Source organism: Musca autumnalis, unplaced genomic scaffold, assembly GCF_047663935.1.
Source record: "Musca autumnalis isolate F117 unplaced genomic scaffold, ASM4766393v1 scaffold_3, whole genome shotgun sequence".
NCBI lineage: Eukaryota > Metazoa > Arthropoda > Insecta > Diptera > Muscidae > Musca > Musca autumnalis.
Genome location: NW_027411866.1, coordinates 140,076,794 through 140,148,882, shown reverse-complemented (window position 1 = coordinate 140,148,882; position 72,089 = coordinate 140,076,794). Strand labels below are relative to the sequence as shown.

The 72,089-nt window shown below is 37.1% G+C and overlaps 1 protein-coding gene across 2 annotated transcripts; it reads left to right on the top strand.

Annotated features, from left to right (window-relative positions):
- The first annotated feature begins 27,139 nt into the window (after positions 1 to 27,139).
- yl (Putative vitellogenin receptor yl) lies at positions 27,140 to 69,462 on the top strand. Of its 2 annotated transcripts, XM_073974553.1 has the most exons (12): positions 27,140 to 27,321; positions 27,404 to 27,693; positions 37,736 to 38,158; positions 48,392 to 49,036; positions 49,101 to 50,003; positions 60,229 to 60,373; positions 60,460 to 61,271; positions 61,338 to 61,607; positions 61,680 to 62,738; positions 67,941 to 68,754; positions 68,819 to 69,034; positions 69,094 to 69,462. In XM_073974553.1, coding segments are annotated over exons 1-12 (5,724 nt in total). In that variant the 5' UTR covers positions 27,140 to 27,319; the 3' UTR covers positions 69,239 to 69,462. The 2 variants fall into 2 exon arrangements, with proteins under 2 accessions (XP_073830654.1, XP_073830655.1); XM_073974554.1 differs by having other exon boundaries at positions 27,179 to 27,321; positions 67,941 to 69,034.
- Positions 69,463 to 72,089: the final 2,627 nt, after the last annotated feature.

The following is a 72,089-nucleotide window of genomic DNA, read 5'->3' as shown; positions in this document are numbered from 1 at the left end:
TATGTTGAAAATATTAGCCAATTTAGTCTTCGCTAGGGGTACAAAACATTATAACAAGTACAAAACATACCTTGCAGAGGACATCCCAAGCCCTTTTGGACATTTGAACTTGTCGACAAAAATGTACATTAGGATTAAAGTTCAAAAGTTTGGGGAGGAGGTACATGAAGGAATGGACCGACATAGTTCATTATGAGAGTGGGTCTTATTTTGGGGGTCATATATTTTCGATAGATATCGCGTCCACTAGTCATTTCAGTGGGTCATCGTAGAACTTGTGGACCAGTATGCCAGAGAGCATGGACTTGTCCACGGAAAAATAACATCGCTGTAAACAGGACCACAACAAACAGCATCGGTATACATTTCCAAAGGATCTTCGAACAGACCCCAAACTACATCTAGACACAAATGTTGAACTTTTGTGGGAGGGGTACCCTAAGGAGAGGACCGATATGGGCCGTTTTCGAATATGAACAAAGTATTAAGAGATCCATTTTTTTTTTAATTTTTGGAGGTAGGTTCCTGATGTTCTGGGCCGGTTTTTTTGGACCAAATCGGTTGATCAGTTCGAAAGTTATCGTGCTCTCCGGCCCCCACATATGGTGCCAAGGGGTTTTTTACACTTTTCGGGCTGTTTTCTCAAGAAGCATGGACTTGCCCCTGAAAAAACTTTTATAGTTAGTCAAAAGCAGGTCTTAAAGTGGACTTATCCCAAATTTTGTGTGGGAGGTACCCGAAGAAATGGGCATATAGTCCATATTCAAACCGGATCTATATGTGTTAGATATATTGGGATGCGTAAAGTATGGACCAAATCGGTCCTTCCCTTCAAGAGTTATCGTGAGCACAATTTTTCCGAACATTCTTGAACTTTTGTAGGGGAGGTAGCTGAAGGAGTGAACCGATATGGCTTATCTTCGAACTTAAACTAAGTTTGGACAAAATATTATGAAGTCCAAATTTTGGATCGAATCGGCAGATCCTTTCTAGAGTAATCTAGCGCTCTAACCCCTACACACGGTGTCAAAATCAAAACGATTCGAGAGCAGGTCCTAAACTGAACTTTTCCGAAATTTTGTGTGGGAGGTACCCGAAGGCGTGGACCGATTGAGTCCATATTGGAACGTCATCTAAGTTTGGTAGAAATTTCACGATGTGCAAAGTATGGACCAAGTCCGAACATTTTCGAACTTTTGTGGGGGAGGTATCGGAAGGAGTGGACCGATATAACCCATCTTCGAACTTAAACTAAGCTTGGACAAAATATTACGAAAGCCAAATTTTGGACCAAATCGGTTCATCCGTTCGAGAGTTATCGTGCGCACCAAGCCCGACAGACAGACGGACGGACATTGCTAAATCGACTCCAAATTGTCTGAAACACATTTCGTCCAAACATACTTGGGGTCTAAAACCATTATTCCGATGAGGCACATTTTGCCCGTATGAAAGTGTGTATACCCTCATTAGCATAAATGCTGAGGGTATAAAAACAATATTTTCTTTTCCTTTATGAAAGGCGTTCATGAAATGCAGAAATTTGAACCTTAGCAAGACTTTATGAACACTATTCCTGAAATGCAGTAATTATTTTTTCTGTGTAGTTCATTCATATATATGTATGTACATTTAATCTAAGTCGGGGTTGCGAATAGCATCGGGTTCAGCTACACACAGAAAAAATGACCTCTCTAACATATGTCCCAAATATATGTATATTTCTTTGAAAGCAGTCCCAAACATAACATATGTTGGGTCCTGCAAACAAATATATGTTTGGGTGCAAACAAATACAAACCCAAAAGCCACAAAAAAAACAAACACATGCACCAGTGGGCGCTTTCTGAGAGCAAGGGAGCGTAAATGTCAATGTGAAACACATTGAAATGTATGCTCACTTGCTCTCAGCAAGCGCTCACTGGCTATTTCTAACATGTAAACACATTTATAAATTGGGATGTTTTTTATTGAAGGGCATAGAAAAAAATGCAAAGCAACAAAGACACATAGGTACATATGGTAAATTTCAAATTCCCTTTACAATTACATAGAAAAACAAGTAAGAACGGCCTTAAGTTCAGCCGGGCCGAACTTGTTATACCCTCCACCACAAGTTGTATTGAAGAAGACTTAATACTAAATTTCAGCAATTTCGGTAAAACAATGTGAGGCACCATTCTATGGGGGCTATTTCAAAACGTCGATCTATACCGACAAATTTCTGACGGAAAGTTTTTAGGCTCAAAGAAGACTAAATACCAAATTTCCTATATTTCGGTAAGAGAATGTGGCTAAAACTTAAAAAATACCGAAAATCAAGAAGTATGCTTCTATGGGGATATGGGAAGACGTGGACCTATACTGATAATACTCTTCTGGAATATTTTATAACTCTTGGAAGACAAAATAACGAATTTCAGCCATTTCGGTTGGATATTGACGTCACAATCATCAGTATTACTAAAATCGGGAGGTACCGTTCTATGGGAGCTATATCGAAATGTGAACCTATACCGACGAATTTTAGTCAGAAATGGGGCAATATGAAATCGTGGACCTGTACAGACATATTTCTGGCGAACAGTTTTATATCACATTGAAGACTAAATACCAAATTTCAGCAATTTTGGTGGAATATTGAAGACACAACCTTCAAAATACGAAAAATCCGGAGGTGCCTTTCCATGGGGGCTATATGAAGGCGTGGACCTATACCGACAAATTTAAAGGGGAAGTACCCCAACGAAGTCTAAATACCAAATTCCAGCCATTTCGGTGGAATATTGAGGCCACAACGTTCAAAATACCGAAAATCGAGAGGTACTGTTCTATGGGGGCTTCGGGAGGTACCGTTCTATGGGGGCTATATGAAAGTGTGGACCGATACCGACAAAATTCTGGGGGAAAGTTTTATACCCCTAAAGAAGACTACGTACCAAATTTCAGCCATTTTGGTAGGATAATGAAGCTAAAACCCTAAAAATACCGAAAATCGGGAGGTACCGTTCTATGGGGGCTATATGAAGGTGTGGACCGATACCGACAAAATTCTGGGGGAAAGTTTTATACCCCTCAAGAAGACTACGTACCAAATTTCAGCCATTTTGGTAGGATAATGAAGCTAAAACCCTAAAAATACCGAAAATCGGGAGGTACCGTTCTATGGGGCTATATGAAGGTGTGGACCGATACCGACAAAATTCTGGGGGAATGTTTATACCCCTAAAGAAGACTACGTACCAAATTTCAGCCATTTTGGTAGGATAATGAAGCTAAAACCTTAAAAATACCGAAAATCGGGAGGTACCGTTCTATGGGGGCTATATCAAAACGTGGACCGATATATCCCATTTTCAATACCAACCATCCTGCAAGTAATAAAAACTTCTGTACCAAATTTTGACTCTCTATCTTTAAAATTGCGAGCTGTATCTTGATTTCAACAGACAGACAGACGGACGGACTGACGGACGGACGGACGGACGGACAGACGGACATGGTCAAATCGACATAGAATTTTATGCTGATCAATAATATATATACTTTATAGGGTCTCCGACGAATATTTCGATGTGTTACAAACGGAATGACAAATTTAATTATACCCTCCATATGGTGGAGGGTATAACAAAATTAAAAACCTTTTTGGCGAGCACATCCGCCATTTTTGGTACCTACATGGGTTACGAAAAAAATCGTGGTTTCAAATCTGTTCGCGTTCACAAAATTGGATGCTGCACTCAAAAGTTATATGCGGTTTTACTCTCTTGTAAAGAAAAAATATTTAAAAATTCCTATTGTGTTGTAATAAGAACATGTATATATGAATAGTTAGCAGCATTTGATATCTATCCGTAGATGCTAAAATAGTTGCTAAATTTATTTTAATTTTCGCGGAAAATCAAAAAATATTGGAGAAATCTGGGAATAAATTTTATTTATTCTAAATCAGAGTCCAAAAAATCTCTAAAAAATAATTTAAAAATATGTACGTGCAGAATCTAGACAACGCGTAGAAAAATGTGAGACCAAAATTATAAAGATCGCGTTTATAACTTGCATATTACAGCAACAACAAAGAACGGAAACTTTTTTTGGAAATTATTTCAAAAATATATTTTTGGTTAAATACGAAAAATTTGAAAAATAAATGTTGGGAGTTATTCTATTATTTCGCTAAATTTCGAAGTATTTTGCTTAAACTGAAGTATTTTGCTTAAACTTCTACGAGAAAAGTAATTAGTCATCGTGAAAGTATATTTCCTTTCTGTGATAAGCAATAGAAATAAGAAGTAGAGAGTAATATTGAAATTACAATCGAAGAAAAAACATAGAAGTTAAAAACCGTATAATTCGCGAATTGGTTTAAATCGGTTGAGGTGCATGTGCTTTTTGAATACAGGGAGTCCATGTCTATCAATATGCATGGATTTTCCCATGTTTCATTCAGCGGCCAAAGTGTGCCATCAGTTGCATCTTACTATTCAAAAAACCTTCAAGTGGGTAAAAATTACGCGATATGCATATGATGATAAGGTGCATCCGATTTCAATGGCCCCCTATTAAAAATACGCCAATATAAATTATTTTAGACAGATTCGTCAAGAACTGAAGATGTGCCACCACATTCTATTTTGGGATAAACAGGGATATTACTCCCGAATCTTTGTAATTTGTGACACACCTTTTTGGCAAATAATATAATCGAGTATAACGGATTACATGTATGTAAAAATAATCAAAGAAAATCCCGGTTCAATTCACGGAATTGCAAAAATATATTTTTGCAGATTTTCCTACTTTCAAGGTATCTATATCCGGCGTTTTAGTGGATGGATTCGACCGCGGAAGAGCTCATTAGATCCGGTACGTAAAAAAACTAAAATCACGCGGGGTTCAGGGGTACCTGTACGACATTTGTAAATTTTAAAGCCAAAAAATAGGTTTTTTCAGAAAATGTACGCACCAAATTTTCGCTTTTGGACTCCTATTACTAGGAAGCTGTACTGAGCACACTCATGAGATATACATCGAACGACGTGGAATCGCGAGTTCTACAATCCTATAAAGTAGTTTCGATTATTATCTAGTTGCACCCTCTAATTATAAGAAAAATTCGACGCAGCTTCCACGAAAATTATTTGTTATGGTCCATATTATGAGATCGTGGCTAAAACACTTCAATTAATAAAAAAATATTCATATTTTATAAAATATATTAACAGTTCGCGACTTATTAAATGGTGAACCTCAACTTCAACGATTGAAAAACTTTTTTGAATATTACCCACCCATAAATAATATGTTCTAACATAAAACATATGTTGGTACCCAAACATATAAAATTGAGATATGCTACAAAATGTTGCAAACACATATTTGTTTGAACACAAACAAATTATGTTTGGATCCAAACATATATTTGTTTGCAATCAGTCCCAAACAAATATTTGTTTGGATCCAAACATATATTTTTCTGCGTGTAGTATTAAGATATAAATCGTTCCGACTTCATGTGCATCTTCTTTCACATTTAGTTGGCTCATAAGCTGTTATATATTCCGGAATATGGATAGGTAATGGAAAGCAATGATCGATTTTTCGACTTTTCGGTTTTGGTCTAACACTAAAAATGTTGTCTTAAAACTCGACTTTCCACTTTTTCATAACCGCAGAAAATCGATTATAATAGACTATTCGTCGATGTTCGAGTTTTCTTTTGAAACTGTAAAACCGCCAAAAGTGTAAAACCGCCAAGTCCACAATGTATGGGCAAACTCGAAAATCGATTATGCGATTTTCCCTCCAGACAAAAGTCGACTACGATTTTTAGATTTTTGACTGCAAAAAGTCGATTAATCGATTAACCGAAAGTCGACTTACCTATCCCTGTTCCGGAAACATGAAAGGCGTCCAATTAATCCATTGTTTTCCTCCTCCGAATAATAAGTTATGACTGAAGAGAAACTATGTAATTATTCCAGGTTGTTTACATAAGCTTCGTTCCCGTACTTTTTAATAGTAAAACTCGTAAAAGAGAGAACTGCAAAAAATTTGTTTTCACACAGAAGTTTTTTGAAATAGTTCGGGAACGGAAAAATGGAAAATACGTCAAAAAAACTGGAACAAATGTCAAAGTCGGCGTATCAGCCAATCAGACGCCGGCAACCATGTTACTATTTTTTTACTCGCCCAAATTTGTCGTGTAAAAAGTTTTTAAAGAGAGCGTCATTCAGCGCCATTTTTGTTTAAAGAGAAGTGAACATTTTACAACTTTTTTGTGTACGGGAACGCTTTTTCGAGTAAAATGTGTAAAAGTCGTAAAAATTGTAAAAACTTTTTAGTTCTGGAACACAGCTATATTCATTGTGGTGTAGAACATCGCATAGTCAGCTCAGCCCGACTTTGATCTTTTCCTTACAGGTTTATATTTAGAGTTAGTTAGAATTTTATTTTTTGTGTTTTGTTTTTTGAAAAGTGAATTTTTTTATTTCAACATTTGCACAATGCCTACATGCAGTTACAAAATGTTGTAAAATTCTGACTACAATTTTAATAAGTACATTATTAATGTGTTTTAATTGTGTGAATCAAATGTTTTGGGGTTCGTCATAACATCAAATTAAATCGTCTTCGATTAAACATTAATATGTATGTTAATGTTAAATATTTCCGTACTAAGAAGAAGATATTTTTCTAATGTCGTCAAACTTAAAACATGTATTCTTATTCAAATTCCGGCTTAAATTATTTTAATTGTTGAAAATAGTTAATCTTTTGTTTTACTCTATGTGAAAAATAAAAACGTATAGAACATAACCAACATCCGGATTAGCACAATTTAAATGAGATTTACTTCTTAAAATGAGACCAAAAGTGTTCATTTAGAATCACAAACCATAACGGCTTTCTGTCACCTTTCATTGTGAGGACAAACTCTATAATGAAAATGGAGTAATTTTTCACCTTAGGCCATAAAATTATTCTTTGCTTTTCACAACAATGACGACATTAGGCCAAATCTTATCGTATTAATGATTTTTGGCCAACATTGACAAACAGCCCAGCTGAAGTTTTTGTGCCAGTTGCTATAATAAAATGTGACAGAAAAGCGTCATGGTTTGTGATTCGGATTGAAATATTTATTCAAAACTTAACAAGTTAAAAGAATATTGTTAAGTTCTAAAAATTAGCATTTTTCTTCTCAGTTGAACAATAAAACAACAATTTCAAAAAATAATGATGATAATTAGTGCCGCAAGCTGAAGGCAAATAAATATATGTACGTTTAACCCTAATTGACATTGTTAAAAAAAGTGGTACTCGACAATAGCGGATGTAAAAATAATGTCTTCCTCTTAGTGCAGAAATATTTAACATTAGCAAATAATTTATTTTAATGTTGAATTAAAGCCGGTTTAATTTGATTTGAAGACAAATTCCCAAACAATGACTTCACACAATTAAAATAAATGCCAAATTGTAATTATCAAAAATGTCTTCAGAATTTCATCATTTCTAACTTTAGTCACTTGATCCATATACATACTAGCAATTTTCATTTTGGTTAAGCACTCTTAAAGCCAGCTATTATCGTCTTAATTGTTCAAATAAGTAAAATTATCCATCTATTTTAACAGAAATAAATCTTTTTAGTACTCTTCACCCACAATCGTAGAAACATTCACATTTTTTCAAAACATTAACATAGTTTTTAATTAGAGGTGGGACCCTAAGCGTTTCTTATTAGTTTTAATAACAACGGTTTTATCGCTCTAAGCGTTTCATATTATTTTGTTTAAACATCGATTTTGAAAACAAAAGGTGTGAGAACTCTAAAAATGTCATAATAATTTTTAATTTATTTACGCATCAATGCCACTCAACAACTGCTGCTGCTGCTGCTGTTGGCACAGATCGGAGCGAAGACGCTAGTTATTATTTGCATAATTCATAGCCACATCTTTATCATAGTTTGCGTTAAAACAAATATCATTCATCTTTTGAGATATATTTAAAATGACAACACTAAAATCCAAATTGTAACCGAAAAGTTTTGGCAATTCACAAAAAATCTGAACTGTAATTAAGGGAATCTATTTGAAAAAATCCAATGATGATATTGGAGCACAGTTTTAATAATAAAATTATATTAGATCCTTCGTAGAGATAACAAGTAAAAAGTCCTTAAGTTTGGCCTTGCCCTTTACCATAAGATATTCTTAACTAAAGTGGAATGATTAATTTCATTTCCTGTCCACAATTTTAGGTGCAACAATTTTTCGACCACGGATACCCCAAACGCCTATTATCTAACCCCTTTATAAGAGAGCTATGTATATCAAAGTGTGGACATATCTTGAGCATTTTTGGTGAAAATGTTTTGTAACTGCAGGGTACTTCAAATGTCAAATTACTGGTAGTTCCGTCAAACATGTAGCAAAAGCCCTCAATATACCGGAAATCGGGAGGGGCTATACCAAAACATGGACCTATGTTGACGTTTTTAGTAAAGAAGTTTCGTGACCACTGAGAACCTCAAATGTCACATTAGAGCTAGTTCGATTAAAACTTGTAGCTAAGGTTCTAAAACTACTGAAAATTGGGACAATAAATGTGGTCTGTAGACTGATTTTGTGCAAATTCGGCCCATACAAATTTTAAAGAAATCGCTCTACAGACCACATTTATTGTCCAGTCGATGAAAACAGTTTACCGATTGAGCTCAAACGTTGGCAATCTTAATTTTTAACAAAACTAAACATAAAAAATCCGACATGGACTTTTTCCCTTTGAGTTAAAACCAGTCTAATATATACTATGCAGGTAGGGTGTCCAAAAAACCGGTTTTTCCAAACAAAACGGTTTTCGGTTAACCGAAATTTTCAACTTTTTCAAAAACCGGTTATCGGTTTTCAAAAATTTTCAAAACCGGTTAACCGGTTTAAACCGGTTTTGTTAAATAGGTACAAATTGGCTCATAATTAATATATATTTGATTAAAAATGTGCGGCAAGGGGTAAATTAAGTATAACGATTTCGTTATTATATAATTATCTCATAATATCCTTGTTATTTGACAATAAACCTCGAAGTGAGGACAGCAAAATTAAGACCGAAATTCTGCCCTAAGGATAGTAAAAGCTCTTACAAATATAAAATTGTGTACCAACAGAATTAAGTTGACATTTTATTAAGTTCGGATTCTTCACCTTGCTTTGCCAACCTCAAATTATCGTGAAATGCCTGAAAATTCGGCGTCATTTGAATAATGACTAAGTTGGACCAAACATTCGTTTTAAATTCTAGCTACTATAGCTTTAGTTCAGTTCAGTGTATTAGTTCCAAGATGTATAAGTAACTTCATATAAACTAGCGTGTGATATCACGTATACGCAGAATTTTCATACAAATGGTGTGTACCATTGGAACTGCGTAGTGAACTAAATTGGCACAACTCTACATTTTACACAAAATATTTTCAAATTTAAAGGTATCAGACATTTAAAACTTTGCCGTACCTTGTGTTAGTTAAGTTTTGTTTACCTTCATGTATACAATTGTAATGAAATATTAAAAATATTACTATTTTTTTAAAACCGGTTAACCGACACAAATAACCGGTTTTTACGGTTAACCGAAAATGTCGTTTTTGGCGAAAACCGGTTTCGGTTTTGTAACTCAAAACCGGGTAACCGGTTAACCGGTTTCGGTTTTGGACACCCTATATGCAGGGTCGCAAATGATTTTTCAATGCGTTACAAATGGGTAAACTGAATATACTCTCCATACTATGGTGGAGGGTATAAAAATATCATCAATATTCTTTGATGTCGCTTTAAAATTAGTTTTAAAAAAAAGTAAACAAGTATCAGTCGGCTTTGTCAACAGAGGTATACCCTCAGTTTGTGTGAATCGAAACACCTTTTTTCCAAAAAAACGTATGTATTTAGGGTGTCTTCAGAATTTTGGGCGTATGAACTTGCCGACAAAGATATGGGTTAGGATAAAATTTCAAAAAAAATTGCGGGGGAGGTACCTAAAGGTACGGACCGACATAGTCCATTTTGGAAGTTTGTCTTATTTTGGGAGTCATTCCTCTCGATGTGACCATTATATCAGGAAACATGGACTTGCCCACTAAAAACATCATATTGCTGTAAACAGAGCTACTGGCAGTACCTTCGGTAAAAATTTCCCCAAGGATTCTCGCACAGATCCTTAACCGCACATAAACAAAAATGTTAATCATCTGTGCGCGCGCTACCCTAAGGAATGGACCGATAGGGACTACATTTGAACATAAACTAAGTTTGGACAAAATATTTCGAGATCCAGAGTTTGGTCAAAATCAGTTGCTCCGTTTATGAGATATTGCGCTTACCATTCTAGCGAATACCCAGCAAAATGTTCGATGCCAAAGATGTTATTCAAGAATGGGTGCAAGTGAAATGGAATGTCATTTTTTTAGCATCTTCACTCATTCTTTTTACAAGAGCGTGACCCCCAAAATATGCAATTCATTTTCAGATCCTAAGCATGTCATCTTTACTAACTCGATGGAATGGCATCTTCAACAATTCTTTGGCATGGCATCTTAACCAATTCCCAAGAATAGCATTTTCACTTATATTTGGCATGTCATTTTCACCAACCCTTTGGCATGTAATTTTCACGACTTGTTTGGAAAATGGAAAATGCTGTATTGAAAAATGATTTTCATTTTTTTTTTTTATTTATTAATTCAAAGGAATTAATGAAATAACTATTTATTTATCATCATAAAGTTTACATCTATCATTGCAGTTTGTTCTCGTTGTTGTAACAGTAGTTAATATGTTTGTATTCTCATTTTTCTGCTTAATCTGACTCTGGGTCTATCAGTCGTAAGAATGTGGCTATTTCGCTATTTATATGGTTTGTAGCCACAAAGCTGCAAACTTAAGTTTCTTAGCAGCATTGGTAGGGCAATTGAAAAGGAGCAGTGTGTCGTGGGGGCCAATGCTGTATGCAGGTCAGATGTTTTCCACGGTGTCATCAGTACTTGCCTATAGAAAATTTTCGCTTCTCAGCTGCGATAGATGGTGGACCGCATTCACACGATAACTGTTTACTGCATCTGCGACAGCATTCGTGTGAATGCTACTTAAACCTGGTTGAAAGGCTTGTTGATCTAGAGGTTCTCTCTTGTAACGTTAGACTTCTCTTTCTAGATTATGAGCACGGCTTGCTCTGAGTGAGTCCTCTGCTAATATGGAGATGGTCTTCAGCGCAGTTGTTGTGCTGCTTACGGATCCTATGCTATTGATCGGCAACTGGAAAGTTATTTCTGATGCTGAAAGAACTATGACCACAAGGGTCCTTGCTACGGGCGACAAAAGCGAAATCGGTTTGTAAGATTCACCTTTGCTGGCGTCCTTTTCGGGCTTCAGTATCTGGCCTATTTTCCAGACTTCCAGACTTGGCAAGCGACAGGTTGTAAATTTAAGTGAGAAACTTGACTTCCGGCCGTCCCAGCTGTTGCAGTCTAAACACCGCCGCTGCACGCAACAGAGTTTACTTCATCTTACAAAAGGATTTTACTTCCCATCAGTGCAGTGCAGATTTCGACATTGACTCCAACTGCAGATTACTATTTCGTGAATTTTATTTTACAACGTTTAGGAAATGTTTGTTGTTTTGTAGGGATCTACAAATCGACTTGTTGAGCAGGCAGGCAATGAAACTTTTATAATTGGTCTGGACCTTTACTTTTAAAAATGGTAATTGTTGCAAAAATGGTAAAAGTGGTGAACTGCTCTCATATAAATTGTATGCTTTTAAAAGTAAGGAAACACTTTGCCGGTAAAAACTGGTAACCTCAGGCACGTAAAGGAACACGACTAATACCAAAGAGTGCAGTCCGACTCTACTTTTAGCTCAATGATTGGGACTTCCTAGCATAATAAATCTTACATTGCTTTAAACGTACATATTTAGATAAATAAAAGAATATATACATGTGTAAAAATAAAAACACAAAATTCATCTCTATTGGATCGATGGAATGTGTTCAAATGCTAAGGAAAAATCGGATCTATCACGACTTCCTTTGAATTGGTTCAAATGCTGATGAAACGATCGGATCTTTCACGACTTCCTTCGAATGGTTCAAATTCTGATGAAAAGATCGGATCTTTCACGACTTCATTTGAACCAATGCAAAGGATCCAGTGAAATCATGGCATGTCATGGAACCACTTCCATAAAATTTTGCTGGGATATTTTCGAACTTTTGGGGGAGAGAGGTACTGAAAGGAGTAGACCTTCGAACTTCATTTAATATTCGAAGAAATATTACGATATGCAAAGTGTGGACAAACACAGTATTCGGTTCGGGAGTTGTCGTGCGCACCAGCCAGTTTTCGGGGCATTTTTTCAAGAAGTATAGACTTGCCACTGAACCATCGTAATAGAGGCCTTGAGTGCAACCTGTTGCAAGAAAAATTAAAACGTTTCGAGAGGAGACCCTAACCAGCACTTTTCCAAAATTTGGTGTGGGAGTTGTCCAAAGGAGTTGGCACATATAGTCCATATACTAACGTGATCTATATCTCGTAGAAATATTACGATGTCCAAAGTATGTCCCAAATCGGTTACTGCTTCGAGAGTTATCGTGCGCACCATTTTACCGAAAAGTTTTGAACTATTGTGGGGGAGGTACCCAAAGGAGTGGATCGATAAGGCTCATATTATAACTTGATTAAACATTGGGCATTTTTATCAAATCGGTTTATCTGTTCGAGAGTTACCGCGCACTCCATCCACAAAACATGGTGCCATAGCGGGTTTTTACAGTTTCAGGCCATTTTCTCGGGAAGTATGCACTTGGCCCTGAAAAAAACTTGGTCCAAACTTTGCACATCTAGTATTTCTTTTAAACATACATCAACTTTGAATATGGACAAAATTTCTTTCCCTTTCTTCGGATACTTCCCTCATAATAGTTCGACAACCGTTTTCAAATTTTTACCGAAAGTACTTCTTGTGGTCCTGTTTGCAGCGATATAATATTTTTTTCGTGGGCAAGTCAATGCTTCCTGACATAATTGTCCAAAAGCTCTAAAAATACCCGGTGACCATTGTCTGATGAGCACGATAACTATCGAAAGGAGTGATTGACATTGGTACAACATTTGTGCATTGTAAAATTTCTTTCACACTGCAATCATGTCCAAATATGGACTATATTGGTCCACTTCTTCGGATACCTCCCACACAAAATTTATAAATTTTTCGCAAGTGTGCAATTTAGGGAAATGCCTAGGATAGTTTTGAAATTTTTACAACAGGTAGTCCTCGCGGCTCATATTATAACAGTATTATTTTAATAGGGTGTAAGTCCAAACTGACCGAGACCCTACTTGATATATGTATATGGATTTTTTTTTGCAAGTATGTTTTCTATTCTTCCGTGTACACAAAATTCACAACCTTCAAAATATCGAAAATCGTGAGGTACCCTTCTTTGGGGCCTATATGAAAACGTCGAGCTACAAATATTCATAATTCTCTTTTGGAATATTTTATATTCCCATCGAAGACTTAATACCAAATTTCATCAATTTCGGTTGGATATTGACGTTGAAACTTTCAAACTACCGACAATCGGAAGGGATCGTTCTATAGGGGGAAAATTAAGACGTGGACCTATACCGACAAATTTAAGGTGGAAAATTGTATACCCCCAACAAGGACTATATACTTAATAATAGCCATTTCGGTTAGATATTAAGGCCACAACCTTCAAAATATCGAAAATCGGGAGGTACCCTTCTAGGAGGTCTATATGAAAACGTGGTCCATATAGGCAATTTTGATATAGTACAGTAATGATATTTTCATCGAGTCAGATTTTAATATTAGCTATATAAAGGGCCCATGGAAACTTTGAGGCCCCAGTGGCAAGTGTTAACATATTCCGATATAGCTCAAACTTTGGCAATCTTAATTTTTTCAAAACTAAAAATTTTAGGAGGCTGCCGCATAAAAAGTCCAACATCGATTTTTCCCTTTGAGTTAAAACCAGTCTAGTATATACATATGAGCTGAAAGAGGCCACTCTCATGTTGTTCCCTAAAAATTATAGTCCACTACAGTTGGAATTTTACTAAAATTTAGTAACCGAGGAATAATAATCACACTGTGTAAACGTCACAGAAATTAATAAAACGTTTCACGGTGTGCCTGAACCAACTTTAAATGGAAGGTGCTTACACCTGGGAAGTTTTTGCTGAATCTGAAACTACAATGTACAATGTTAAATAAATCGCGATAAAAATTCAGATTTGTAGGGTTTTTTTAGGTTTTCACGATTTTGCATGGAAACCGCAATGGGATTATAAAAAATATAGTAGATATGAAAATATTCTACAAGATTGACCTTTATGATATTTTCGTAGGTTTTACCATTTTTGAGATATAGGAGTTCAAATTGGGAAAATGACTGTATTGCCAACTTATAAAACAATGTCATGCTCGGTGGCCTTAACTAACTTTTATTGAAAACCGCTTGCACCTGGGAAGTTTTTGCGGATTCTGAAAAGGCAGTGTTCATAGGTGAGAAAAATTCAAAGACAAGAATAAATCACTGGAAGGATTTTTAAATAAATCGCAGTCAAAGTTCACATTTTTAAGATTTCACGAGTTTGATTTAAACCGCAAGTCCTATCGAAATGGGACTAATAACAAGTAAGAACGGCTTTAAGTTCGGCCGGGGCGAACTTGTTATACCCTCCACCAGAAGTGGTATTGAAATAAAATGGAACAATTAGTTTCCTTTCGTTTATGAAAAAGACTTAATACCATATTTCAGCAATTTCAGTAAAACAATATCGCTAACCTTCCAAATACGGAAAAGAAGATTAAATGCCAAATTTACGATATTTCAGTTGGATAATGTGGTTAAAACCTAAAAAATACCGTAAATCACGAGTAGAGGATTCTATGGAGGATATAGGAAGACGTGGACCTATACTGATAATTCTTTAATGGAACATTTTATAACCCCATGAAAGACTAAATAACAAATTCCAGTCATTTAGGTGGGATATTTACGTCACATCCTTCACAATTACGAAAATCGGGAGGTACCGTTCTATAGGGGCTATATCGACGAAATTCATTCGGAAAGGGTTTTATTTCCAACGTAGAGTAAATACCAAATCTCAGCCATTTATGTTTGTTGCTGTGGACACAATCCTCAAAAAAAGGAAAATCGGGAAATACCGTTCTATGGGGGCTATATGAAGGCATGGACCACTACCGACAAATTTCATATGGGAAGTTGTATAACTCAAATGAAGACTAAATACCAAATATCAGGAATATCGGAGAAGTATTTAGGCCACAACCTTCAAACTACCGGAAATTGGAAGGTACCGTTCCTTGGGCTATATGAAGACGTGGACCCATACCAACAAAATTCTGGGGAGAAATTTTATATTCCCAACGAAGGCTAAGTACCAAATTTCAGCCGTTTCGGTGTGATAACGAAGCTCAAACATTCAAAATACCGAAAATCGGGTGGTACAGTTCTATGGGGGCTATATCAAAACGTGGACCGATGTAGTCCATTTGCACTACCAAACAAACTAGGAGTAATAGAAAGTCCATACCAAATTTCAAAGCTCTATTGTAAAAATTGCGAGCTGTATCTTGATTTCAACAGACGGAAGGGCAGACGGACATGGTTATATCGACTTATAATTTTACCCCGATCAAGAATATATATACTTTATAGGGTCTCCGATGAATATTTCGATGTGTTACAAACGGAATGATGGAGGGTATAAAATGTTGTACATAGTAGTGAAAATTCTCTACAATGTGTGCTTTAGTCCCATTTCGCTCTTGCCGTTTCCAAGCAAGTACTGAAAACCTAAAAAAAAACTTGAAAAGGTGAACTTTAATCCCTCCAGCGATTTTTTCTTTGTTTTTGGATTAATGCTGTCCCTGATAAGTTGGGAAATTACAGCCATCACATTGGTTTATAAGTAGGCGATACAGTCAGTGCTTTGTACCAATTTGAACTTCTATATCACAAAAATGGTTAAACCTACGAAAATATCATAAATGTCAATCTTGTAGAGAATTTTCACAGCTACAATATTTTCGCCAATCCCATTTCGATACGAACTGCGGTTTTGCAAGCAAAATCCTGAAAATCTGAAAAACTCCTAAAAATCTAAACTTTGATGGCGGTTTGTTTAAAAAGCGCTTCGTTGATTTTTTGTTTTCTTTTATTTTTCTCATCTATGAACATTGTAGTTTCAGAATACGCAAAAACTTCCCAGGTGTAAGCACCTTCCATTTTAAGTTGGTTCAGGAGCTCTGTGGTTTTTAAGGCACTAATCCTACCTACCCAACAAAAAAAAGAAGAAGCAATGAACACAATATCTGTTATAGTATAGAAATAGCTATTTTTTTTCTCAAGAATTTGCAAAAATTGCTTAATAAATGTTGTTGTTGGTTTCTTTACTAAAGATTCAGAGATGCTGAAAAGTTTGTGGCTTTGTGTGATTGCTACGGGAATCGTTTTGTTTGTTTACGTTTATTGTTCTTTAGTTTTAACATGATTACTATCAAATCCTAAAAACGATCAGAAATTGCAAGATATTTCAACCGCTATCCAAGTGTAAGAACATTTTACTTTCCTGAAGGCAATTGGCTAAATATGCATGAAACTTGAGGGAAAATATTTTTGTGACACCTGCTGTCAAAAGAAAATAAAAATGCATAGGGTTGTTTGTGTCTTTGCTACTGTAATTAGTAGTGCAGTGTTGTAAACTAACAAACTTCTACACAGCATACTTCTAGGCTCAGACTATTAATAACATAGCACTCATTTCATTTCTTTGCTTATGCTAACAGATGTCGCACATGAGGTTTTTGGAGCGTTCAGTAAGGTCATACACCATTGCCGAACATATGAGCTTTGTTCCTTTACGTTAAAGTTTCTTCAAGTTTTACCAGTTTTACCATTTTTTAACTCGGAAAGCGTTCCTTAGCCCCAGAAAGTAGAAAAACTGGAAGCAGTTTTAAAGGGAGTGAGAGAGGAGAGACAGCGAAAATGGCTTTCTCTTTTACTACTTTCTGCTTGACAAATGTCCTTGTGTAAAAAGTGGAAAATCTGTCAAACTGCTGATTTGGCATTTATTTGACAATTAAGACAAAAGAAAACTACGCGCTTTGTCAAAGCAAAATAGAAATAAATAATAAAAATAAAATAATAAAAATTTAAACCAGTGAAATATATTCCGAAAGCAAAGCGTGCAAAAAAGAGTAATGGCCTGTTTTACTAAGACGATTCGAATTCAAATTCGTTCGAACTACTACCAAACTTCTGTTTGTTGAAATATATTTTACTAATTTGTGTTTTCAATCAAGTTTAATTTTTTACAATAACTGTAGTGTGGTCGTATTTCGAACGAATTTGAATTCGAATCGTCTTAGTGAAACAGGCCATAAATGTTTGGTTTTGAAGAGAGTTATGAATTGTCTATGTTTTGAATACATTTCACATTTCTGTCGGCCCTCTTCCCTGCCCAGCGTTGTCAGTATTGGGGATTTTTCCCCAAATTGGGGAATTTTTATTTGAAATGGGGGAAAAAATTTCGACTTGGGGAATTGGGAAAATGTTGAGGAAATCTGAAAAATATTTGGGGATTTTTGGGGAATTTCTTTTTTGACTAATTACTTCAGATAATCTGTTTTTTTTTTTTAATTTCAGTACGTCATAGTAGTAGAGCACGCTTGACGCACAAATAACATGCATCATATCCGTACTGTTCGCAGCAGTAATAATTTATGACAGATTTGAAGTGTTATCATGCGGTTCGACGACTGACAGCATATATACAGTGGGTTGAAGTGAAACAACATTTTCCATCAATTCTATTGCTGGAGTGGACTTAACTGAAGAAATGATTTCTGGATTGATGGGCAATGTTGAAATTAAACTTTATTTAACATTAATGGCTCCAATTATAAAAGAGATAAATATGCTTAGGCCCGTTATTATATCCTTTTTGTATTTAAATGTTGGCCGATATCGAACAGATAATCCGTTTTTTATTCCTACAAGTTTGCTTTAATAATAAGTGTCAGATAAATTAAAAGGTACTTTGTGTTCCTTTTAACATTTAAAGTGCGCTCAAAAACAAGAAAAAAATTACAGCAAATTCAATTCAACCAATCCAATTTGAGTAAATTTGATGTATACAGTCTATTTTGCTTGAAATGGAATGGAAGATTTAAAGGGATTTTAAAGAAAATATGTTAGAACGGGCCTTAATCTAAATTTTTAAACCGATGCACATTGCTAATATGCATTTTCCCTGTGCACTCGAATATTGAAACCATTTATAAAAAAAATTAAGAAGATATTGAAAAAATAGTGGAATCGATAGAAAACGACTCGGCATATTTACCATGAGGAGCCATGGATATAGGCTTTAATTTTGACTTGTACTTTTTTTGAGTAAATGCTGTTTATAGAAATGCTGAAACCGATGCCTACAAATGTGCAATTTCTTAAATTTACCCCAATATTTGCAGCAATTTACTGGGTCAACACAATTTTAGCTCTATACGAACGTTTTTAGAACCAGTTGTCAACACAAAAATCTCCACGGATGTTTACGAATCACAATGGAGAAAGTTATCATTCGTAAATTGGAGATGGTATTAAATATGCTTTCCGTTCCAACAAGTAATTCTTAAGTAGAAAGAGTCTTCTATTTTGAACCATATTCGGAAAGAAAATGCAGTACGAGTTACTAGAATAAATAATCAGTTTTCTAACAACCCACCTAAGAAATGTTACAACTCTTTCATTATAAAAATTCACATAAATCCAATGAAATGATTCTGAATCACTTGAAAGTGAAGTTTTCAATATCGTTAGTTTAATGCATATATAAGTGTACAGAATACTTTACAAGTTTAATGATATGAATTTCAATAGTAAAATAAAACTACTTTTTATTTTTTGTAATTATTTGGTAAACAATTTTTGGGGATTTTTTTCAGGAAATTCAATAAAGTCTGGGGAATTTTGGGGAAAAGTTTTGAACAAGTTGGGGAAAAGAGGCTAAAAAATACTGGCAACGCTGTCCCTGCCAGCATTCTGAAGTTTGTTTATCTTCTCTCAGCAATGCGTGACTTTTTAGTGACTCTTTTTCTGTAAAAAAGCGATAATTGTTTAATATAAAATAACAATTTCATTGTTATCCCATTTGCATCGTACCCAGTCACCATTTGGGGACTTGCATTTAGATAAAAATACGACTCCTATTGTTTTACAAAAACAAATTACACTAGAAATAATGTGCAAAATGTAATGCAGAGAAATGCAAGCAAATAGCAATTCAATGGCCATATTACGACTAACTAATTTTCATCTTGTGTGCAGGAACTTTTTGGTTACTTGATTTAGACACAAAAGGGATTGCTTACATCTATTTTTAAAATTGTAGTAAATTGAACAAATAAGATATCTGTCTATAAAGGATTATACGCGACGGTGGTGCAATAGTAGGCATGCTCGATTTGTAAACTGAATACCCGTGGTTCCATTGCCAGTTCAGGCGACACAAGTATCTAATGAGTGGAACAGTTCTTCCCGAGAGCTTGATCTTTTTGGATAAGAATGCGAATCGTTGTTGCAATCGTATTCAAGTGACTTATTGGACAAGAAACAGATAGCAAATGTTTGCTGGGATTCTTTCCATAGACCAGCGTCGCCCAAGAGAATTTCATCAAACTAAAGCAAGTGTTTATGTATAGGTGAAAACAAAAACAACAACCAAATGATGTTTATCATTCGTTTTTGCTCACGTCATGGCACAATCATACAGGTACCCGCATCAGCCCAGCTGATGTACTGCGAGCTGTCAAAAAAGTTGTTGTAATTGAAAACACAAAATTAAAAAACAACAATTTAAACGAAAGATTGTAAATTTTTTTGGATTTTTGTCATAGACTAATGAATTTATAGACATTTATTTGCTCTCAGCATTTATCTTCGAAATTTTCGAAAATTGGTAGATGGCGTTAGTAGGTTTCTTTAAAGTTACTATAGATTTTAAATTATTTATTCTGATAAAAGACAAAATATGGATAATCTTTGGCCAGATCAACATCCTCATATAAACAAATCCAAAAAAATATTGTAATAATATTGTAACATTGTGCAATTGGGTGAAAAGATTAGGCACTTTGCATACCGGCGACACCTACAAAAAAGAAGCACACTACAATCTCTTCATCTATAAATTCATTAGTCTATGTTTTTGTAATAATGCGTTTATTAATATCTGCCTAACAAAATTTTGTTGAAAAAATTGTGTGAATCGCTTTATTTTTGGAAAACATTTTTGACATTTCACAGTACTGAACTGGTTTTTGTTGTAGTCGTTGGCTGATGCATCTACCTGTTAATTGTACCATGGCTCACGTACACTGAGAATGAGAAAGAATAGCAAATGCACAACAACTCAGTGAGCGCCCGCAGTATATATTGCTATTAGGGTTATGACTTTTTGACATTTTTTTTTCTCAAAAATGTTTTCCTGTAGTGAGAATGAATGATATTTTGCCTATTAATGCCTAAAATAACATTTATTCCCTTTTATTATAAAAAGGTTTCCGCACAATCCAATTTGAACATTTTTTTTTAAACAATGAAATCATGGTAGAACAAGAAAAGGTAGCAGCAATACCCAGCTGACTGAACTGGGCTGTAGTGTTAGTGTCAAATTCCATACGACATTTTATATATTTATTTCTATGTTCGATGTATATTAGGGACATATATTTTTTGAAGAAAAAAAATATTCATCTGAAATAAAAACAATTTCCCATAAAGACTCCTTCATATCATTGACATGTAACCTCCTCCAGGTCCGAACTACATGTCGCACACTAAAACACCACTTATAGAGGCGGTACAATATTTGTTAATATGTGTGGTATTTTGTTAAACTTGAAAATAATAAAGCCCTAATAAACATGTGCTTCTTGTTTTCAAAAACAAAAGATTTAAACAGCTTCTCTTTTTTCAATGAATTACGAGCGACCCCAAAAATGTTTGCAAGAATTCTACTTCCTGCGTGATATTGTGCATTTAGTGGAATGATATGGAAACATTCAAACTGAAAATCTAACGAGTTTTCATTTATGTTTTTCAAAATATTCAATCAAATGTGAAAAATTATTAGTTTCTTAAATTCCAATAATTTATAGACATTTCCTTATTTTGTTTACATTTATATTTGACACTAACGTTCCAAACAAAAACAAATTCCTTTGTGGTTGTTGTTCGAGTTGTATTTGTTGTAATATTAACTTTACCTTGTATTTGTTCTACCATGCAATGAAATATAAAAAATTTGTTCTCAAAAAATTATTTCCTGTTGCACGAATGAATGATCATTTGCCTATCAATGACTAAAATAACATTTATTCCACTTAAATATTGAAAAAGGTCCCACACAAATCACTTTTAATTTTTATGATATATGAAATAGTTATGTATAATATAAAATTATATATATGTAATAATACGACGATAATTAGTCAGAAACAAACTATTATGTCATTTTGGTTATGTCGGATGCCCCTATACCTTTTATCTGTTAAATATATGTATGCTTACAATGACTTCAAACCGGTCACTGCCTTCGAGAGTTATCATGCTCACCATTTTAGCGAAAAGTTTTGAACTTTTGTAGAGGAGGTATGTACCTGAAGGAGTGGGTGGATATGACCCATCTTCGAAATTTAACTAAGTACCCAGCAAAAAAATCCTGCCAAAATAATGGCTTTTATAAGGGATTTTTGGCCGCCGTAACTACTTACAAATCCCCCTACTAACCCATTACTTTAACAAGGGCATGTCGCCCTGAATTACTAGTTATTCTATGACCACTAGAATAACTAGTTATTCTATGGCCACTGGAAGTTGAAAAATAAGCTATAAGGTAAAAACATATTTTCTATTTTTAGAACAGTTGAGGTGGAATTTGTTTTCAATTTCAACACATTTCATTTTTTTTATTTTTTATACCCTCCACCATAGTATGGAGGGTATATTAAGTTTGTTTTTCCGTTTGTAACGCATTGAAATACTCATTTGCGACCCTATAAAGTATATATATTCTTGATCAGCGTAAAGTTCTAAGTCGATCTGTGCACGTCCGTCCGTCCGTCTGTGATAATCACTCTAGCATCCACAAAAATTGAGATAGGACGCTGAAATTTTGGGAAAATGCGTCTTTTGTTTGCAGGCAGGTCAAGTTCGATGATGGGCTATATCGGTCCACGTTTTGCTATAGCCCCCATTTAACGGTACCCCCCGATTTACGGTATTTTGACGTTTTTAGCTACATTTTCAGACCGATTTAGCTATAATTTGACATTTAGGATTCTTAAGTGTCAGTAAACTTATATAACAAAAGTTGTGGACATAGGTCCACGTTTTGGTATAGCCCCCATATAACGGTACCCCCCGATTTACTGTATTTTGCCGTTTTTAGCTACATTTTCAGACCGATTTAGCTATAATTTGACATTTAGGGTTCTTAAGTGTCAATAAACTTACATAACAAAAGCTGTGTACATAGGTCCACGTTTTGGTATATAACGGTACCCCCGATTTACGGTATTTTGCCGTTTGTAGCTACATTTTCAGACCGATTTAGTTATAATTTGACATTTAGGTTTCTTAAGTGTCAATAAACTTACATACCAAAACTTGTGGTCATAGGTCCACGTTTTGGTATAGCCCCCATATAACAGTACCCTCGATTTACGGCATTTTGACGTTTTTAGCTACATTTTCAGACCGATTTAGCTATAATTTGACATTTAGAGTTCTTATAAACTTATACATATAACAAAACTTGTGGACATAGGTCTACGTTTTGGTATAGCCCCCATATAACGGTACCCCCCGATATACGGTATTTTGACGTTTGTAGCTACATTTTCAGACCGATTTAGCTATAATTTGACATTTAGGTTTCTTAAGTGTCAGTAAACTTATATAACAAAAGTTGTGGACATAGGTCCACGTTTTGGTATAGCCCCCATATAACGGTACCCCCCGATTTACGGTATTTTGATGTTTTTAGCTACATTTTCAGACCGATTTAGCTATAATTTGACATTTAGGTTTCTTAAGTGTCAGTAAACTTATATAACAAAAGTTGTGGACATAGGTCTACGTTTTGGTATAGCCCCCATATAACGGTGCCCCCCGATTTGCGGTATTTTGACGTTTTTAGCTACATTTTCAGACCGATTTAGCTCTAATTTGACATTTAGGGCTCTTAAGCGTCACTAAACTTATATAACAAAATATTTAGGGTTCTTAGTGACCAAAAAACTTATATTCGAAGTAATTATGAACGTAGGTCCATGTTTTGGTATAACCCCATATAACGGTACCTCCGTATAAGTGATTTCGGTATCCCCATATAGCGGAATTTCGGTATTTTGAGAATTAACCTACAAGTTTAATCCGAATTATCTGTAATTTGAACATTTGACATTTGAAATTCTTAGTGGTCACCACACCTCTCCACCAAAAATTTTCAAGAAAGGTCGATGTATTGATAAAGCTCCCATATAAAAGTACCTCCCGATTTTCAGTAATTTGATGATTTTAACTACAATATTAAACCGAACTAGCAGTAATTTGACATTTGAAGTTCTTAGTACTCACAACACCTCTCCATAAAAAATTGTCAACATAGATCCATGTTCGGATATAGCTCCCATATAACGGTACCTCCCAATTTTCAGTAATTGACAATTTTAGCTAAAATTTTTAACCGAACTAACTGTAATTTGACATTTGAAGGTTGTAGTGGTCACCACACATCTGCATCAACAATTTTCAACATAGCCCCAATATAACGATACTTCCCGATTTTCGGTACTTTGAGGATTTTACTTAAAATGTTTAACCGATCGTAGGTCCATGTTTTGGTATAGCCCCAAAACAAACCTCCCGATTTTCCGTACCTTTCAACAAAAATTGTTTATTTAAATTCATATTTTCGTATAGCCCACATACCTCCGAACTAGCTGTTAATGACATTTGAAATTCCCACGTTATGTACCGATTTTCGGTATTCAAATTTTTTTTCGGTTCAAATTTTAAGGGTTTTTTGGTTTTCGGATTTATTTTTTGAAAACGGTTGATCTAATCAAATAGTGATTAAAGTAAATATTGTAGACAGAAAAAATATCTACAAGTTTGACCTTTATAATTTTTTTCCTACAAGGAACCATTCTTGAGATATAGCTGTTCTAAAAAACACATGATTTTTATGCACTTATAAGGGAAGTATGCACATATTCAGACGAACCGGCTAAAATAAGCGAAGTAATCGGGTCTGTCCCCCAAAAATATATATATTTTCTTGAAGAGCAAGATTATAGCTATCTTCTAAAAAAAATTCCAACAAAATCGGAGCTTGTTTAGTAGAGTTATTCAATGTTAGAGGCATTTTATGCAAAAATAGCCCATTTAACCCACATGTGTAATTGAAAGCCCAAGGGGAACGACCCCAACGAAAACTCTCCGATTTTTTTCAAGTTTTGTCCGAAGGTAAGGTTTGTTGCGCTGATTACGGAAATGTATAATTTTCAACGGTTGCGGATCCGGCTCGCCGGTTATTCGACCCGAAAGGCCAAATTTAAAAACCGGGTAAGACCCGGATCTACTGATCCGATTCCTGCAAAGTGGATATCGTCTGAAAGCTTACGGAAGTATCTACCACATAGTGTCGTTACTTTAACCGGTTCGCCTCATAATGTACTTACGCGGCTAATTTTTTATTTGACCTTTAGATCGCGATATCTCGAAAATGGTAAGTATTTTTTATGTATCATAAAGACCACTCTTGTAGACAATTATTGCATCTACAACTTTTACTTTAGCCGGCTTTTGCTAAGTCTTACCGTTTTTGAGAAAAATTAAATGAACTGAATAATGCCTCCAAAAATGACCTTTGACCCCGAATAACTTGTTTTGCACACATGGGATCGATGGGGACTTTTAGGACGTTGCTTCTAATGGCTAACCCTAGCTCTCCACCAAAATTCAGCTTTGTGTGAATTTTTGCTATTTCCCCCTTATACGCATGTCTATTTTGACCGGACTATACTTAGATATAGGCACCATAGAAAAGGGCCTATCGAATGAAACATTTTATGTACATTATCTGACATTTTCACGTACCCACTTAAAGTTTAGGACAAGAATGAAAACTAATGATTCCATTTTAGTTCAGAATATTTTATGGTGGAGGGTATGAAAAGTTCGGCCCGGCCGAACTTAACGCTTTTTTACTTGTTCTTTTTATTTCGCTCCCTGCTGGATTTGATCTTGCGAACATTAAGGGTTGCTTAAGCGCTTGCATGTGCACCAGCAACTGTTCTTTTTTTTAAAAAAGTACCCGGCAGGCAGTGAGCGTTGAGCACACAAACCTCTGAATTGTAGTAAGGAGTAATATAATAGTAAGGAGTAATATAAGTAGTTATTTATGTTTACATTACTTTGTAATGGGTTATATAATGAGTAACGGATCCGAATTTTTTCTGGGCATGGTCGAAATATTACGAAGGCCAAATTTTGGCCCTAATCGGTTGATCCGTTGGAAAGTGTCGTGTAAACTTGTACCGTCGTAATAAGAGCAGCGATTACAAGTAGTTGCAAAAAGAATCAAAGCGATTCGAGAGCAGGCCTTAAACTGCATATTTCCGAAATTTTGGATAGCAAGTATCCGAAGGGTGCCACCGTGGTGCAATGGTATGCACACCCGCCTTGCACACATAAGGTCGTGGGTTCGATTCCCCGGCCAGGCAACATCAAAACACTTTTCAACGGTGGCAAAATACCCCTCAGTAATGTTGGCGGCATTTCCGGAGTATTTCAGCCATGTAAAACATCTCTACAAAAGTGGTGTCTTAGACACGCCGTCCGGACTCGACGATAAACTGTAGGTCCCATATCATTGAGCTAATATGAATCGGGGTGCACTCATTGATATGAGAGAAGTCTCCCTTGTCCCATTTGGGATGTTTGTGGAACAATTATATATATATATATATATATATATATATATATATATATATATATATATATATATATATATATATATATATAAGTATCCGAAGCAGTGGACCGATTCGTACCTCAACTATGTATGATATACGTTTCCCGGTGTGCAAAGTATGGACCAAATCGTTTACTCACTGTAAGAGTCATAGTTCGCACAATTTTTCCGAATATTTTGGATCTTTTGTGGGGGAGGTACTCGAAAGAGTTCGGACAAAATTAATATAGAAATAAAGATTTCCTCAGGGGGCACGGGTTAACGTTAACCGATCAAAATAATGTGGGGGTGAGTCGTAAAAATTCCAACTTTTTCTTTTTTGGGTCACCCTAATGTAAATATTCTAGACTTTATGGGGTCTCCGACGAATATTTGTATGTGCTACAAACGGAATAACAATCTTAATGTTCCCTCTATCTTATGGTGGAGGGTATTACCTATTTTTCCAAAATTTTTTTTTAAAGATTTCAATCTCTAAATATTGTATCACCATCACGAAAATGAATGGCATTCTTCATCTTCCACCTGTGATAAGTTTTTGATGGACAGACGGACGCAAGCTTTGCATTAACGACATCTCTTGTTTATTTATTTATTTTTATACCGTGAGAGGCTCATCTTGTCTATGGCTTAGCTTGTCTATGATAATGGAACAACAACAAAAATATTGAAGATCACAAGAAACTAAAAACCAGAAAGAGAATTGTAAAACAAAAATCTGAAACAGAAATTCGAAACCAACAAAAACATAATGCAACAAAAGTTCGTTGTAATTGTAATAGAAAAAGCCGAAAAAAGAAATCCAAAACCAACAAAATTAAAATACAAGAACAATTCCTTGGCTAACGGTATACACCTGTTCGAAAAAGAATTCCATGAATCGGCATTTATGATTATTGACAACACAGAAGAAGTGTTAAAGAATTGGAGTAATTTCCAACATTACTTTTGATTGATTGTTCAGTCGATGTCAGGCTATTAGTGCATGCAAAAAAAATTGCGCGCACTACTCAGTTTGGCTAAAATTGTTATTTATTGTTGTAATTATTTCTACGTGTAATCAAAACTTTAAGAAATTATTTGTTGTGAAACGTATTGTTATAAAATTTATTAAAAATTTAAATTTCAATAAAATAAATATTAAACGAATGTAAGTGCTTCAACACGATACCTAACCTAAAAAAATGTTGATTACAAAAAATATATGTATACAAAATATTCCCTTTTTACAGGGCTTGGAATTTACAACGTCCGTTATACAATGTTCGCAAGAAATTTGTCAATGTCGTCAATCAATGCAGCGGGGATCGAATTGAGGATCATCGTTCATCACATCTCCCATCGTGTTCTGCCGTAATGTGGATATTTGTAATTTGTGTTTCGCAGTTGATGCATATTGCAGGTGCCAGAAGTCCATGTAATGCCGATCAATTCGCTTGTAAAGATGGCCGGTGTATTCTGCAATCGAAAATGTGTGATGATCGTTATGATTGTTCGGATAATTCAGATGAAATTGATTGCGGTAAGTATGAAGAGGAGGGGGTTTATACTAATAAACTACCATAAGAGAATGGGGAAACTAAGATAGAGTCCATGATAAAAAGACATGTGGACTTATGATGGAGGGTATACTAAATTTGTCATTACGTTTGTAACACATAGAAATATTCATCGGAGATGCAACAAATTTTATAACGATGTTCGTCTGTCTGTTGAAATTAAAATAGAGCTTCTAATTGTTCCCACAAACATCCCAGCAGGGACAAGGGAGACGTCTCTCATGAGTGCACCCAATGCAATGATATGGGACCTACTTTTTATCACCGAGTCGAGTGTAGAGAAATTTCTCATGACGGAAATACTTAGGAAATGTCACCAACATTACAGTGAGGGATATTTATAAGGAAGAATGGGCCTGCCCAGGACAAACGTAATATCGCTGTAAACAAGAACACAAGAAATACCTTCGGCAAAATTTGATTTAAGATCCCCGAACAGTCCTTAAACTGCACTTAAGCGAATATTTTGAAATTATGTGAGGGAGATACCCGAAAGTGCTGTCCAATATAGACCTTCTTGGAACTTGATGTATGTTTGGAAGAAATTGTACAATGCGCAAATTTTCTTTCATGTCGTATTCGCTTAAGTGCAGTTTGAGGACTGTTCGGGGATCCTATGGAAAATGTTTACTTTGTCTGTTTAATATGGCTCTCGGTCTATCTCCAGCTTTAGGAATGTGTCTGGGATATAACGACAAATCTATTGGAGTTAGTTGAGTAAGTTTGCCAGGGCAGTTGAAAAAGATGCAATTTCTCGTGCCTTCGCTGCATGCTGGGCAGATGTTTTGCACAGTATCGCCGTTGCCCTGTAGGAAAGCATGTCATTGTGTTGCTATACGGGAAAAAATCTTTGTCTCCTCGTGTGGATGGTCCACTGAAGACAGTTCTCAGGGCGGCATTCATTTTTCCATAGCGTTGCACTTATATTCGCAGACCATACCATACGTTCGAGGACCATACACAGAGCGACCTATCGCATTATATGTGGTCAACAAGCTTTCTTTAGGGACTTGAGGAACTTTTTTCTACATCTCAGCTTATCGAAGAAATCAGTGGCACGCGGGGACGACAAGGGCATGCTGTCGAATAAGACCTCTAGAATTTTGGAGTGCTCACCTCTACAGACCATGTGGTGAACAGAGTGGCCGTCGATTTAGTGGCGGATATCTGCATATTCCTCGCGTGGAAAAAGGTAGTAAGATCGGTTAAATAGGAGTTCAGTCTCTCACAGATGTCATCAGGGTAGGTACCTGACGCCAGGATCGTACAATAATCCGCATACGTTACGATCTCAATGCCGTCTAAAGGGGGCGGAATACAGGAAAGGTAGAGGCTAAACAGTTCCGGAGATATCACCCTTCCTTAGGGAACTCCCTGTTTCACTCTACGGAGCTTGGATCTCTTGTTCCTGAATTCCACATACGACTGGCGACCACACATATAGTTGATTATCCAACGTTTCAGACTTGGCCGGAGGGTTGTCTGCTCGATGTCCTCGAACAGCGAGGAGTGCTTGAAAGTATCAAAGGCTTTTAATAAGTCAAGCGAACAATAAGGGTGGCTAGCGACAGGTTGAGAACTTTAGTGAGATACTCCACTCCGTGCACCATGGAAATTCCGTCAGGGCCCAACGCTTTGGATGATTTAGCGTTCCTGATGGCATTCGCAACATCATCCATTGTAAACTGTGGTGGTTCATCCTCGGCGGGAAGAGATCTAATGCAAAGTAACACTATTCTCTTCGCCCTGTCACTCTAGGGATGCTCGACAAACAGTCGATTGAAGTAACTTGCACACCTCTTCGGGTCAGTCAACGTAACGTCGCCAAACGTGGCTGAGGTCCTGAGGTTCCGGGGTTCGAGAGTGACTTAACCGTTGCCCACAATTTACTTATACCGGCTCCAATGTTGCAACTCTTCAGATGATTTAACCACTTGTTCCGCCTATGTTCGCCGACCAGCCTGTTAACATCCAGTGTCAGCTCCCTGATTCTAGGGTCGTCGAGGTTGGTTCGACGAAGCTCATCACGCTTATTTGCTTACTTACTTCGGGTATTCGACCAGCAGGTATATGGCGAGCGGCTGTAGCATTGATGATGTCTCGGAACGTCCTTTCCGCTACCCAAACATCAGAAGGATTGGGCAATTCTCTGTAGCGGTGATTGGTGAACTCTCTAAAACTCGACCAATCAGTTTTCCCATGATTGACGACAATTGCAGACATTGATGATGTCTCGGAACGTCCTTTCCGCTACCCAAACATCAGAAGGATTGGTCAATTCTCTGTAGCGGTGATTGGTGAACTCTCTAAAACTCGACCAATCAGTTTTCCCATGATTGACGAATGCGCGGCGTTCTGAGGTGATGAAATCGGGTGGTCTGCTGATGGAGACAATTATGATCCAAGGGAAATGACGGGTTGCCAGGTGACGTCATTTGTCAGACCAGGTGACACGATGGTTATGTCTGGCGAACTGTGACACGCTCCTCTAATTCTGGTAGGGGCGTCCTCATTGACCGAGCTAAACGTAGAGCTATGGTCTGGTCGTTTCCGAGGGCCGAATGCCACATCTCATGATGCGCATTAAAGTCCCCCAGGACCAAACGATTAAGACCTTCCAAAAGCGGGCTAATGTCAGGCTTATCAGTGTACATGTGTTTGTATTTCCACCATGGTCATCAGTTGTTGTTGTTGTAGCAACGCAAATATGTTCCATCGTATATTTTATTAAGTTGTCTGATTGATGCGGCTCATCGTCCGGATTTTAACTGGGATAAAATCACTCGTGTTTGCCTTGACAGTTAGCGTTCTTCAGCTGTGATTAATTTGGGGGTGGTCTCCGAGTACGGCATTCACACTGTAATTTGTACGGCCTGTGCAATTGCATCAGTATGAATGCTATTCAAGCCTGGCTGATAAGCTCGTTGATCTAGAGGTTCTCGCCTCTACCTTTCGACCTCACTCTCATGACGTGCCTGGGTTGGGGAAGCCTGTTTATTAAATCGCGACAGGGATGCTCACGTCAGCTACCGCATCGACAAAATCTCCTTGCATTAATGTGCCTATAAAATCTTTGTCTCGTCATGAAAGTCGTCCACTGGTGTCAAGAGGAGGCACCATTTTGCAGTTCTCAGGGTGACATTCTGGCAGGTTCGAATATTCTTTCACTGCGTAGCGCTAACATTTGCCTATTGCTTCTTAAGAGGCAATGTTTCTTTGTCAGCATGCCAAGTGCTGCCGGCAAGTTGTTGTTTTACCAGCATATGATGCTGGATTGGCAGCCGCTGGCCGAAACACTTTTGCTTTCGGGTCAATGCGGAACGAAAGAACCTGCTGTCATAGGATTGCCTTATCGAGCGGACGATTAAAACGTTACACCCAATATGTTCTGGGTAACCTCATTTCAGCCGTCCAGATGGTGAACAGTGTGCCAGTGGATTTTCATATTCTTTAGATGGGAAATCTGCACTAAGTCACCTATGTACAGATTTAACAAATCACAAATGTCATTGACGATATTTGGGTCATATTGAGTCAAGATTGTACAATCCTCCACATACAGTACGATCTCTATGCCGTCTGTAGGCTGTGGAATTTCAGAAAGGTAGACGTTAAACAGTTCCGGATATATCACTCTACGGGTCTTTGACTTCTTATTTTATTCTTCTCCTTTACTACTGGCGACAAAAATTATGTGTTTGTGTTCGCGCCCATCAGTTATTTTAGTTGGTTCCGATAGGGATTCTTAGCTTTTGGTCCATTACTCAAGAAGTATCGACTTACCCCCGAAAAAAATGTATTGTCTAATAGAGGACACGGAAAATTTCAAAACGATTCACAACTGCAATTTTGCAAGAAAAAAACATTTAAGCTCGTAATAAAAAAATTATTAAAAATTAAGTTGCAGTGTTTTCTTTTTGCCTTAATAAGTATATTATTCTTCATGATGAATCCCTCATTTATTGCCATTTAATTTAGTCACCATTTTTAACTTAAATGCAAGCGTTTTATTTGAGAGATCTCATCTTGAAGATGAATATACTTATTGAGATTAAGAAAAAATTACTTTCTAATTTTCAGTGCATTTGTAAATAAAACACTGTAACTTAATTTTCTTTAATTATTTTTTTATTTTTTAGTAAATACATTTTTTACCACTAAGAAGCCCGTAACCAAATTACAGCCAATTTAGGCCAAAAATGTAGATAAAAAACTCAATATGTCTCAAATAGGGTGGTATCGTTATGCTATACCAAAACATGGACCTATGTCCACAATTGTTGGTGGGTAAGATTCTGTACCAATACAGCCAATTCGGGCTTAAAATGAATATAAATACTCAAAATACCTGAAATCGGGTGGTACCGCTATGTGGGAGCTATATGAAACAAGTAAAGAAGTGTCAGTCGGCTTTGCCGACAGATATATACCCTCAGCCAATATGAAGCGAAACTTTCACCTCCGGACAGATCGAATCTATTAAAGGTGACTTCAGAATTTTGTGGCCCTTTTTGGACATTTGAACTTGCCGACAAAAATGTGGAATAGGAATTAACTGCACTAAGACACAAATGTTGAACTATTGTAGGGCAGGTACCCGATATGGAGGACCGATATGGACCATTTTAGAAGTTAAACTAAATTTTGATAAAATATTGTAATATCCAAAGTTTGGACCAAATTCGTTGCCCCATTCAAGTGATATCGTCCTAGCATTTTAGTGACCGGTATTGACCATGAAACTAAGATTGGATATAATTTGACGAAGACCAAATTCTGGACCAAATCGGTTGAACAGTTCGAGAGTTATCGTGCTCTCCGAACTCCACATATGGTGACATAAGGGTTTTTTTACAACTTTCGGGCTGTTTTCCCAAGAAATATGGACTTGCCCTTGAAAAACAAACTTTTACCGTCGTAATGGAGGTAACGAATGCAAATCGCTTCAACAAAAATCAAAGTGATTCGAAAGCAGGTCTTAAAGTGAATTTATCCGAAATTTTGTGTGAGAGGTACCAGAAGGAGTAGAAAAATATAGTCCATATTCGAACCTGATCTACACAGAAAAAACAAAAGTATGATTTTTTTTTACTAATTCCGTTCATAATTTTTGTTGTCATTAATTTGGACGTACCTCTTTTAAAATGAATGGACATTTTTTTTTACTCATGCACACAATACTATTTTTGCAAAAGTATGAATGCTTTTCTAAAATACAAAAATAAATTTCATTATTTCTCCTACGTTAACCACTATTTTCTGGCAAAACCGGTTTTTGTGCTTTGCGTACAAAGATATGGTGGATTTGCTTCTATTGTTTTTGTCCTTCCTCCCCTCCATCGTATCCACACGCACATTGACTGCGTGCCAACAAAGCACAACAGCCTAAACAACCACCACTACTCACCGCTACCACACTAACTAACCACCATAGATTTCGTTTGTTTTCGGAAGACACTTACCATATCAATAGCATTAATTCGCAAATACAATTTTTGAATTACTTTAATATAAATGCAACATCTATAAATTCAAGCTAGTGCTGATGGACTCAGTATGTATGTACGTATGGTTCACATTGTTCTGATTTACAAGATACATAATTAATTAGGAAAATCAATTAGAAGAGAACCCTTTAAAAGAACAGGAATTACAAAATTAAATAAAAGACAACTAATTTGAAAATAAAAAAATAGTTTCAAAATAAAAAAAAAAACAAAAATTTGTATAGAAAAAATAAATGAAAAATATAAAGAGTTTTGGAATATAAGCTATTTTTTTTTCTTTAAAGAAGATAATTTTGTAATAAATGAATTTGTTCATATTTTGCAAAATAGAATACACATATTACATGTTTATGATTCATTCAAAAAAGAAACCGGTATTTATTGCTTTATGAACTAGGTTTATAAAATACAAAAATCTGAACATTGGAAAAATTTTTTGAACACTATTCATATATTGAATGAATTTTTTTTTCTGTGTATATCTGGTAGATATATTAGGATGTGCAATGTATAGATTACATCGGTCACTCCCTTCAAGAGTTATCGAGCGCAAAATTTTTCCGAACATTTTTGAAGTTTTGTGGGGGAGGTACCTGAAGGAGTGGATTGATATAGCCCATCTTCGAATTTAAACTATGCTTTGATAAAACATTACGAAGGCCAAATTTTGGACCGAATCAACAGATCCGTTAGAGAGTTATTATGCGTTCCAACCACTACACAAGGTGTCATAGGGGCTTTTTGCACCTTTCCGGCCATTTTCTCAGGAAGTATGGACTTGCCCCTGATGGAACTTGTACCGTCGTATGGGGGGAAGTGAATACAAGTTGTTGCAACAAAAATCAAAGCGATTCGGGAGCTGGTCCCAAACGGAACTTATCCGAAATTTTGTGTGGGAGGCACCCGAAGGAGTGAACTGATTGAGTCCATATTGGAACCTCATCTAAGTCTGGTAGAAATTTCACGATTTGCAAAGTATGGACCAAATCGGTTACTGCCTTCAAGAGTTATCATGCCCACAAATTTTCCGACCATTTTGGAACTTTTGTGGGGGAGGTACCGGAAGGAGTGGACCGATATAGCTCATCTTCGAACTTAAACTAAGTTTGGACAAAATATTACAAAAGCCAAAATTTGAACCCAATTGGTTCATCCGTTCGGGAGTTATCGTGCGCACCAGCCAGCCAGACAGACAGACGGGCGGACATTGCTAAATCAACTCCAAATTGTCTGAAACACATTTCGTCCAAACATACTTGGGGTCTAAAACCATTATTTCGATGAGGCACATTTTGCCCGTATGAAAGTGTATATGAAGAAAAGACAAAATTTTTTAGTTTTCCGTAAAAAAAAAATTAAAAAATTTTTTTAAGCTACATGAAAGATTTTTGGTACATAGATTGGGGAAAAAATCCCATTCTTAAATCTGTTCGAGATACTAATTTTGGTTGTTGCGCGCAAAAGTTATAGCGGTTTCAATTCTGATAAAAAGAAAAAATCTTTAAAAGACTCTAATCATTATATTGAGAAACTCTCTTAATTAGGGGCTCCCTACATACTATATGTTTACTGAGGTCCCATAACTTTAGTGAAAAAGTTGTAAATTTTAGCGGAAATTAGGAAAGCATTCAAAACAATTGGTAGTTTACAACTTGTTCTAATAAAATTCAAGCTGTTTATGCATATGAAAAATATATAAAAAATATGTACGTAATCTAAACATCGCAAAGATTCAAATGAAACCAAAACTATTCAAATCCGTTTAGCGGTTTGCATATTATAGCAAAAAACAAAAAATATATTGAGGAAATTTATAAAATTTTTGTAAGAGAAAATATTTATTAAAATTTATTTTGTGAGTTAGTTGAACAAAATGTAAGAAAAATAGGTCGGAGTTTTTCTTCTATTTTAGTTTAATTTCACACAATAAATCACATTTTTTATTCTAATCATTTCTCGAGTACACGCTTACATCTAGCGGAAGATAACGTAATGTTCAAATAAATTTTGGGTTCCTTTAAATGGGGTATAATCTTGAAATAAAATTGTATCGGGTAATGTTCATTTTTAAATGCGTGTAAATCGCGAAATCCTCAAAATCACTTGATGCGCATGCGGTTTACCAATACAGCGAATTCTTCTCTTTTAATTTGTACACATTTGCTAGGGTTTACTTTGGCCGCTAAGATGTAGCATCGTCTGCAGTTTAGTGTGCAACGAATTGTATAACGCTTATATTTTGCACAAAGTGCATACACTTTTTATGCGCATCCGATTTCACTATCAATCGTGAAAAAATACATCGATCTAAACATATTTCAATAAAATCCATCAAGAACCGTGGATGTAGCATCACACAGTATTTTTTGGATAAATCGGATACAGCTCCCATGCCACTAAATTTTTCAAACCGCAGTTTTCGCATAAACGCGAGTGATGATTCACTTTCTTCATTGAAATGGAAACGATCCACATAAAACGAGAATTAGTCAGCGATATTTTGAAAAACATTTTTCGCAAATTTTTCAATTTTTGCAGTAGCCATTTCCGCCGTTCTAGTAGATGGATTTTTACGATCTGTGATTCATATGATCCGGATCGTCGAAAAACTAAAATATCGCGGGGTACCAGCACACTCAAAACGATATTGTAAATACTGTACCCAAAAAATAGGTTTTTTAGAAAAAATATCGCACTAAATTTTGGCCTTTGGCAGTAGATTACTCTGCTGCTGTGTGGGCTACATACTCAATATACATATCAGATTATGCGAAATCGCGAGTTCTTTAATCCTATAATTGGTTTTTCGAAATATCCGAATGCGCGTCCCAGTTACATAAAAAATACAAAAAACACCTGAAATCCGGCTTCAAAATGTCAGCATCCATACAAGGTGGATGCAGTGGAAATTTTGGAAAGTGATACATTAGAAGTGTAATCTTCATTTTGTATTCTCCTACTTTTACTTTGGACAGATGTCCGTCATTTGAATGGTTTAATCAGAAATCGAATAGCAATGTAAAAAACCTGTTTAGCGTCAACGTGTTTTTACCTATGTTTTTTCCTTTACGCGGTCGTAACTGGCACGTACATTAAATTTTTTGCTACATTTTTGAGCTTTGTACAAGAACATCTAAATTAATCCAGCAATAGTCATAGTACTGGTAAACTACAATAGTTCGCGTATTATAATAGTGCAAACCTTGGCTTCATGGAAACTAAAAAATTTTGACTTTTCCTCATATACCCTTTCTAGCCTAAAGGCTGAGGGTATAAAAATGGACCCATATTGGTTTTGGTTTCATATTCATGTATTGTCACCCAAATCTGAAAAGTATGCAATATTTTAGTTTGATTGGTCAACTGTAACTGTGTTAAAAATTAGTTACTAGATTTGATCTAAACAGACAGACAACAAGGCAAGTTAAATAAAACACTGTAAAAATAGAAAAAAATGCACACTGGGCTTAGGTGCAATTATCGCGAGTTATTATTTAATTGTTTTTTCAATGATAGATAGTACTCTTCGACTGAAATGTATGTATTTAAATACGATTAATTAGGTCGTAGTTGGTAGTGGGATTCGAATAATTACTATTTTTTCTTAATTTTTAAAAATTTGTCAGTGCAATTTTTCCTTTATAACAGCATGAAACATTTATTATTTTACCAAAGAAAAAACCATTTTTAACATTTGTTTTGTTGTTTTATTTGGGAATTTATCTTAAAAATTACTTCATACTTCGATTTGAAAACGGATTAGCAATTCTTATTGTACCAGTAGGACAATAAACTAACTAAATTGAAGATCAGATAATTACAGCCCGAGAATTATATGACTGGGCATCCGAGCTAAATAATCTACCAAATATTAAGGTGATATTTTCTATGGAAGATGATTATTTAAATACGAAAGAGGATTTGAATTTGAAATATCTTTTTGGTAAAATAACAAATGCTTCACACTGGCATAAAGCAAAAATTGTGTAGACAATTTAAAAAATAAGACATTAATCGTAGTTTAATGCACAAAAATTTCAAGAAAATCGAAGAGTACTATCACTGATAAAAATTGATTTCAAATATTAAATTGCGAAGATTGCGAAAATTGCAAGACTTTTTTCTATTTTTTTAGAGAGCTTATAAAAAACAAAAAAAAAACTCTATTGGGACCAATATTAAAGAAGTTATGAGTATTTCCTTGTATATAGTTTTTACAGAATACGACTTTTTCAAGGCGCGATATCTCTGGAAACGTTAGTAAAAAAATAATAAATAACACAGCAAAAAATAATAAAAAGCAAAAACCGCTATTTTCAAAATGGCCGAGGAACATGAGTTCTCATAATTTTCTATCGACACGAACTGTTGGAAATAGTTATTGCTAGTTATTGCTATTTGTAATTTCCCATGTCAAAGCGTTGTTAATAGACCTACTTTGTTAAAAATCCTAAAATATTTATTATCTCATTCTATCGTTCTATTCTTCTTCCTGTAGATTTTAAAATGTGCCGCAAACCCAATTGGTTCCAGTGCACTTTGCCCAATGGTCCCTGCCTGTCATTAGATTTGCTCTGTAATGATGTTGAAAATTGCCCTGGTGGTGAAGATGAGCAACATTGTGCCCACCATGAACGTAGTGGAGATGCAGATTTTGGCATTGGCGGTTGGTTAACAGTACATCGAAATTGTAGCCAATACGAATATACCTGTAAATCCGATAAATTATGTATACCGTTGAATTTTATGTGTGATGGTAAACAAGATTGCATCGATAATTCGGACGAAATTGCCGGTTGCCTTCGAGCAGAGGCGAGTTGTACGGGCTTTTTTTGTGCCAATAAACGTTGTTTGGAGAGTAAAAAATGGATTTGCGACGGTATTGATGATTGCGGCGATGGTAGTGATGAGAAGATATGTGGTAAGTAGGATTGGAAATTTATGTAAAAAATTATTTACAACCAGAGTCCGCGAAGCGATGCAATTTTAAGAATAAAGTTATATTAATTTGCCAAAAGCATATTTGTGTACTGTAATGGCTGCAAGATATTTTATACACCAAAAGAAACAAGTTTTTATGGTTGAAAATTTCTCTTGTTTTACAACAATTTTCATAGTATTTTTAAACCACTTAATGTAGAGATTTTTTTTTTGCGAGAAAATTTAAAATTTTATATGAAAGTGATATTTTTGAGGCATTTTTAATAAATAACTTTTTTCTCTAAAACGTTTGGTTTTCCTGTAATCCGACATTCTTTTAAAAATGCCGAAAACTAGGAAGGGTAATATACATAGATGTATTCTTACATGACCATCCCTTGGTTTTTGATGGAGAAAATACTCTTACTATATGCCTAACAAATCCTTGAAATTTGTATGTAATATTTATATTTAAATTTATATGGCATATTTAAATTTTTCATCAAAATTTTAAAATTACAAAAAAATCTATATTTTTAAATACTTGCGTTTTATGCAAAGTGCGCGGAAATGCATAGGCCAAATTAAACTTTATAAGCGTGGAATGATAGATAACAGACAATACTATAACAAAATTAAAAAAACACACACACAAAAATATGCGAAAATATCAGAGTTTTACGTCATTTTTATACCCTACACCACTATGTGGGGAGGGTATTATAAGTTGGTTTTGGCCAAAAAGTTTGTAACGCATCGAAATAATGGTCGTAGACCCATTCTTATATATACCAAAATGAATGTCTCGACGAGATGAGTCGATCTGGCTATGTGTGTCCGTCCGTCAGTCCGTCCGTCCGTCCGTCTGTCCGTCTGTCCGTCTGTCCATCTAAACCTTGTAATCACGCTACAGGTCGCAATTTTGATCGGATCGTCACCAAATTTTGGATGTTGATGAGGGTCCCGGAGGGGAAGAAGCCTATTGATTTTGGTGATGGTGGGATAATATTTAGGGGTCGGAATGGGCAAAAAACTTATTTGCGGAAAAATTCAACGTTTTATTTCAAAGCGAATATCTCCGTACCTATAAGGGATATATTAAAGTCAAAGCCTGCTAATGAAAGCAGAAAATATCACCTTTACAGCGATGTATGGTAGGTTGTCGAAGGTGGTCAAACAACGAAGATATCGCAATAGTCGCTTATAGAACCCAACTTTTCATTTATTCGATTTTAGTTCTAATGACGAATAGCGCAGCTTTTGTTGGATACTTTCCAAAAACAAAACCTGGCTATGAAAGTAGAAAATCCTGTCTTTACAATGATGCAAAGTAGGTTAGCTTAGGTTGCCAAATAACGGAGATATCACAATAGTCGGTAATACATCCCATTTTTCCACTTTTAAAGAAATCACGCTACAGGTCGTAATTTTGATCAGATCGTCACCAAATTTTGGGTGTTGATGGGGGTCCAGCACGGGAAAAAGCTTATTTATTCTGGTGATGGTGGGATAATATTTAGGGGTCGAAATGGGCAAAAAACTATTTTGGAGAAAAAGACAATGTTTTTTTTTCAAACCGAATATCTCAGCTTCTATAGGGGGTATGCCAAAAGCAAAACCCTCTAATGAAAGTAGAAAATATCGCCTTTGCAACGATGTAAACTAGGTTGTTGTAGGCAGTCAAACAACGAAGATATCGCCATAGCTGCTAATAAAACACAACTTTTCATTTTTGCGATTTTAATAATAATGACGTATATGACAGCTTTGGTTAGTGACCTTCCTAAAACAAAGTCTGACGATGAAAGTAGAAAATCCCATCTTTACAATGATGCAAAGTAGGTTGGCGTAGGTGGCCAAATAACGGAGATATCGCAATAGTCGTTAATACATCCCATTTTTCCATTTCTTTGTAATCACGCTACAGGTCGCAATTTTGATCGAATCGTCACGAAATTTTGGGGGTTAATGGGAGTCCTATATATGAAGAAGCCTATTGATTTTGGTGATGGTCGGATAATATTCAGGGGTCGGAATGGGCAAAGAACTTATTTGGAGAAAAAGTCAACGTTTTATTTCAAAGCGAATATCTCCGCTTCTATAACGGGCATATCAAAAGCAAAACCTGCTGATGAAAGTAGAAAATATCGCCTTTGCACCGATGTAACGTAGGTTGTCATAGGTGGTAAAACAATGAAGATATCGTAATAGCCGCTATTAAAACACAACTTCTCATTTTTGCGACTTTAATAATAATGACGAATAGCACAGCATTGGTTGGGGACCTTCCAAAAGCAAAGTCCGACTATGAAAGTGGAAAATCCCATCTTTACAATGATGTAAAGCATGTTGGCATATGTGGCCAAATAACGGAGATATAGCAATAGTCGGTAATACGTCCTATTTTTTAATTTTTTGTAATCACGCTACACGTCGTAATTTTGATTGGGTCGTCACGAAATTTTGGGTGTTAATAGGGGTCCCACAGAGGAATAAACCTTTTGATTCGGATATTTTTCAGGAGTCGGAATGTGATGGTTGATGGTTGGCATACATCCCACTTTTCTATTTTTTTATTTGAGTTATTCTGACGATGCACTTATACGCGTTTCAATAAAATTGACCTGTATTAATGAAGACATTCAGAGCAAAGGCGCTAAGCTATCCCAATTTTAATATTTTGAATTTTACCAGTCAAAAGCTTATGCACAGGGGAAGTGGTGTAGGGTATCACATAGTCGGCCCCGACCCGACTATAGCCTTGGCTCACTTGTTTACAACCATATTTTGTGGCCTTTAAACGACCAGTGGTTTTAAGTGGGTTAATTAAAATATGTCAGCGTTTTTCACTATCGATCTTAACAATTACTTTTGCATGTAAACAATATCATTTATTGTACGGTTATGTACTTATTAATTTATTTGAACTCGTGAAAATATTAAAACAAAGATCGGATCTTTCACGACTTATATTGCATGAAAATTGGTTTGAAGTCATACAACAGAGCCAGTCCCATTTAATTTTGCTGGGATTCTAATATATTATTGGACTCATTAATAAAACTTTATAGAAACTATTATATATGGTAAATCAGATCAAAGTCTGTCCAAACAAGTAAAAAAATAGGTAAAAAGCCTTTTTAAGTTAAACGGTTTTATGTTAAACATACATTGCAATGTTTAAGATAAATGTACTAAAAAGCAAAAAATAATAAAATAGATACAGTCGTGAGAATTATAAACATATGCATAGACTAGACTAAAATAAAACCGTGGGGCACGTCAATTGTCTACAATCGTTGATTAAAATGTTTGTTTCGTAATGTTACACTATAATTAGGCAGTTGTTCAACCGACAACGATGGACGTGTGATAAGTAGGGCTAGAATGTGGAAACAAGCTAGCAAGCTCGATTATAAGCGAGTTTTAGGGTTTCATAGTGGTGAGCGAGTAGTACTTTGTTGATTAAAGACAAACTACGAGCAGTGAAACGATTCCTCGCCAGCGAGCAGTGTGGATGTCCAACGATAAACTAGTTGAAACATCTCTTTTATTTACATGGAGTATATAAATATTGGAATTTCCATGAGCAAGAAAATAGTAAGTAATTTTCTCACCGTCTGCGGGCCAACTGCCTAACGACGAATTAAACGATTCTTCTATCGCACATTAAGTCGATAATTTGAAGACAATTGACGTGCCCCACGGTTTTATTTTAGTCTAGTCTATGCATATGTTTATAATTCCCACGACTGTATCTATTTTATTATTTTTTGCTTTTTAGTACATTTATCTTAAACATTGCAATGTATGTTTAACATAAAACCGTTTAACTTAAAAAGGTTTTTTACCTATTTTTATTTTCTAGTTTTTAGTTTTTATTTCGCATTCTGTTTAATTCATTTAGTGCTTCATTATTGCAAGGTTTCTTGTCCGTTAGTTTATTGCAGTCCCACTCCTCCATACGTAGTCCCTGCAAAGATCTTACTCTACTAAGAGCCACGTAGGCTTGACCTTCTTCAAACAGTTTCGCACCTAAGTATACGACTGCGTGATCCACAGTGCTGCCCTGCATTTTATGTATTGTAGAAGCTTATGATAGTATTAAAGGCAACACACATCTGTGTGTATCGCTCCCGTTGTTTTGTTAACCTGGCTTCATATTCTTCAGGTGTTTCTGACGCTATCATCTGTGTGTATCGCTCACGTTGCTTTGTTAACCTGACTTCATATTCTTCAGGCGTTTCTGACGCCGTCATTTGTGTATATCGCTGACGTTGCTTTTTTAACCTGGCCTCATATTGCTCAGGTGTTTTTGACGCTAATTGTAACCGACTATTTCTATCACCTTCACTTTCTTTAGCTCGTTTTGCTTTATACTTTTCTTTCGTTTTTTAAGCCTTCGTTTACGTTGTGTTGCAGTTTCTGTTTTATTTGTGTTTGTGTTTTTTATATTTTTTTACCATTTTGTTCCCAAGAGTAATGGACATTTAAACGGTCGACCCCCCAGAGGTCCAATAAAGGGGCAAGGCTATGTACAACAAGATGCGCCTGAGTCTTGAGGGGAAAACGCTAACGACATATCATTTTTATCCACCCTAATGCCATACAGTTCTCGGCGCGTTTTAACCTTTCACCTTAACTTGGGTGGTGTACCGCTAACGACGTATCATTTTTAGCCACCCTAACGCCACACAGTCCTCAACACGATAAAAAATCTTGACTTGGGTGGTGGATTCAGGCTGGATTAATCAGATACCTAAATTACAGATTTAATTTCTAAATTTAAATCTTAATTATACACCATTTAGTGGCTGCGCCCATCTTAAATATTGTGGTTGTATAGTGCACTGTATTCTTCTTGTCAAACCCTTTTATTTGATACCCATATTGATGGGATTGATAAAAAATTGTTATCAGCCATTTGGTAGCGGCGGCCATCTTAGATTTCAATTTTGCACAGTAAATTGTATTCTATTTGTTGAGACCTTTCATTTGATACCCATGTTGATGGGATTAATAAAACCTAAGTTATCCGCCATTTTGTAGAGGCCGCCCTCTTGGATTTTAATTTTATATAGTACATTGTATTCTACTGGTTGAGCACTTTCATTTGATACGCATATTGATGGGATTGATAAAACCTACGTTATCCGCCATTTTGTAGCGGCCGCCATCTTGGATTTCAATTTTTTATACTATATTGTATTCTGCTTGTTGAGCCCTTTCATTTGATACCCATATTGATGGGGTTGATAAAACCTACGTTATCCGCAATTTTGTAGCGGCCGCCATCTTGGATTTCAATTTTTTATACTATATTGTATTCTGCTTGTTGAGCCCTTTCATTTGATACCCATATTGATGGGATTGATAAAACCTACGTTATCCGCAATTTTGTAGCGGCCGCCATCTTGGATTTCAATTTTTTATATTATATTGTATTCTGCTTGCTGAGCACTTTCATTTGATACCGATATTGATGGGATTGATAAAACCTACGTTATCCGCCATTTTGTAGCGGCCGCCATCTTGGATTTTAATTTTTTATAGTATATTGTTGTTGAGCTTGTTGAACCCTTTCATTTGATACCCATATTGATGGGATTGATAAAACCTACGTTATCCACCATTTTGTAGCGGCGGCCATCTTGAATTTATAATTATAATGATTAAACATAATTGTATTGTCACCAAAATCCAAAGTGTATACAATCGGTTGACAGGAAGAGGGTCAAATTTGAATTACTAAATTTGACCCAAGAATAAATAATAAAACAAACGGGGTGAGCTAAATAAAACCATTTAAAAAAGTGTCAGTCGGCTTTTCCGACAGAGGTATACCCTCAGCCAATGTGAATTGAAACTTTCATCTACGCACAGATAGAATGTATTTAGCGTCTCTTCAGAATTTTGTGGCCCTTTTTCAATATTTGAACTTGCCGACAAAAATGTGGATTTAGAATAAACACAAATGTTGAACTTTTGTGGGGGAGGTACTCTTAGGGAGGACCGATATGGGCCATTTTAGAAGTTAAACTAAATTTTGACAACATTTTAGGAGATCCAAACTTTGGACCAAATTGGTTGCACCATTCAAGTGATATCGTCTTAATATTTTAGTGACATTTTTTAAATATTGGGGAGAAGTACCTGACGTTGGGGACCGGTATTGCCCCATGAAACTAAGTTTAGATAAAATATGACGAAGATCAAATGTTGTACCAAATCGGTAGAACAGTTCGAGAGCACATATGGTGACATAGGGCTTTTTACACCTTTCGGGATGTTTTCCCAAGATATATGGACCTACTCCTGAAAAATCTTTTACCGCCGTAATGGAGGTAGCGAATGCAAATCGCTTCAACAAAAATCAAAGTGATTCGAGAGCAGGTCTTAAAGTGAACTTAACCGAAATTTTGTGTGTGAGGTACCCAAAGGAGTGCACAAATATAGTCCATATTCGAACCTGATCTATATCTGGTAGATATATTAGGATGTGCAGAGTATGGATTACATCAGTCACTCCCTTCAAAAGTTATCGTGCGCATATTTTTTCCGAAGATTGTTGAATTTGTGAGGGAGGTACCTGAAGCAGTGGACCGACATGCTTTATCTTCGAACTTAAACTATGTTTGGACAAAATATTAAGAAGGTCAAATTTTGGACCGAATTGGCAGATCCGTTCGAGATTTATCTTGCGCTCCAACCACTACACACGGTGTCATGGGGGCTTTTTGCAACTTTCAGGCTATTTTCTCAGAAAGTATGAACTTGGCCTTTATGAAACTTGTACCGTCGTATGGGGGACAGCGAAAACAAGTTGCTACAACAAAAATCAAAGCGATTCGAGAGCAGGTCCTAAACTGAACTTTTCCGAAATTTTGTGTGGGAGGTACCCGAAGGAGTGGACCGATTGAGTCCATATTTAAACTTCATCTAAGTCTGGTAGAACTTTCACGATGTACAAAGTGTGGGCCAAATCGGTTACTCCCTTCAAGTGTTATCGTGCGCACAAATTTTCCGAACATATTCGAACTTTAGTGGGGGGGGGGGGGGGGTACCGGAAGGAGTTTACCGATATAACCCGTCTTCGAACTTAAACTAAGTTTGGGCAAAATAAAAAGAACGCCATTGCTTTTGGTGAAAATCGGTTCAGATTTGGATATAGCTCCCATATATATTTTCGGCCGATTTGAGGTATTTCATGCACCAAACACGCTGTATCTGGTCAATTTTGATGAAATTTGGAATGTGTGATGGAAATAGGTATATAGATAAATGCGCCAAATTATATCGAAATCAGTTCAGATTTGGATATAGCTCCCATATAACTTTTCGGCCAATTTTTGGTATTTGGTACACGAAAGACGTTATATATGTCCGATCTCAATGAAATTTGGAATGTGTAACGGAATTTGGTCTAGAAATATGAGTGCCAAATTTGATCGAAATCGGTTCGGATTTGGATATAGCTCCCATATATATTTTTGGACAATTTTTAGTATTTGGTGCGCGAAACACGTTATATACACATGTCCGATCTCAATGAATTATGGAATGTGTGACGGAATTTGGTCGAGAAATATGAGTGCCAAATTTTATCCAAATCGGAATCCCATATATATTTTCGCCCTATTTAAGGTATTTGATGCACCAAAGACGCTATGTATGTCTAATTTTGATGAAATTAGGAATGTGTGACGGTGTTTGGTCTAGAAATATATGTGCCAAATTATATCGTAATCAGTTCACATTTGAATTTAGCTCCCATATATATTTTACCTATTCACAGTGGTATCATATAGTCAGCCCCGCCCTTGCCTTACTGGTTTTAATTAGAGAAGTCATATTTCAATCGGCAACTTTAAGCGTATTTTTCTCGAAGCGGTATTTTTTGAGATGTGACACTCTATGAGTAAGTGCGATATGGGGATTTGTGAGTGGAATCGGACACTTTCTCAAAAAGTGGATTTTGATTTCAGCAAAACATTTTATTTTAATTTTTGTTGACCTTTGGACTATCTATCTTTGTTGGTTTTGTTCGGCTTTTAGGTCAGAAATAAAAACAAGATTTTCGTTTTTTATTTTATTTTTATTTCTCCAATATTTCGAACGTCATCGACGATCATCATCAGGGTTTTTTTTTCATTTTCTCTTTACCGACTATCGGTATCCATCTCCACTTGCACACAACAAATTTCCAACAGTTAAAATAAAAAACGAAAATCTTGTTTTTTATTTCTGACCTAAAAGCCGAACAAAACCAACAAAGATGAAACATTTTAGTATATTTTTAGATTTTTTTTTTGACTAATGACCAGTGTTATCGTGCCTTCAAGGATTTGAATTCTGAAAAAAACTATGTATATACAAAGGAATTCTCATTACTTGTTTGATATTGGTCCAATTTGGAAAATATCTTTTTTTTTATTTTTTTATTGTTTTATCCAGGGTTTCGGAGTCGAGGTATTTTTGGATCGACTCCGACTCCGACTCCGACTCCTGGCGAGTTTTTTCACAACTCCGACTCCGAGAGTGAATTCCTACACCACTAAAAATGAATAAAATGTGCACAACATTGTATTTTTATACCCTCAGCATTCATGCTAACGAGGGTATGTATATACACTTTCATACGGACAAAATGTGCCTCATCGAAATAATGGTTTTAGACCCCAAGTATGTTTGGACGAAATGTGTTTCAGACAATTTGGAGTCGATTGAGCAATGAACGTCCGTCTGTCTGTCTGTCTGGCTGGCTGGAGCGCACGATAACTCTCCAAACTTAGTTTAAGTTCGAAGATGTCACCATATGTAGGTGCTGGCGAGCACGATATATATCGAACTGATCAACCGATGCTGTCCAAAAATTTGGCCTTCGTCATATTTTGTCATAGTTTTAGTTTGAAGATAGGCAATACTGCTCCACAGCTTCCGGTACTTCCCCCGAATATTTAAAAAATGTCACTTAAATTGTATGCAGAATATCTCTTGAACAAATTAGGTCTAAATTTTGGATCTCCTAACATTTTGTCCAAATTTAGTTTAACTTCTACAATGGAGGTACCTTAGCGTACCTCCCCCACAAAAGTTCAACATTTGTGTCTAAGTGCAGTGTAAAGTCTGTTCGCCTCTGCAACACTTTTGAACTTTTATACTAGTCCAGTGAAAAGACCCTAAATACATTTCATCTGTCCGTAGATCAAAGTTTCAAATCACATAGGCTGAGGGTATATCTCTGTCGGCAAAGCCGACTGATACTTTTTTTACTTCTTTTTGATTCCGTTTAGCTTAAATACAATATTATTAGGTTCTTATTGATCCCACATAAACATATCGCTCATTTACTCAAAGAGTGACACATCTTAAAAACTCCACTTTCGAGAAAAATTCGTATTAAGTTGACGATTGAAATTTTACTTTCTCACTTTAAAAGGTTATTACACAAAAACTAAAATAACTACTTGGACCATATTTTGCAAGCGCCTAGCCAGATATCAGCGCTAAATTTCTGTGCCAGATCAAACATGTTTTGAAGTGTTTTTGTGCTTCAAAAACTCAAAAACCTTTTGTGTTGAATTATGCGAAACTCGTAGTAAATGTGTTGTAACTAGTCGAGTTTTAGAGATATCAATATGAAAATTTGACACAAGATAAAGTAGAAGTCGTAGAAAAAATAGAAATTTCTAACTCAGAAAACGCATTTTTTGAGTTATGCCACTCTTTGAGTAAATGAGCGATATGCTGATCGGTTTATTAGTTTTCGAGCTACAATGGGCACCGCTTTAGTAAATGGGCACTACTTTAGTAAAAACAGTGTTTCGTAGGCGGCCATTTGTCTGCAGAAAACTGTGCAAATTTTTCAACCAAAAAAATTCCGAAAGTAGCTCAAGGTGTGATCTAAAAGATGAAAACAAAATCTTTAAAAAAATGTATACTTTTTTTGTAAAAAAAAATCATGAAAAATGTAATTTTTCGTTCTCAAATAGCTCCAACACCCCTTAAATACAGTTATTGGTGGAGGGTATAAAAAGTTCGGCTCGGAACTTAACGCCGCACAATGGGATTCGATAGTAATCATATTGAAGCTAAGGAAACCGAAAAAAGATACAGAATTTTGACCAGGGAAACAACTGTTTTGTAAACAATTTATATGTCAAATGCATTTCTTCCAGTCTTTATAGCTTTATGTCTTTCACTATTGCTCTCAATATTTTGTTTTCTTTTTCAGCCGATGATTGTACTCCGGAAATGGACAAGTTTTTGTGTAGCAACAACATGACTTGTATACCGCTAGAAAAAGCTTGCGATGGTAATATAGATTGTCCCGATCGTACAGATGAATCATTTCGCTGCAATCAAACTGCCAATAGTTGCTCAACTAAAAAATGTCCTCCAGCAGCGAAATGTAAAATGATGCCACAAACTGGTGCGGAATGTATTTGCCCACGAGGTTTTAAGCATTCGCTCAGCCAAGATGTGTGTGTAGACATTGATGAGTGCGTCGAACAATTTGGGGTTTGTAGTCAGATGTGTATCAACAGCCTGGGCAGTTATCGGTGCCAATGTGATGAGGGTTATACACTAAAAGAAGATAATCGAACATGTGAAGCTATCGGTGAGGAGGCTTTACTACTGTATACAACACAAGTAACGGTAATGGGCGTTAATTTGCGATCACGACGTGTCTATACAGTGGCTAAGAATCTGACCAAAGTGATAGGCGTGTCATATAATGGGGAGCACATCTACTGGACAAATATTCAAAATGAAGGTGAAAGTATTGTCAAAGCAAATCCGGATGGTACACAGCAAGAGATTTTATTGACATCCGGTTTAGATGCTCCCGAAGATTTGGCAGTAGACTGGTTAACTGGTAAGTTGCGAGAGTGAGGTGTTCAAATGAGTGCCAGTGATTTGAAAATTATCTGAAATTCCAGGCAACATTTATTTCTCGGATAATGTTATGCATCATATTGCGGTCTGCTCAAATGATGGCCGCTATTGCACAGTCCTGGTCACCGATGATGTTCATCAGCCGCGTGGTGTTGCCCTGTGGCCTCAACGTTCTCAAATATTCTGGTCCGATTGGGGTGTTATACCAATGATTGCTCGTGCCTCCATGGACGGTGGGAATTCCGTACGCCTGGTAACGGATAAAATCCATTGGCCCAACGGTGTTGCTCTGGATATGTACAATGATCGTGTCTATTGGGTTGATGCCAAACTGGCCACCATAGAAAGCGTACGTTCCGATGGAAAAGATCGTCGCACCGTCTTGGAGGATATTCTGAAACATCCTTATGGTTTGGCTATTTTTGAAGATAAACTTTATTGGTCGGATTGGGGTACTAAGTCCATACATTCGTGTAATAAATTCAACGGCAAAGATCATAAAATTATCACCAAAGATCGTACCATTTATGCCGTTCATATTTATCACTCATCGAAACAAAAGAAAATCGCCCACGCTTGCGAGCGTGCACGTTGTTCACATTTGTGTTTGTTGGCGGAAAATAATGGTTATAGTTGTGCCTGTCCAGATGGCATGCAATTGGGACCAGATCGGGCTCGTTGCATTAAGACGCATAAAAAACAACGCCTGTTTTTGGGTGTACGTAATAATCTTATCGAAATGGAACATACCACATTTGGCCGCCACACAGTCACCGCAACGCACCATCTGGATCTATTTATCCACGAAATGGCATATAATAATATTAACAACACCGTATTCATTGCGGATAATTATCAACATATGATTGGAGAATTCAATTTACAGGGTCAGTATTTGACGAAATTGGTGCGTGCGAATTTGGGTAATGTTACCGGTTTGGCATTCGGTAAGTTCTTAAAATACTTTGCTTTTTTATTTGTTTTTTAAAGTATCAGTCAGACAGAGATGTACCCTCAATCTGTGACTGTAAAAAACAATAATCTAATGCTAAATATAGTATCCTAGTTTTAAAAATAAATAGAATTTTCGTACTTGACAAAAGAAGTTCTGGAAGTTTTGGCGTAAATTTTTAGGCCTTTATGGGCTAATTTTGCCACTTGAGAATACAATATAACATTTTAGCATTGTAACAAAGACTTTTAAAACCTTTAGTGAGAGAGATGTATGAAGGGTCCATATCTCAGGAAGTATTGTCTAGTCATTGACTATAAGCTATTAAATTTTTCACATGTCATGGACTTGTACCTGGTATATTTTTGAGAGTCGTTTCATATCGTGTCAAGAACCTTTTTTGTTGGTCACCGTGGAATTTTTGTTAGCTTTTGAATTGTTATGTCGTGAAGTATGGACTACCTTCGATGAATTGCATTTAAGCAAGTTTTGACCTTTTTTAGGGAGGTACCCGAAGGTGTTGTGCGAGAGAAATATTATGATGTTCAAAGTTTGCACCAATGTCAGCCACTCATTTTGACCTTAAACTGGTCACCGTAGGATTTTTAGAACTTTCAGACCATCCTCGAGCAGCCCCTAAACTACACTTAAGCAACATTTTGATCGTTTGTGAAGTGTATTCAGGAAGAATAGACTTGCCCCGAAATAAATTTACTGTTGCAACGGTGTGTAATATATATGGGGATTTCTAATATTGTTTTTTTTTTTTTTTTTTTAATGCTGCTCATCAGCAAAACATTTCAGTATATTTTCAAATTTGTTAGACTAATTTTTCCAGAGATATCGCGCCTTGAAAAAGTCAGTTTCTATGTGCAAAGAAATACTAATAACTACTTGAATATTGGTCCAAATAGGAAAAATCTTGTTTTATGTATTTTTTTTTGATATATTAGCTATCTAATTAAAAATAAAAAAAAAAACTTTGCACAGGGGGCTTGGATGCAATGGTGCTTTTTAGTACTTACTCTTAAAAATGGGTACATGTTGGTACCTCTCTTTAAAGAAGGGGTACTTTTTGGTAATTCTTCTTAAAGAAGTGGTACTTTTTATTACTTTTTCTTAAAGTACCTCTTATTACCTCTATTTATATAAAGGGTAATTCTTAGTAATTATTCTGAAGAAGTGGTGCTCTTTAGTACTTCTTCTTAAAGAAGGTGTAATTTTTAGAAATTCTTCTTAAGAAGCGGTACTCTTCAGTACTTCTTCTTAAAGAACGGGTACTTTTTGTACCTCTTCTTAAAGAAGGAGTGCTTTTTAGTACGTTTCCTTAAAGAAAGGGTACTCGCCAAGATCTATTTAACAGGTCACGTAAGTAGCACAACAACAACTCTATTTTGGCCGAAAATTCTTCAATATGTCAAAATGTTTGTTTACGTTTTCATACAATTTATTCACAATAACAAAATATTTGACAGATTGAAACCAATTGAAACCAGCTGGCCGTTTTACGCCACATTATAATTTCACCATGGTACTCGCTAGTACCTCTACTTAACGAAGTGGTACTTTTTAGTAATCGTCTTAAAGAAGGGGTAATTTTTAGTAATTCTTTTAAGAAGTTTTATTCTTCAGTACTTCTTCTTAAAGAAGGGATACTTTTTAGTATTTCTTCTTAAGAAGTGGTACTCTTTAGTACTTCTTTTTAAAGAACGGATACTATTTAGTACTTCTTATGAAAGAAGGGGTACTTTTTACTAACTTACTTACTTGTTTAGCTGGCCCATTACAGAACATTTGTTCCATAGACCGAACAAAGAAAAGATCTCCAATTCTCTTTGTTTAGTGCTTTACTTTCTGGAATACCACGCCTTCTCATCTCTTCATCCACTTGTTTGCGCCATCTATTCTTTGGCCTGCCAATTCTGCTTGCACCGCCATGTGGCCCGAATTTATACGCCTTTTTAGCGGGTTCCTCATCGCTCATTCTTATTATATGGCCTAGCCAACGCAATCGCTGCATCTCGATACGTTTAACTATATTGATGTCGTTGTATACCACATACAGTTCATACGACGTCGATATTCACCGTCAACGCAGATTGGTCCGTAGATTTTTCGAAGAATTTTTCTCTCAAACACGCCTATCACTGCCTTATATGCTTGCGCAAGTACCCAGGCTTCGGAACCATACATTAGCACGGGTAGTATCAGTGTTTTGTAAAGCGTTATTTTTGTTTGACGAGTTGTGGCTTTGTTTTTGAAGTGCTTACTTAAGCCAAAGTAGCATCTGTTGGCCCATACAATTCATCTTTTTATTTCACAACTGATGTCGTTTGTTGTGTTTACGGCGGTGCCGAGGTATACGAAGTCTTTTACCACCTCAAAATTATAGGAACCAACTTCAACAGTTGGTCCGATCTCACCACCGCGTCGACACCATCAATTTGGTCTTCTCGCCGTTTACCGCCAGACCCACTTTAGCAGATTCTCCTTCGACCTTCATAAAGCTATTGGTTACTTCTTTTACTGATCGTCCCATAATGTCATATCTTCATCATAATCAAGTAACATGTGGCTAGTGGTGTAGATTGTGCCACTTCTTTTGACGTTTGCCTCTCGTATAACCTTTTCCAGCCGGATGTTTAATAGATCACATGAAAGGCTGTAACCTTGCCTGAAACCTCTTTTGGTACAAAACTCTACGGAGAGGTTCTTTTCTATTTTAAGTAAAGATCTTGTGTCAGTCAGATGGAGCTAACTAGCTGATGCATACACCTTATCAGCGTGTCGCCTCAGGTTTTAAACAGCTCGGCTGGTAGGTCATCAGCTCCTGCTGCCTTATTATTCTTCAGACTTTTTATTGCTGTCTTTACCTCATCTTGGCCGGGTGGTATACATTCAATACCATCTTCTGGGATTGGATCTGTGGTATCTTCATCGACTTCATTACTATTGGATACCAACAGTTGAAAAAATGCTCTTTCCATATCCTTAGCACACTATCTGTATCAGTTACCAGATTACCTGGCTGGTCTCTACAGGAGGGTGTGCCAGTTCCAAGGCCATCAATTTGATGTTTCACTCTTTGGTAGAATTTTCGGGCTTCATTTTGTTCTGCGGAAAAGACTTTTCTCCTCTCTCCTTTTCTCCTGATACTTCTCTCGTGCGCTACGCGTTACTACTGATTGTAAAGTAGCCCTATATGCCTCATTTTCTCTTCGGTAGCAGTACGACACTGATTTTGCGACTGTTCGCATGGAGTGGACACTGTTTTGCCATTGTCCTGATATGTTATCGGGACGAGGAGTGCTTTGATTAAGCAGTTGGGCCAGTTGAATGGAATATGCTGTGGCTATCTGTCTATGCGTAAACTGCACCTTCTCTGCCAATGCGTAAACTGTACCTTCTCTATAAATAGTGCGAACATTACAGGTGCAGATTCGCAGATCATGGTCCTTAAAAGGTTTGCGGGGTTCGTCAACTTTAGAGGGTTTTGTTTTTCTCTTCTTTCGTTTTTTCATAGTAGGCTGTTTTTTCTAGGGGAGGGTTACTAACCCGACGCCCAAACCCAAGTTTTTAACGTTCTTATAGGTGAACGCGTGGCACATGTTATCTCACTACCTTTACCAGGTGTTAAAGGCAGTTCCCCAGGTGACACCACGGGGAGGTCAGTGTCCACTTGAGATGAAACAGGGACCAAAATAAATCCTGGGCTTTGCCATATTAAAGCCGGTCAGGACCGTTCCTTGGTATCTTCCATCCCCTACGTACTTTTTAGTACTTCTTAAAGAAGGGGTACTTTTTAATGTTTCTTATAATAACTGATACTTTCAGTACTTTTTCTTAAAGAAGATATTCTTTTCACTACTTTTTCTTAAAGAGGGCGTATATGTTGGTACTTCTTCTTAAACAACGGATACTTTTCAGTACTTCTTCTTAAAGAAAGGTAAATTTTTAGTACCTCTACTTAAATAAAGGGTAATTTTTAGTACCTCTACTTAAAGAAGGGGTAATTTTTAGTGCCTCTACTTAAAGAAGGGGTACTTTTTAGTACTTTTTCTAAAATATGTGGTACTTTTTAGTACTTCTCCTTAAAGAAGGGGTACGTTTTGGTAATTTTTCTTAAAGAAGGGGTACTCTTTATCGCCTTTAACGAAAAAGGGATGTTTTTAGTATTTTTTTAAAGAAGGGGTACTTTATAGTACTTCTCCTTAAAAATTGCTGTTTTTAAGTCATCATTCTTAAGAAGGCGGACTTTTGGTACTTCTTCTTAAAGGAGGGTACTTTTTGTGATATTTGAAACATCTCGGAATATCAATAGGAGTCGTGCAATTATGTCATATTTCTTCACAATAATACAATACAATCGAGTGCTTCGGATGCTGATAAGATGGAACATTTTCAAAATAATTATGAACAAGTAAAAAAGTATCAGTCGGCTTTGCCGACAGATATATACCCTCAGCCTGTGTATATTGAAACAATTTTTTTCCCAAAATACGTATGTATTTAGGGGGTTCTAAAAATTTTTGGTGGTTTGAACAGACAAAAATGTTGATTAGGATGAAAGATCAAAAGTTTTGCGGAGGAGATACTAAAAGGAATGGATCGACATTGTGGATCTCCAGCCACAACATATGGTGCCATAGGGGGTTTTTACACTCATCGGGCTGTTTGCTCAAGAAGTATGGACTTGCAAGTTGCTTCAAAAAAATCAAAGTGATTCGATATCAGGTCTTAAAGTGAACTTATCCGAAACTTTTGTTTGGGAGGTACCGGATGGAGTGGACAAATATAGTCCATATTTGAACCTGATCTATATCTGGTAGATATATTAGGATGTGTAAAGTATAGACCAATTCGGCCACTCCCTTCAAGAGTTACCGTACGAACAATTTTTCCGAACATTTTTGAACTTTTGTGGGGAAGGTACCTAAAGGAGTGGACCGATATGGCTTATCTTCAAACTTAAACTATGTTTGGACAAAATATTACTAAGGCCATATTTTGGACCGAATCGGCAGATCCTTTCGAGAGTTATCTTGCGCTCCAACCACCTCACACGGTGTCATAGGGGTTTTTTGCAACTTTCATACTATTTTCTCAGGAAGTATGGACTTGCCCCTGATGAAACTTGTACCGTCGTATGAAGGGCAGTGAATACAAGTTGCTAAAATAAAAATCAGAGCGATTCGAGAGATGGCCCTAAACTAAACATTTCCGAAATTTTGTGTGGGAGGTACCCGAAGGAGTGGACCTATTGAGACCATATTGGAACCTCATATTACTCTGGTAGAAAGTTTACGCTATACAAAGTATGGACCAAATCGGTCACTCCCTTCAAGAGTTATCGTGCGCACAAACTTTCCGAACATTTTCGAACTTTTGTGGGGGAGGTATCGGAAGGAGTGGACCGATGTAGTTCATCTTCGAACTTAAACTAAGCTTGGGCAAAATATTACGAAAGACAAAATTATAACCGAATCGGTTCATCCGTTCGAGAGTTATCGTGCGCTCCAGCCAGCAGGACAGACAGACGGACAGACAGACGGACGGACATGGCTAGATCGACTCCAAATTGTCTGAAACACATTTCGTCCAAACATACTTGGGGTCTAAAACCATTATTTCGATGAGGCACATTTTCATCGTATCAAAGTGTATATACCCTCCTTAGCCTAAAGGCTGAGGGTATAAAAAGGTCAAAATTTATTATAAAAACCATGATGTTTTGTTTAATAAAATGGTTTTTCCGCGAAAAAGTCTGCCGTTTAAAGGTTTGGAAATATGCTCCAGATTTAGAGGAAAACAACCGCTATTTTAATACACTGAGGGAAATTTTAGCACATTTTTCAAATTGAACACACCCTTTGGATTTCGAGTTTTATATGTGTCTTTTTTTCGGTGTCCGCGACTGTTCTCAACAGTGTTATGCTCCAATATAAATGGACCAGGTTATGCTCTCTATACCGGCTTTTACGAATTAGTAGTTTTTTTACCTCAAGTCGCAAATGTAAAAGCCTCGTTTTCGCGGGAAAACAAAGTCATGGAAATTTACGTTTTAGGTTTCGTATGTTGTTTTAAAAAGTACTAAAATTTTCCTCAGTGTATTAAAATAACAGTTGTTTTCGTATCAGATTATCTTCCTCCAAATCTGGAGCTTATTTCCAAACCTTTAAACGGCAGACTGTTTCGCGGAAAAACCATTTTATTGAACAAAACATTATGGTTTTTATAAGAAATGTTACGTTTTTTATAATTATTTTGAAAATGTTTCATCTTATCAGCATTCGAAGCACTCGATTGTATCCGTCGAGGTTGTCTGTTTCATATTCTATATTATTTTGAAGAAATATGACATAACTTCGCGACTCCTATTGATATTCCTAGTTTGTTTCAAATATCTGTCAATTTGAACCCTTTAAAGCTGTTATTTCGGTGTCCGCGGAATAATTTATAGGTTTTCTTTGGTGGAAAATGATTAAAAAGCCTTGCTTTATCGACTGAAAGAAAATTCGGCGTTAATATCTCAAAAATTTGAGAAAATATAATTACTGTTCTATCCTGATCAGGGCTTCGGAGTCGGAGTTGGAGTCGGAGTCTATCAAATTTTGCTGGAGTCGGAGCCGGAGTCGTGAAAAAAAACTCGACTCCGACTCCGGGCAACAGTCTGTTCTACATTTATCAAAATTTGTCAAATCAATTTAAATTATTTAAATGATCATAATTTAAAAAAAAAAACTCTTAATCTCTATTTTGATTACAAAATGCATATCGGAAACATTTTTGGGTCAATTGATTTGAATGCATGTTCCATGTTTGTTTGCATGTTCCAAATATACTTAGGGAAGACCTTTTAGAAAATTTACAGGCCATTTTATAGAAGACTCACGGTCTTCTCTTCTTGTTTTTAATTAGAAGTCATTTATGTCTGCTGTAAAAGAACCTGTTGGACTTCTATGAAAGACCTTGTAGTACTTTAATGGAAATCATACGAAAGACCTACTAGACTTCTTTCTGAATTTGTATGAGAAAAGTTAGAATCTTCTTAAAGACGATGTTCCTGCTATTTTTTAAACGACATATTCGGGCTTTTGAAGAACCATTCGTCTTTTATAAAGAAGTCTGCTTTTTATAATAGAATAGTGTGTGGTTATCTATAAGTAAACCTACATAACCATTTCTCTCTCCATTTAAGGGGATATCCCTATGCTAACCTGTTGTTCTTCGATGAGAAGAGATCAAATGATTTTTCGATTAAGTCATGCATCTGGGATAAATTTGTCAATATATTTATGCTGAGGAATGAAAATTATTTAACAGATTGACGTTAAATTATGAGCATTACCTCTATAGGATGGTGGATATATAAATTTCTAGAACTATTTAATCATTTCCGATTGTCAGTTCGGCTTAGCCGTACTAAACGTTGGTTTTAGTTGTATTCTTTTTGAGGTGGTAGACAAAAGACACTTTCCACCATAAGATACTAACTTGTCATTCCGTTTGAAATACATCGAAATTTTCGTCGGCAACTTTATAAAGTATAAAGATGTAAAATTGTCGGTATATGTTTACGATTTAGTATAACGGCACGGTCCGATTTTATGTATTTCGAAGGTTTTCTTTTGTCACATTACGTGGTGCAATACGTAAAAAATAACTATGGACGGACAAGAATCCGAGATATTGTCCTTGAAGATGAAGAGTTATGTAGGCAAAGGCCTAAAAGTGTAAATAAAAATTCTTAACGGTTTGAAGAAAATGATCCCTTTTGACATAAAGGTTTCAAGTAACCTTAACCACGAAAGTGTATGTTAAGGGGCATACGCTATTTTGGTCTTCTATCACGCTTCGGTGTTAAAATATCGTTAATTTTCCATATCTCAAAAAATTACAAAGAGTGTTACCGGTCAGTAAGTATGGTAATTTGGTATTTCGAGTCTCATTGGGTGCATAAGTCAAATTCGGAAAGTTGAAAATATACTCGTATGTCGGTGTTTAGGTAGAGAAACCTTGTAACGATACCGTCCGATTGTAATTGCTTTGAAGGGTTTTGCTACATGTTCTGAAGTGTGAAGTATGCTGAAGTGCTTGTTACTTTGCATTCCGTATTGTCAACGAGAAAAAAAAACGAACAATATAGGTCTATGTTTTGGTATCCTCCCAATGTTATGTATCTTGAAAGTTTAAACTGAGATGACTGTAATTTAAGTTGTGAATTTTATTTTATCTATTTTCGGAGTCGACTCCGGAGTTGGAGTCGGAGTCGAGAAAAAATTGGACTGGAGTCGGAGTCGGAGTCTGACAAAAAATGGCTCGACTCCGAAGCCCTGATCCTGATGACCAACGTACCATGACCATAGTACTATCGGAAAATTGATCAGGAAATCATTTCGCGAAGAGCTAGAAACATAATTCTGTGTTTGATACGGAACATCATAGACTTTAAATCCCCACAAGATTAAAACCGCAGATTAATTCGTTTTGGGATAAATAAGCTAACATTAACAAAAATGTAGGTGTTCTATTCTACTGACGTGGAGTGTATCATTAAATTGTTTGTACGTACTCTAGACATAACCCTTAATGATTTTTCATAGTTATTTTTGGAAAATAACTTCAAAAACTATAATTTTCTAGTCAAATTGCCTACAAAGGGTCATTAATTACAATCATATCAAAATTACGTCAGGAACATCATTGTTTCTATCGGAATCGGTTAAAAAAAAAACTACTGAAAATGATAAGCAACCAATTATTCCAGCATTCTGATTACATAAAAGCCAAAAACTTGGAAATCAATGATCGATTATTGTGGTTCATAATTTTCAATGCTCAATATAAAAATGCCAATTTTTTCGTTTTCCAGTATTTTGTATGCCATATTAAAGACAACTTTTAAGCCTACAAATCAGTTTTTTGAACTGTTAAAAAATCTCAACTTGTTTCCAAGTTATGAACGTTTATATTTTTTATTTCAGGTTGCATCATTTTCAGTGACAGTCACTGTATATTCTTGGTCAGGGGAAATTTTCAGTCGATCGAGGCATGTCCGTCAGTCCGTCTGTGGTAATCACTCAGCATCCACAAAAAAATAGATAGGACGCTGCAATTTTGGATAGATGCGTATTTTGTTTGCAGGCACTCGAGCTCGATCGAACAGGCTTTCGATCCAAGAAATTCGAAAATATTTGTATAATTAACTTTTTCATCAAAATATTATTTTTGAGTATCAAAAAGTATTTTAAAGCGGTTAAATAATGTATTACACGAAAACTCGCTCATAGAATTCGAAAAGTTGCCTACCATTTTTATTCGGTAACGAAAAAATAGTTACAAAATTCTACTATAGAAGACTTTCTTTATGGAGTGGATTTTTATACCCTCCACCATAGTATGGAGGGTATATTAAGTCTGTTTTTTCTGGTTGTAACACATGTTGATCAGGAAAAAATTCTAAGAGAATAAAATTTTGCACCATTGCGTCTTTTTCCATAGGCAGGTCAAGTTCGTTATATACGTCCACGTGTTGGTATAACCCGCATACTCGTACAACGGTACCTCCCGATTTATGTTGTTTTGGCGATTATAGCTAAATTTCTGGACTGAACAAACCATAATTTGACATTTAAGGTTCTCAGACTTCCCTAAACTCCTCCACCAAAAATCGTTCACACAAGTCCATGTTTTGATGTATACCCATATAAAGGTGCCAACAGATTCTCACCTAGCCAGTTTCCGCTCGATTCCCATAAAGGCGCGTGTCCTGGTACCCAGCATTGTCGGAAACTGTTAGTTTTCCCAAGGCTGTTCTGCACTTAAGGCCTCAGGCTTGATGTTAATGGATTTGATGGCTTTAAGGGCCTCCAGATTATCCACAAAGATCTCAGCATACAGACTTCTTGTCAATTATGCAGCCTTCTTGATCGCGAAGTTTTCAGCTTGTAATACACTACAGACATTGTCCCACCTGTAAAAGTATTCAAGACAGCCTTTCACAGTAGACACTGATACCATCTTTCATCTTGGAACCGTCTGTATAGAAGACCGGACCGTCCGGAGGAGTGTTATTTCGGTTCCATTCATCTCTACTAGGGATAACGATATCTTCAAATCTCAAGACCGGTGATTGTATTACTATCTCTTCTTATGGAACACCAATAGATCCTCTCTCAGTTATGTAAGCCTATTTGAATATAACTTTCATTTTCTTACAGACCACCTCTCGTATAATTTATATTGGAGCGATTCGGAAAGACATGTTGTTGAAGTTTTTTCGCTACAAAGCAAACAACGGGCAATTGTATCATTTTTCTCGGGCATTGAAGTTCCCATTGGTTTAGCAGTAATTCCGGATGATGGGTAAGTAAGATGAAGAACCATAATCTTCTTGTCACAATCTGCCACAACAATCGATAAAAGAAAACATCCACACTTGCTATTTTCAGCATTATGTTCATTGCCCTACAATCCAGACGTCATGTGCACATTGATCAGAAGTCTCTGAGTGGCCAAGGAGAACATACCCACGCTTTTGAGGATGAATTGGGCGATGATGATATTCGTTTTGCAACAGACTTCGAAACCAAGACTCTCTATTGGTCAGACAGTGATTTTGGTCGTATTTCGTTTTCCGATTATCGTAATTTGAGGGCCTACACATTCCGTGGTCGCCTTAAGCGCCCCTATTCCATTGCCATTGTTGATGAAGATCTTTTCTGGACCGAATTGAATTCGAATATTATACACTGGACCCATAAAAGCAATATGGGACCTTTGAAACGTTTCGACATTGAAGTCAATCGGGAATTGTATAGTACCGTCTCTTTGCCTATGAGAATACCCTTATTGGCAAGTTCGTCTCCAATTGTTGTTGATCATCCATGTCAGCACTGGAATGGTGGCTGTTCACATATTTGTGTAACAATAGGGAAATTTGCCCCTGGATGCCTTTGTCCAGCGGGCTTGGTATTTCGAGATGCAACCAATCGCACCTGTATTGAGGCATTAGATTGTGAATTCCGTTGTAATTCGGGTGAATGTTTGACGTTGTCTAGAAAATGTAATGGCCGTAAAGATTGCCCTGATGGTTCGGATGAGGCGAACTGTGAAGATGGCAAACGTGCCAAACCTCAAGTTATTTGCTCCATTGGTGAATTTAGATGCCACAATGGAGAACAGTGTGTGGATGGTGATCTGCGTTGTGATGGTAAAAAACACTGTCAAGATGGTTCCGATGAGGAACATTGTGAGAAGTTTGGTAAGCTTGGGGATTGGGTTTTTCTTTTTAGTTCGGTTCTGAATTTGGTTCCGAAATTGTTTTTAGATAAATCCAAATTTTGTCACCGTCATCAACATGTCTGTGACAATGGCAATTGTGTGGACTTCAGTGTTATGTGTGATGGCTTCAATGATTGTGGTGATAACTCCGATGAGGCCGATTGTCGCCTGGCCCGTGGAAAGGATGTAACCGAACCCAGGCGTATATGCGGCCCCGATATGTTTCAATGTAATTCTGGCACATGTTTGTCTAAAAGTTGGGAATGTGATGGAAAAATTGATTGTAAGGATGGCTCGGATGAACATGACAAGTGTGGTAAGTAGAGAAGGGTGGAGGGGAAAAATTTGCAACAATTGAGAACGGTAAATTTCTTTATCTTTACCCTAGGCATACGCGAATGTCCTCCCAACATGCATAAATGCCTTTTGGGCCAATGTATTGATCAACGTCTGGTATGTGATGGCAACAATGATTGTGGTGACACCTCGGATGAAGTCAATTGTGACATGTCTTCGGGTAAAAAACGTAAAATGGCCTGTGGTGATGATCGTGTTCCCATGTTTGAATGTCCCAGTGATCCCAATATTTGCCTGGATATGTCGGCCAAATGTAATGGCACTGCCGAATGTCCACGCGGTGAAGACGAAGTTGATTGTGGCAATATCTGCAGCATTTACGAATTCCACTGTAAAACCACCAAGGAATGTATACGCAATGAATTCCGTTGTGACCACGAAAAGGATTGTGCAGATGGTTCAGATGAAGAGAATTGCGATCACCATGGAGCATGGAATCGCACAGCAAATATTAAACCCAACCATGAAATGGCTTGCGGACCGAATATGTTCGATTGTAAAGATGGCCAGTGTGTTGATGAGTCGAGGGTGTGTAATGGTTTTGATGATTGCGACACGGGAGCCGATGAAGGACCATTGTGTAAGACCGCCTGTGATCCCCAAGCTGGACATCCGGTGTGTGAAAATAAATGCCGCCCCACACCATCCGGTGCTGTTTGTTCTTGCTTCAGTGGTTATAAACTTGATGCCGATCATCGAAGCTGCGTAGACATTAATGAATGTGAAGCATTGGATCCATGTGCTCAGCTGTGTGAAAACACCATGGGTTCTTATCGATGTTCATGTTATCCCGATTTTATGATGCGTCCTGATAAAACTTCATGCAAATCGATTGAAAGTGAACGATCATTGCTTTTCACCACCTTCGATGAGGTACGCAGCATGACCGAACAACCAATTGTCTTGAAAGTAGCCTGGAAGGCCAATGATTCCAAGGTTATGGGATTTGACATCAATATAAGGGCACGGCGTGGTTATTTCACCACTGAGGGTGAGAATGTTTTGTACATGGTAGATATTGATACGGGCGTTGTGAAGGCTGCGTTAGAGGTGCCACAACCAAGTAAGGTTGCCGTAGATTGGATAACGGGTGAGTAATGAACCATACGTTTTTCTATTCATGTTTTCTATAGAGCGTTACCAATTACACTTTTTTCAACCCTTGCCGATATTGAGGCCAATGTACTTGCCGAACTTTTTTCTAATTCTTTTATTTGGGCTTTAAATTTGTTCACCCCTTTTTACCATACCATAATATAGAGGGTATACTCGTAATTAAATTTGTCATTCCGTTTGTAACACATCAAATATTCATCGGAGACCCTATAAAGTATATTTACTCTTGATCAGTGTGAAATTCTAGGTCGATATAACCATGAAATTAAGTTACAGCACGCAATTTTTAAGATAGAGCTTTGTAATTTGGTATAGAAGTTTATATTATAGAAGTTATATTATATTATATTGGTATTGCAAATGGGCTATATCGGTCCACGTTTTGATATAGCCTCCATAAAACCTACCACACGATTTCCGGTATTTTGAAGGTTTTAGCCTCATTATCACACCAAAATGGCAGAAATTTGGTTGTTGTTGTAACAGGGTTTTTATTATGTTTGTATGTTCGTTCCTCTGTTCAATCGGGCTCTGGTTCTATCTCCAGTTCCAGAAAAATTGCTGCTTCGATGGGATGTAGCCACAGATCCACTAGAGTTAGATGGGTAGGTTTGGCGCGACAGTCGAAAAGGTGTTCTGTGTCGTGCGGGCCCATGCCGCATACTGGTCAAATGTCTTGCACGGCGCGATCGTTTTCCGCCCAATAAGAATTTAGGCGACTGCAATATCTCGAGCGTAGTTTAGCCAAAACTACTCTAGTTTGTCGTGGCAGCTGACGCTCCTCAGCAGCTATAGATGGGGGATGTACTCCGAGTACTTTATTCATACTATAATTGCTTAAGGCCTTGGCAACTGCGTCCTTGTGAATGTTATTCGAACCTGCTTGATATGCTTGTTGATCTAGGGGTTCTCTCCTGTATCGTTGGACCTCTCCCTCTAGAGCATGGATATCCTTCCTGGTTTGCCTGAATGTGTCGGGCCTACCCACAAGATGGTGATTGGGATGGCTAACACGGTAGCATCCAAGCAGGTACTGGAACGAAAGCATCTCATTGTGTTGCTTTACTGGAAGAATCCTTGCCTCCTCATGTAGATGGTCCACTGAAGATTTGAGGAGGCACCCTGTTGCTGTTCTCAGGGCGGCATTCTGGCAAGTTTGAATCTTGTTCGAATTCATATCACATAATCTCGGGGACCAGAGTGGAGCCGCATAGCTTACCACAGACCGACCTATCGCGCTATATATGGTCAACAAGGTTTCTTTATCTGCACGCCAAGTGCTGCCGGCTAGGGACATAAGGACCTTGTTCCTGCTTTTCGGTTTGTCGCACATAGCTGTGGCGTGTGCGCATGACTTGAATATAGTGTCGAATGTGTCCCCTAAAATTTTGGGACAGTTTGTGGTCGGCATTCTGCTACCGTCGACCATGACATTCAACTCTCGTCCAAACTGCGCTCTCCATGTGGTGAACAGAGTGGCTGTAGATTTTGTGGCGGAAATCTGCATATTCCTCGAGTGGAAAAAGGTGGTAAGATCGGTTAAATAGGTATTCAGTCTCTCACAGATGTCATCAGGGAAGGTACCAGACGCCAGGATCGTGAATTCATCCCCATACGTTATGATCTCGATTCCGTCTGGAGGGGACGGAATACAGGAGAGGTAGAGATTAAACAGTTCTGGAGATATCACCCCACCTTGGGGAACTCCCTGCTTCACTCTACGGGGTTTGGACTTCTTGTTCCTGAATTCCACGTACGACTGGCGTCCACACATATAGGTGACTATCCAACGTTTCAAGCTTGGCCGGAGGGTTGTCTGCTCAATGTCCTCAAACAGAGTGGAGTGTCTGACTGTATCAAAGGCTTTTGATTCACTTTTGCCTGGCTTCCGAAGTGGGACCACCCTGCCCATTTTCCAGAATTCGGGAACAACGAGGGTGGCTAGCGACAAGTTGAGAACTTGAGTGATATACTCCAATCCCGGCTCATCCAGCTGCTTCAGCATTGCCATGGAGATTCCATCAGGGCCCAACGCTTTGAATGATTTAGCATTTCTTCCAGGGTTCGAGAGTTACTTAACCGTTGCCCACAATTCCGTCCCTAAGTTGCAGCTTTCCAGATGATTTAACCATTTGCTCCGATTGAAGTAATTTGCACACCTCTTCGCATCAGTCAACGTAACGTCGCCAAAAGTGACTGAGGTTCTGTCATCCCTACTTCCGTGGTTCGAGATTGACTTAACCTTTGTCCACAATTTACTTATACCGGCTCCAATGTTGCAATTCTTCAGATGATTTAACCACTTGTTCCGCTTATGCTCGCCGACCAGCCTGTTAACTTCCAGTGTCAGCTCCCTGACTCTGGGTTCATTTGGGTTGGCACGACGAAGCTCATCACGCTCATTTGCTTATCCCGTCGCCTCTGCTGGAAAGTTTGGTCTTACCAGCAGGGATATGGCGAGCGGCTGCAGCAGTCATGATGTCTCGGAACGTCCTTTCCGCTACCCGAACTTCAGAAGGATTGGGAAATTCTCTGAAGCGGTGATTGGTGAACTCTCTGAAACTCGGCCAATCAGCTTTCTTATGATTGACGAATGTGCGTGCGTTCAGAGGTGATGAAGTCGGGTGGTCTGCTAATGGACACACTTATGGGGAGATGGTCTGATCCAAGGGAAATGACGGGTTGCCAGGTAACGTCATTTGTCAGACCAGGTGACGCGATGGTCATGTCTGGCGAACTGTGACACTCTTCTCTAATTCTGGTAGAAGCGTACTCATTGACCGTGCAAAACGTAGTGCTATCAATATGCTCAGCCAGCGCTGTACCTCTCTGGTCGTTTCCGAGGGCCGAATGCCACATCTCATGATGCGCATTAAAGTCCCCCAGGACCAGACGATTATGACCTTCCAAGAGCGGGCTAATGTCAGGCCTATAATCTGAGATACAGCTATTTCTCGGCGGGATGTATACGTTCAGCAACTCTATCTCGGCAGTTCCACGCCTGACTGCTACCCCCATACATTCCATGTACGGGTAATTAGAGACAGGCTCAAGCGAGATAGGTATGTATTGGACAGACTGGTGCAATAGGAAAGCTAATGCCCCACCTCCACTTCTGGTGCGATCTTTCCTTAGCACATTGTAACCATCACAATGGTCTAAGGTTGTCGTTCAGCTTGGTTTATTGCACCACCGCGACCTTGATATTATTCCGAATCATGAAATCTACTATTTTCTAGATCTTACCTGGGATTGGGACAACAACGGCTGGTGTTAAAGGCTGTGTGTGCGGTTGTTGTCGAGGGGACTGCAGGGGAGTTACGTAGTCAGACGAGGGAGTTTCGTAATCCGACGACGACTCACTGGGGACTGTGTTCACGCAGCATGCAGCAACATAGTCCCTGTCGTAGTCCCTCACGTGGGCAAGTCCAGAGCAACCCCTTAGATGCACCCACTCCTGACATCTATTGCATCTCACCGAAGGTTGGATGTGGGTGAATATGCGGATGTGACAAACTAAGTACAGATATATTGGTCCTGGGTTTTTCTCCGTCCCGGCACGGACCAAAAGAATTCGGAGCAGGCATTCCGGGATATGCTGCTCCCAACACAGAAAAACGAAACAAATAAAAACATATGTACACTGAGGTGGCAGCCGCTGGCCGGAACGATGATTTTGTGTTGTTCCGGGTCAATCCGGTAGGAAAGAACCCACTGCCGTGGGATTGGGCAGAAATTTGGTACTTAGTCTTCGTTGGGGGCATAAAACTTTCCCCCAGAAATTTGTCGCTATAGGTCCAAACCTTCATATAGCCCCCATATAACGGTACCCCCGGTATTTTGAATGTTGCGGCCACAATAATCCACCGAAATGGCTGAACTTTGGTATTTAGTCTTCATTTGGGTTGCTAAACGTTCCATTTGAAAGTTCTGGGTATAGATCCACGCTTTCATATAGCCTTATAGAACGTACCTCCCTATTTTCGGTGTTTTGAAGGTTGTGGTCTCAATATTCCTCAGATATGGCTGAAATTTGGCATTTAGTCTTCGTTGGGGTTATAAAACTTTTCCCCATAAAATGGTACCTTCCGATTTTAGGTATTTTGAAGGTTTTAGCCTCATTATCACACCAAAATGGCTGAAATTTGGTACTTAGTCTTCGTTGGGAGTATTAAACTTTCTCCCAGAAATTTGTCGGTATAGGTTCACGCCTTCATATAGTCCCCATATAACGATACGTAGTTTTGAAGGTTGTGACGTCAATATCCCACCGAAAGACTGAAATTTAGTCTTCCATAGGGCTATAAAATATTCCAGCAGAGAATTATCAGTTAGGTCCGCGGGTTCCTATATCCCCCATAAAAGCGTACCTCTTGACTTTCGGTATTTTGAAGGTTTAACCAAAATATCGGAAATTTGGTATTTAGTCTTCTTTGAGTCGAAAAACTATAGGCCAGAAATTTGTAGTTATAGATCGACGTTTTGATACGGTACCCCCCTAGTTTCGGTATGTTGAAGGTTAGCCACATTGTTTTACCGAACTTGCTGAAATTTAATATTTACTTCAATACAACTCATGATGGAGGGTATAACGCCGTTCTTACTTGTTTATATTCAAATATGACTTATCTATGCACTGATTATTTAATCCTGTCTTGGAAAGGTCATGTCTTATGTCTTATGCGTAGCTTGACAAATTTATCCACACCTAGCCACACCTATATAAATATTGCATAAACATATATGTTTTATCCAAGGCTTATTACAATATCATATGTTTTATCCACGCCTTGGTACAGTCATATATGTTTGAAAAGATCAGAAGACTTATCCAAGCCTTGATCAGATGATATGCGACTCATATCTCCATGATTTGATATATCCAAACCTTGATAAAATCAAATTTAATTTATCCACGCCTTCATAAGACCATATTTGTCTTATGCATGATTTGGTAAGATCATATATGACTTATCCACTCTTTGTTATCGATTCCTGTGGGCCGATTTATGATTTTGAAAATTGTTTCACATAAATCAAATACGCCTTTCCTTTATGTTTTATTCCTAAGGCTTCAGCAATGCATTTCCGTCTCTCTCTCTCTTGTCATTTGCTATCTGTTATACCATTATAAAGGCTCTTCTATATATCCCCATTTCTCTTGATTTCGTTTTAGACAATGTTTATGTCGTCAGTCGCTCGGCCCAATATCAAATAGAAGTCTGTTCATTTGCGGCGAGAATGTGTGGAGCCGTCATAAAAGTTCAACCGAGGGAAACAATAAAAACTCTCGCCGTCGATGCTTACAATCGCAGGATGTTTTTCGTCATTATGCAAGCGCATACATTTGGCAGTCATCGATCACGAATTGCCACGACTAGCCTGGATGGCGGAGGTAAACGAGATTATCTACTCAATAAAGATATGACATTTGTCACCACACTGGCCTGTGATCCCTACAAGAAAATGCTTTACTACACAGAATCGCTAAGTAAAACACTGCAAGCTATTAGCTATGGTTCGGGTTCAAGTCGTACACCCATTACTCTCATACAAAAGGGCAACGTGGTTATGCATCCATCCGGATTGACATGGTATGAAAATCAAGTTTTTATTGTAAATATGGGAGCTCGTGAGGCGGTACGTTGCTATCTCTATGGATCGAAGTCGTGTAAGGCATTTAATTTGAATATTCTCAATGCTGAGGATATTTTGGTGGATGGTATATCAAGGCAACCGATGAACAGAAATCCCTGCACCATGGCCAAATGTCGTGGTATGTGTGTCCAAACCGAGTTTAGTTATGAATGTATGTGTGGCGATTCCATTGTCAGTGAGAGTAAATATTGTGATACGCACAATGAAATATCCTCAAGTGCTCTGCTCAAAAATCACGACTCATCAGCTGAGGAAGATGGTGGTTCCTCACATGCTGTTTTCTTTGTTTTGCTTATGCTGCTGGCAGTTGCATTGACAATTTGTGGATTGGGGTATTTGTATTATCGTCGCAAACAGCAGGGTCAACGTGATTTCATTCGTAACCTGCAATTCCAGAATCCTTTATCATCGATGCTACCGCATCAGAGGAGTGCAAAGACCTCGACCATGGACAGTGGGCTCATCAGCAGCGGAACAGGAAGTTCAACCGGAACCACAACAGCATCATTCGATGTGGACCACGACCGGATGTTCTTTGGGTCGAAAATTCAAAGATTTCTACGTGGTGCAACGACAAACAATAACACGGAAATTCTCCTCGAAACGGCTAAGGTACCAACAATATTCCCTCCCATCATTATACAACTAATAATGAATCTTTTCTTTTACAGCCTCAGGAAATTTGCTCCATGGAGAAGGGCAGACACTCCGTTGCACCCGTACCAAATATCATGGTGGAGGAGCCCGACAACGATATCACCCGAACAGTGGGAGATTATGACGATGATGCGAGAGCCAGGCTGGTACCCTAGATAAATTATTATAAATTATGATATTTTGTGTTAAATTATGCACTGTGTGAAAATTTAAAATTTTTATTGTTTATTTTTTGTATGTAAGAAAATGTAAAATTATCATGTAAATATTTTGTATAGTTTTTATTCCTCTTTTGTATTTTTAGTATAAATCCTGCTTGTTGTATTAAGAATTTAAGAAAATTATTGTTATTTATCCCATCTTTGTTTCAATAAATTAAATAAGTTGTTTAAAAGTTTCCACAAACCTCCTTTCCCACCCATTATTTTAACAAGGGCATGTCGCGCGAAGTAACTGCTTATTTTGTAACCCCTGAAATAGGTAGATGGTAACCACTGAAATAAGTAGATACTGAGTAGATTCTGACTACTTATTTCAGTGGCTACAAAATAACCAGATATTTCGCGCGACATGCCCTTGTTAAAATAATGGGTGGGAAAGGAGGTTTGTAATGAGGATTTTTGCTGGGGTGCAACCAAATTCAATTTTGTAAAAAAAAAATGGGAAAACATTGGGGATAATGAAAGTAGAGCTAAAACAAGTAAAAAATATCAGTCGGCTTTGCCGACAGAGATAAACCCTCAGCCTATGTGAATTGAAACTTTCATTTACGGACAGATCGAATGTATTTAGGGTCTTTTCAGCATTTTGTGACCCTTTTCGGACATTTGAACTTGCCGACAAAAATGTGGATTAGAAATAAAGTTCAAAAGTGTTGCGGAGGAGGTACTTGAAGGATTGGACCAACTTGTTCCATTATGGAAGTGGATCTTATTTTGGGAGTTATATATTTTCGATAGATATCGCGCCCGCTAGTCATTTCAGTGGGTCATCGTATAACTTTTGGAGCAGTATGGCAGGAACGAACGAACAGCATCGCTATACATTTCCAAAGGATCTTCGAACATACCCAAAACTGCACTAAGACACAAATGTTTAACTTTTGTGGGGGAGATACCCTAAGGCAGGGATGAAGGAAAGAGGCTAAGGAACATTTCTACCAATAAATATTGATATAGGTCCACGTTTTGATATAGACATAGGACGGTATTTCCTGATTTTCGGTATTTTGAAGGTGTTAGCTATATTATCATACCAAAATGGTTGACATTTGGTAATAAGTCCTCCTTTGGGCTACAAAACTTTCTCCCAGAAATTTGTTAGCACAGGTCCACTTCCGATTTTCGGTATTTTGAAAGCATTAACCTCATTATTTCACCGAAGTGGCTGAAATTTGTTATTTAGCCTTTTTCGGGGCTACAAAACTTTCCCTCAGAAATTTGTCGGTCCACGTTTTGATATACTCCCCATAGAACGGTACCTCCCGATTTTCGGTATTGTAGAAAGTTGGTATTTAGTATTTTTCAGGGCTACAAAACCTTTCCTCAGAAATTTGTCAGTATAGGTCCACATTTTAAAGTACCCATCATAGAACTGTACATACCGATTTTCGGTATTTCGAAGGTGTTGGCCTCGTTATCACACCCAAGTGGCTAAAATTTGATATTTAGACTTTTTCGGGGCTACAACATTTTTCCCCAGAAATTTATCGGCATCGGTACACGTTTTGATATAGCCCTCATAGAACGGTACCTCCCGATTTTCGATATTTTTAAGGTTGTGGCCTCAATATCCCACCAAAATGGGCTTATATTGGTATTTAGTCTTCGTTGGAAGTACGAAGCTTTCACCTGAAATTTGTCGGTATAGGTCCAAGCCTTCAGATAGCCGCCATAGAACGGTACCTCCCGATTTTCGGTATTTTGAAGGTTGTGGCCTCAATTCCCTACCGAAATGGCTGATATTTGCTATTAAGTCTTTGATAGGGATATGAAACATTCCACCTGAAATTTGTTATCATTTGTCTACCTGAGAACGGTACATCCCGACTTTCGGTAGATGAAAGCCGGGGGGTACCTAAATATCCCACCAAAATTTGTCGGTATAGGTCCACGCCTTCATATAGCCCCCACAGCTGGGTATTTACAATTTTCCACCAGAAATTTGTCGATATACAGTCAAAGTCTTCAGATAGTCCCCATAGAACATTACCTCCAGATTTTCGGTATTTTTAAAGTTGTGGCCCCACATAGCCCCCATAGAGCCGTACCCATCGGTTTCCGATTATTTGAAAGTTGTGGTCTCAATATACCACCGATATGACTGAAATTTGGTATTTAGACTTCCATGGGGGTATTGCAGTAGACAATAATCAAGTCCATGTCTTCAAATAGAACAAGCGTACTTCCAGACTTTCGGTATTTTGGAAGCTGTGTCATCAATACCCCATCAAAACGGCCGAAATTTAATATTAAGCCTACGTTGTGGTAAAACTTTCCACCTGAAATGTTCCATGTCTTCATATCGACACCTCCAAATAATAGTATGCTAAGTCTAAAAAGTGAGTTTTGCAGGAGAAGTTCTCAAAGTGTGGAAATTTTTTTGAACTTCAGTACTATGCTAAGTCAATATTTGTTTATAACTTCTGTTCGGATTGTCCGATTATTACCAAAATTTGACAGAATTTAAGTTAAAGGACCTTAAATATAAAAATTTAAAGAACTTGAAAACATGCTAAGTCGACTTAGCATACTATTGTTTGGAAGCGTCGATATAGCCCCCCACCTAATGTACATACATATGTAAAGTTTTATTATGAAAATCGGACAGATAGCGGTCAATACACGCAGAAAAATATATGTTAGAAATATGTTTGGATCCAAAGAAATTTATGTTTGGGACTGGTTGCAAACAAATATATGTTTGGATTCAAACATAATATGTTTGGGTCCAAACAAATATATGTTTACGACATTTTGTAACATATCTCAATTTTATTTGTTTGTGTACC

Bases quoted from the DNA above. Each gene is read 5' to 3' on its own strand.
- yl (XM_073974554.1), top strand. The intron at 50,004-60,228 runs GTAAGTTCTTAA...ATTTTCTTACAG, and splicing joins TGTTACCGGTTTGGCATTCG to ACCACCTCTCGTATAATTTA. The intron at 61,608-61,679 runs GTAAGTAGAGAA...TCTTTACCCTAG, and splicing joins GGATGAACATGACAAGTGTG to GCATACGCGAATGTCCTCCC.